The following is a 61,150-nucleotide window of genomic DNA, read 5'->3' as shown; positions in this document are numbered from 1 at the left end:
TAACATGGAGATTGCTATATGTCTGGGCAAATCCAGACGAGCATCTCTACTTAAGATTCTCTCTGGCTCGTAGCTTGTGATGCGTAGCTTTAAACTTTATATGGATTTTTACGGTTAGAATCATCATAAAAAACAACTTCTTTTGATGTATCTATTTTTATTAAAATAGTTTTTTTTAGTTTTGATTATTATTAAAACAAGCAAATGGAATGGTAAGTTTTGGTCTAGTGAATGCGTTAATGAAGATAAATTTTATTTCGTCATTTGCGAGATTAAGACTTTTGTATAGGAATTCCCTGGATGCCTTATAGATCCCATATATGAAACATATAGGGGATATAACTTCCTATTCTTGACTTCTCCTGGTCGTAAAAAAAGTATGCGACCAGAATAAAAATTATATAAAATTTTATAGTTAGCTGTAAAAATTATTATTACTATTCTTTGGTCTATTATTATTGGTTCTAAGATTACCTTAAATTTAATGCTTTCAGGTGGACAACATTTTCTATCACGATGTGGAGGTTCTTACAGTGTCTCTTGTAGATGTTCTTGTCCAGACCGCACTAAGTGCTATTGACACTTTCGACCCCAACGTGGTAAGCTATTATTTTTTATATACAAACCTTAACAATAACCTCAACAAAAAGAATAAAAAATAATGAAGAAAAATTATTATTATTAATATAATTGTTATTAATAATTATTATTAATATTATTTTTTATGTATTTTATTATTACTATTATAATTGTAAATATTAGGCTACTATTAATATTATTATAATAATTAGAAAATAATAATAATTATTGTTATTTGTATACAAACCTCAACAGTAACATCAACAGAAAGAATAAAAAAGAATGAAGAAAAATTATTATTATTAATATAATTATTATTAGTAATTAATATTAATATAATTATTTTATTATTATAAGCATTAATCTAAATGTAATATATAATAAATAGAAAATATTATAATTATTATTATTATTAGTATACAAACCTCAACAGAAAGAATAAAAAAGAATGAAGAAAAATTATTATTATTAATATTATTATTGTTAATAATCAATAATAAAATAATTGTTTTTATTTTATTATATCATTATGGTTATTATTAATATAATTATAATAACTAGAGAATAATAATTATTATTACTATTAATATACAAACCTCAAAAGAAGGAATGAATGACTGAAGAAAAACAAACTGCAACCGAAAGCCTGCTCAAAAATTGAATTCTGCGCGAATTGAAATCTGCCCTCTGCAGAATTGATTTCTATTAATACGACTGATTAATATTTTTTTTTAAGAGAAGGAATGTAGCCCGAAACTCTTCGTATTAAATTAATTAAAAAACAAAAGTTTTTTTGAGGGAAGTAAAGAACGAAGTCCATATGGAGCGTATTGGTATCGCACGTATCGGTGTCGGAGGTATCGATATCGGGTGTTTTTTTTTCAATAATGGTTTTGTACTTTCCATATGATTCTTTTTTGTATTAAAAACGGGCAAAGATTAATTTTAAAGAACAAAGTTTTTCTGAGGGAAGTAAAGAGCGAAGTTTGAACTTAAAACGAACAAAAATTATTACTTCACGGCCTATCTAACGTGCATCGATAAATCAACTGGTGCAAATAAACCAATTGGTGATATTTGTTGGTGTTTGTTGGTGATACTGATGGTGTTTGTTGGATTATAGAAAACTAGCGTTCTACTGAAAACACATTAAAGGTCAGAGAAAACGCAGGTGGGTCAAGGGCGTAATTTGCTATGGGACAGAGTTGGCATCTACCCCTCCCAGACCTCAGTTTGCCTCCCCTCGCACCCCAGTTCCCCCCCCCCCCACCTCCCCGCTGAAATTTAGTTTCTCCAAAAATCTTGTAAAACTAAGGTAAACCTGCATAATTCAAACCTTCATAGAAACGGGTGAGTTTTTTTTAGTATATCTTTACCCTTTTCGTTACTATGGGAATTGTTTTTCAGTTTTCACTGTCATTTTCACTTTATTTGGGAAAATTGGCTCCAACGTCGCACTCTCCCCCCCCCAGGATTTTGACGAAATTATGCCCCTGGTAGGGGCATGGATTTAGTGATCTACTAAGAATGTAGTTGCAAACTATTAACTGGATTACCTCTATTACCTTTTGAATCAAAATTCTTGACAAAATTAAAAAAAATAAGTACATCACATTTACAAAAATAGTGAATTATCTGAAGATAATCATATAGAAGGTACAAAACCGTAATTGAAAAAAAATATTCGAGCAGGAATTGAACGCTTGACATTCTGATTTGAAGTCTAACTCTCTATTAACCGAACCACGGCTCTGTTAATCTAATTGAATCTATTAGTGTTTGTAGGACCATAATTGCGTAACTGATTAAGGGGGTGTGGAAGACAAACGTATCAGAGGTGTTCTTGTAAACCTTCAGCTAAGGGTTTTGGACCATAATTATCGCAATGACGCCATTTTATACTTCCAAACTTTTCTACTTAAGAAGTGGCACCAAAAGGGTTTATTTTTAGTGCTATATCAAAAGCACGTAGGTGTGTGCAATAGCTTTCAAATAAGCCATAAACATCACTCTAAAAGGTTCCGGTAGCCCACTAGCCCCAGCTTTTCCTCTTGAGACATGGCACCAAAAGTGTAATTTTTAGTGCCATCCGGCAATTGTAGATGGTGAAATGTATAGAAAGAACGTAGGTATAAGCAATAGCTTTTATAAGAGCTATTAAACTTCTCTCTACAATATTCTAGTAGCCCGCTAGCCCCATCCCTTGATAAATGACACAAATAGTGTCATTTTTTTGCCAATTTTTGTGCCATCTGGAATTTATAAAAACATGTAGATATGAGAAATATCTTTTGAATGAGCCATTAAACTCTATGATGTTCTGGTAACCTGTTAGCCCTGGAAAAAAAGAAAACTAAAAGACGGGAGACAGTGCTACCCATGCAAAAAAGTCATTTTCCTTGTTGTTTCAGGCGAGGGACCGTAATTTACCTGTTCAAAGTTTTAGACTATGCTGATTCCAATGAGGCACTTTCCATTTTGATCTGACGTCATTTTCGGGTGGTTTCAGTTTTTTTTAAATCATCATGAATTTCTTTTCGCAATTAATTTCTTTTTGCAATTAATTAATTAAATTCTTTTCGGAATTAATTATTCACTTTTAATTTTGAGATGAAACGAAATAATAGTTACCATTCCTGAGTCAGTGTCAGATGACAATTTTTTTCACTTGGCAGTTTTTTTTCAAAACGCATTTTTAGCTTTTGGTTACTATGGGCTGTGGTTCGCTCTTTACTAGATTGCAGCTACAACTGCAATCATGATTATCGTAAACGTGGTTTATCAAATTATCCCTAGTGCCTCTCTTTCGAGCCGTGTCTTTATGTATGTATTTCTTAATTAGATTCCATAACAGTTTATTCTAAGCTATTTAGTGTAGAAATTAAGGCTGCTTATCAAAAAGAACTAAATGATCTAGGTATTCGAAAGTCCGGAAGGCTAACATTAGATTAGAATTAGAAGATATTAAGAAATGTAGAGATCGATTGTGGCGAGAATGCCGCGCCTCCACATCTTCAAAAATAGACGGTGCGAATTTATTTTTCACGTAAATTCTCGAAAATTTGAATCGAAGCTTAGCTCGTTTTTGCTCCGAATCCAGTATTTGCTAGCTTTTTTCTCGATTCAGGAAGTCAGGACTTGGATTGTGCACTGAATCAGGATTTAAATCGTTTTTTAAATCGTTACTTTGCATCAAATCAGGACTTGGATTTTGCGCTGCGTCATCAAAGTTCCACTTCTTGGCTTCAACTCATTTTCAACATAATCAGAACTTTTATGGTTCTGTATTGATTCCGTTCTTGGCTTTTTTTTCTCCGCGTCGCCACTTTGTTCGAAATTGCACTGGGTTAGGACTTGGCCCATTTTGCATCGAGTTTTCCTACCACTTTGACTTAGCTCATCTTTTGACTGAGTTAGAAGTCGGCTTGTTTTTTACTGACTCAGTCTCCAGTTTTAAGTTAACTTGTTTTTGTGCTGAAGTTGTGAAAGCTTGTATCCTTCTGGTGTAAACCAAAGAGTGTAGGTAACTTAGTAGAGCGGGAACTGCCGCTAGTCTAAAAAAATGCAAGGGCAGATCTAGAGAAAAATCTTTGGGGCAGGGGGTCCAATGTGTCAAGGGCGCCAATAATTTACCAAATTGACAAGTCTATTTAAAGAAAAGACCGAAAAACAGAAATAGAACACGGAATGAGGGTGTCAGAAAAATCCTGGGGGGAGAGGTCCAGGGTCCCTCCCAGGCCCCCTGGATTCGCCAGTAATCTAGTGTTTGGTGACACTTTGGCATTTTTCCAAGAATAAATAATTGTATTAGTGTAATTGGTTAATTAGGGTAGCAATATTAGACTAGAATTAAGGTGTAATCAAGGCCGCTTTCAGTTCCTGACAGAAAATTGATTACAGAGCTTGAAAAAATACCAAGTGTCGCCATACGCTAGATAGCATTGGTAGTTTTTTTTGTCGTCACTAGTGCCAGTGCCATACTCAGCAAAGTGAAACTGATCCAGTAGATTGGAGCCAAAGGTGGAAAGCCCAGAGGGAAAAAGGAACGGGAGACGGGATTGTTGCCTTTCAGTAATTTTTGTCCTTAAAAAAGGCACTTGAAGTTTTGCTTTTCTTTCGACTGAGCTCCCTCCCAAGTTTCTAAACTGTCCATTCTACACAAAGTGACCGGGAAAAAAATATACTTGACTGTTGGTCTAATGGGGTCAAATTTCAGCAGGTGCTCTTATCTGTATATACAGTCCTTTCTGGGTTTAGTCGTCTTCGAGGTAAGTCTTCCATGGATAAAATCCTTGCCCTTGATGAGACAGCTTGTGGTGAAAGCCATCCATAATGCTAGATGAGGTTGGAGGGGAGGGAGTCGTATTTTAATCAACAGGGAAGGTAATTCTGTATAAAATGTTGAAAACGTTTTAAGTGAAATATAAAACAATTTATGACAAAGAAAATAACCGAATATATGACAATAAGCATTAAAACAATTCTACTCTGTCTAACAATACAAAAAAAAACATTTTGTAAAATCACAGATATTTCCAATGATGCCCTTTCCGATGACAGAAAAGGAACAAAGAGGGTGTCCATTTTAAATACCACAAAACAAAAACAATGACACTATCAAATATTTAGGTATCTGATTAAACAGTTCTAAAATTTGCAAAAATGTTACAGAAGAAAATTAAGAGAACTACTAAAACCCTTCCCGAGATCCTGATATATTTTTTTGTTACCTTTGGCTTCCCAAAAGGGCAAAATTGTTCAGAAATGCTGTTGAAATTACTACAGCCCCCCCCCCAACACCTAGGAGAAAATTATAACCTAATTATAAAGGAAAGAAAAAAAGTTTTATTAAATTTGCTCAATTACTTCAATTTAACCACTCAAAAACGCATCAACATATAATTTGCAGATTTCGATTTCACAGGGATCATTGGAGGCCTGCTTTCTTGGGCTGCTTCAATTGCTTAGTGAATGCCACTACGACCGTTTTTGGGAAGAGTTCGGTGATCGAAGACTTTTGAAGAGCTTTTTATTCCGATTTTTGACATTAATCAACCACATCATAATCAATCCAGAAGTGTTTCCCTCTGACTGGTTCGTGATACGTCTGGCAGCTAATGGTGTGCTCCTTCGGGCAATTAAAGAGTGCAGCAAGCCGTTGATCGACTCCTTTCTACATGCTGGCTACTTTGAACCGCAAGTAAGTTGTCAATTCCTTGGAAGCAATTAATTTATATTTACGTTCTTTATTCTAATCAATCCTGCTTCGCTTTACTCTCTATACTTTAATGCTCTTGTGAATCTGCTTTTTAAATATTTTCTCTTATAGATCTTCTCGTCCTAGTTTTGTTGTTGTTAAATGGTTCTACTACCCTGTCATAGCAGAGTTGATTGATGCTCTGTTTGGCAATACGGTGCCCAGGGTTCGATCCCCATTTCAGTAAGGCTGGGTGATAGCCTTGCTACTTGTCCCTGTAAAAAAAAGGACCCAGCAACTGAAACTTCGATTCAACGTCCTATGTTTCAGCGGAGGATCTTTACCCTTTTTATCCATTTAAACGGTTCTACTGATTTCAACGTAGTTATTAATCGGACCTTTCAGGAATGAAACAAGAAAGGAACAAAAGATAAGAATATTTACAGCTAGTGAGTAGATTAGGAATAATGGAAATATTTTGGCTAAGACCTTTACTTTTCAGTCATTAGGGAAAAAAAAAATTATAAATATAACTCAACCGGATAAGAGATGGTACAAAAAACTGAGAGAAACATAAAAAAACATTGTGAAGAAAAAACGCCGAAAACTGTTAAAAACTCAACCTAGTAAAGAGAAACGAAAGCATCTGTAAATGAAAAAAACAAAAAAACAAAACAAAGACGAACAAAAACAAGGGATTGGAAAGCTAAGGTTTGGCAAAAAAAATCAATAAACAAAACCCGAAAATTAGAAGAGCAGTCTTCGCACAAGCAAGCTATAAAGGTAATTTTTCTTTCACTATTATACCTAGTCAGAGTTGTCTTAAGGCTTCCTTAAAATGTCAACTATGTAAAAGCAGAATTATTTGTTGACTATTGTGAAGTGCGCTGGACTTCCAGTGCCATGTTCCTTCTGAAGTATTGTATTATTTACAAAAAAATTGGTAACGGTTGCGGAGCAACACATTTGACAATGGATACGAAAAAGTTATTAGGTTTGGTTCATGTTTGTAGCGATTTAAATAGCTCCAAAAATCAGTTTTATATGCAACAATAAAGTGGATGCATTGAATACTGTTTGTTTTTCAGGAATGTTTAGTCTTACGTCTAATATTCATGATCATTTGACACGATCTCCTCAATTGGTGCGAAGACCAGCTATGGTCACGTCTAGGTCTAGGTTTTCAATTCGCCATATTGTTCCGTTAGTTTGAGAGAGTTTGCCAGAGGATTTGATGATTGTTGGGGGGTTTGCAGGAATTTCGTAAGTTGCTAAAGAACCAGTGTTTTGATGTGTATAATTTGGATGGATTATTCTGGGCAAGTTAAGTTTTTGAGGAGGGTTTAGTTGCAGCTGAATATGAATATCAAAATGAATATAAATATTATAAATTTGATGGGGGCTGTTTGGAGGTTCGGTGGTTTTTGGGTCCGGTAAGTTGAGCTCTAATTATGATTTTTTTATTAATTTTTTTTAATTTTTTTTTATCTTCTTATTTGGTAGATAGATTTATTAGGAGGGTTTTCTCCCGTACAATTTTACTTCAGGGAATCGAAGATAAGATAAGATAACGTGTATTTCAAGCTAAAATGTGGCCATGTACACAAATAACATACAAGATTAACAAATTACAGCACTCGTCACAATAATAAAGAAAAAATAAAATTAAAATAAAATGAAAAATACTCTCTTCTTTTTGCAAAATACTCATCAAGATATCTTCCCACTAGACAAATAAATTGTGACGACATACTTTTCAAGGCATCAGGAAGCAGCACTCTATCATTCCCAAATAAATTTAATTTTTTTTTTTTATGAGGATAAGTAACCCAGTAGGGGATCAAGTAGGGTTTCGGCTTTTACCAAAGATGTCACATCAGATGTCAATTGACAAAAAGTTCAAATAAGACACTTAATCTTACCAAGAGCATGAGTAACGAGGTTTAATGGGAATCTGAAATCTCGTTCTAGTAGTACAAATAAAGGGATTCCAGAAAACCATTCTTTGACCGCAATGAAATTTCAGAAAGATACTCATCAAAATTAGCAACTAAAAAAGAAACACAGCGAATGAAATTTTGGATTTCTAACCATTTTATAATTGCCTTTTAGAAATCCGGACGAAATGCAAAAATTCAGTTACAGATTATGCAGACATATTTCCATGTTCTATACGAGTACAACATTTCACGATCCAGGAAATTTGGTCATGATAATTGCATGCTAGTTATATTCATCAGGCTAGATAAAGAATCTGAACCAAACCGCATCATGGTGCTAACCTGGAACAGGTTCAAGTGGGTACTTTTTAGGTTATAGCTGACAATAATGAAAATATGTTTATTTCAGCTATGGAATCTGTATTTATGTTTAAATGTAACCTTCATTACTCAACCATCACTTCAAGCAGAGGGTTTTGGTGAATCCCGCAAAAAGATGCTTGGCAACGCCGGTTTAGACATGAGAATTCAACTTGGAAGCCATCTTATATTTTGCTGGTCCACTCTTGGTGAGATGTCCTTATTTTTCATTTTTTCTAAAACGAAGAATTTTTCTTGGCAAGGATGGGAAGTTAAATTTACCTAATTAAATAACACTGTATACAGTGGCGGTTATGGCCTCTCTTACGCCCAGTGTAAAAAGTTAATTAGGCATCCCCCTCCCCTGTCTGCCATAAAATTTGCCTTTCGAATTTTAGCAAAATTTAATTTATTAAACCAATTATTTTCAATTTATTAATAATGTATCTGTTTTTATTTTTCAATTTATCATTTAAATTAATTTTTTGATAATTTAAATTATTTAATTATCATTATTTAATTATTTTTCATTCTTTAACTTATTTTCATTTTATTAATTAACTAACAGTTTATAAATTATTTTCATTTACTATTAACACCGCCGCCTGCTTTATTTTAATAATAATGAAATTTAAAAATATACAAAATGTTTGTAACTGTTAGATTATTTATTTGAAATTTTTCGCCCCCCTAAAATATCTGTGCTCAGGGCAATTACCCCTCTTTCTCTCCCCTAAAACCGCCTCTGACTGTATACACAAGGTGGGTATGTATCTAAAATATAAGGAAGATCTACTTTTTACTCTTATTACTCTTATTACTCTATATTCTCATCCTCTCCTCCATTGCTTATTCTTTTATTCCTGGCAATTTCTTTCAAAAAGTGACACACAAAGCTAAAAAACTTTCAAAAACATATTAACTCTTTCCCTCAGCATCATTACAAAACTGAAATTTTTAGTGGATAATTTCAATATTTATGATGAATATTATTTCTATCCAAGATTTAGAGGCTGAAAAGAAATGATGATTCATGCCAATAATTTTACTTGTTATATAAACGACGAACATAGAAACAATTTTCTAAATTGTTAGAAAATTTTTAGAAATTTTTAGTACAAATTAATGGTATCACAAACAATCCACATGAAATAATATTCGTAGACTTATAGATGAATATAAATAAAGAAATGATAGAAAAATAAAATTAAGAGATTTATTACTCAATCTAGAGAAAAAAGGAAAGAGAGAGAGAGAGAGAGAGAGAGAGAGAGAGAGAGAGAGAGAGAGAGAGAGAGAGAGAGAGAGAGAGAGAGAGAGAGAGAGAGAGAGAGAGAGAGAGAGAGAGAGAGAGAGAGAGAGAGAGAGAGAGAGAGAGAAAGAGAAAGAGAAAGAGATAGAGAGAGAGATACATGGGCATACGTAGCTTCTTGTCTAGGGGGGCTGGCAGCTTATTCTGTGATGAAGGTTGGGGGGAGCTGAAGTTATATTTTCAGTTAACAAAACCTTACATTGCTAGCAAGTTCTATGATACTTATGAAACCTTTATTAATAAGCAATCACCGAAAATCATAAATCATCAATAAGCTTCAGCATTAATTTTCTTGGATTAGAGCTAAATCTTTCCAAGACATAATGGGTAATTGCGTCTTGTTTGACTGTTATTCTGTCATTCCAGCTGTTTATTTCCAGCTTTTTCAACCATCTACCCTTTATCAATTGTTTTTAGACATCTACTTTTATTCAACTGTTTTTTCAACCATCTAGTGTAAATTTAACTTCGTACGCCCATGGAGAGAGAGAAAGGGCAAAGGTGAAATGCACATAGCAAAACACTTAGAAAACAGACAAAGAAATCTTCCAAAGTTGAATATCTTAGGATAAAATAGTTATTGTCACCATTCAAACTTGTTTACTTCATTGCAGGTGAATACCAGGCAAGTTTCATCCCTGGTTTGGTTTCTCAGTTCTTAGAGGTTACGCTAATTCCGGAGGCAGATCTTCGAACCAGAGTTCTGGGGGTATTTTTTGACATGATGGAGTGTGAACAGAAGGTTCATGGCAATTTCAAACAAGTAAAGTTTCCTTTTTTTTTATGAATATACATAAAATCATGTAATGTACACTGAAAATGATTAATTTAAATTGACTTGAATTAGTTGTAAAAAATTCTTTACTGTATTTTAATTCCGGCCCTCAATTTGAATATCTAAACCAACGGCCATTCAATGCTAAAAGCTGTTCAAATAATTTTTAAAAATTCGGATGTCCCTTTTTTAATATCTAAACAAACTTATTTGCTTTGACTTAGTTGACATTAATTTCAGCCATTCTTAATGGTTCTACAGGGGGCCTCTTTCTTCACTGGGGATGGATTGTAGCTGGTTTGGTAGGTGGAAGAGACGTGAATTTTGTCGTTTCACCTCTTTGAAGGCCGTCTTCTATATTGAGAATCGTAAACGCTTGGAGATATCGAATTCACTGGTACGTCCAGCAATTCGTTATAAGTATTTATAAGCAGCAAAAATCCTATATAATTTTGAGAACCTTTATTCTACAGAACTTATTTTAATTAATATAAATTAAAACTTCACAAAATTGAACTACGTAGAAGTCCTAACCTCCCCCCCATCCCTCTTCAAATTTTAATTCATCATAAATACAGGGTTGTTCATAGATATAACATATCAGATCTACAAAAAAAAATATCTATCTTAATCATTGCTAATTCAATAGTTCTTTAGTTTTAAATCTCGAAACTAATTTGGTGTTGTTAAAACAAATTTGGAAACCAATTATAGCAAACGCGAATTAAAGAAAATTACAGATTTTAAAATGTATAAAAGAAGAGAAGGATAGAGAGCATATGGGAGGGCAACTGCATTAAAAAAACAACCTAAAATATTACGACGATAGATGCCACGAAGTCATATTGTTGAACCAAATGTCTTTCTAAATCTTTCTTGTATATTTAAAATTAGAATCGACCTCGAATCTCGAGCTGAATCACAACGAGGCAATCCCAGATTAACAACAAGATCCGAAACCGGAAAATACTCCTGTTGCAAATTAGCTCAAATCTGTTACTACCATTGATGAAAAAATAGAATGGCCTCTATTTTAAGCTTAGAAGAAAGGGAGTCAAAACTATTAATTAAAATAACTTTAGAACAGTTCACTGGATGTGTTGAAAGCTCTCATCAAGAGCTTCGATAAGCAAATTAGCACTTCTAAAACATTCAGAGGTGCACCCTAGCACCTCAAACACTACGCCTATTTTTGCACCATTCAGAGGTGCACCCTAGCGTTCGTTCAGTGGCGGTTCTGGCTTATCTTGTGCTCGGGGAAAAATCGTGATTAATCCCCCTCCCCCTGTCTTCAAAAAATGTCTCCAAAAATTTTAGGCAAAATTGAAAAAAAAACTCAAATTTTATAATAAGGGTGTTTATAATAAGGAATAAAGGGTGTTTCCCCTTTATTCAAAAAAAGATAAATTTTCTCAGGCACATAACTTCTGATGGGACTAAACTTGATGAAACTTATATATTTGAAATCAGCATAAAAATTTGATTCTTTTGATGTATCTATTGGTATCAACATTCATTTTTTTAGACTTTCAGTTACTATTGAGCCGGGTCGATCCTTACTTACAGTTCGTTACCACGAACTGTTTGATTAAACCTTCGTTTTGTATTGATTCTAATTTGGTTCAATGTTCGACTTCTTGGCTTCCCATTTTCGCACCAGATTTTCAGCCACAACTTCGCCGACACTGTCTGTCTCCCGTTTTTTTTTCTTTTTTTTCTAGCAGGGCTAGGGGGTGGCCAGAGCATCATAGAGAGATGTGTAATAGCTCATTCGAAAGGGAATTAAATTAGTAAGTGCCCTTTTTAAGTGACCAAAAAGATTGGAGGGTAAATATTGTCCATACCAACAAATTTAATAGTAGAAGGAAAACATGTTTAAATAAAGATTTCATGGAACTGAGTTCTTTGCTTTTAGAATAGCACCTATATATACATTCAAAGAGGAGGGGAACTTTATCCAATATTAACATACAGTATTGGTTATTAGGAAGTATACAGACGTTTTCATGGGGGATTTTTTCTGGTAGGTGGGGGGTGGGTGGGTCGGGGGTTAAAAATTCTTATTTATCAACAAAATTTTCCATTTGTTTAAATCTGACTTCTTACTTCAACCTATACAAAGTTATTAATTACATCGTCCCAGTTGATTGCTTCTAATTCTTTAATTCGGTCTAGGACTAATTACTTTTTGCTTAAAATTTAATTTAAAATTATGATGGAGATATAGGAAAAATGAAAATTTCTTATACAAATTGCTTATACTTTCTGAAAACTGTGCCCTCTAGTTTATTTTATTAAGAATAAAAATTCAAAAATGGCAAATGATTTTAATCATCAAATTATTTATTTGAAATTTCGCGAATCTAAAATTTCTGTTCCCGGGGCAATTACCCCCCAGTCCCCCCTAAAACTGCATCTTCGTTCACTGGGACTGTTTATCCATCAATAACAAGTTCTATGGGAATTCATTGGGAGTAGTAACTACGCAGTACGACAAGTAATTGCAAAACCGGTGAACCAGTAAATATAATTAAAGATAATTTAATTAATATATTAATTAATAAATATGTCGATGAAAAGGAGGATTAACACAAATTAGATGGGCCTGAATGTAAGTCGGGTAATTCTCCCGTTATCATCTAAAAGTTTTAGAGCGTCGTGTCAAATCCTGTAGAGTAGCACTACTTACTTACAGTTACGTACCCCCCCCACCCCTTATTTGTTGTACCGAGGACCTGAGAGACTAGTTTCATTTATTGAAAGTCGATCATTTTTTTGTGAAACATGTGAGGGAAAGAGATGGTTATTCTCTATTTTTTGATCATTCGTACAGATCTGTATAGCCCTGTCTCTATTTTGGTGAATTTGCATAGCCCTGTCTTATTAGATCATGGAATGATTGGGATCAGGTATTAAATGGTCAATAGCCCCTTAGCTTTTTTAAAATCATACATATGCATCTGATATAAATAATAAAGAAAGCTTTTCAGATAAAGACAGATAGAGATAAAAAACTGGATAGATTTTGACAAAACAGAGACGTCAGAGAAAAGAAATTTGAAATAAATTACACACCACGAAACTGAAACAAAAAACGGGGTCGTTTAAAACATTCGTAGGTCTTAGCTGAAGCACTTGCTAATTATAAGGTCCTTTTATCGGATTTTGGATAGACTGGATTTTTTTGAGTCTAAGTGTTATTTAACATTGATCATATTATTATGATCATTTTATATGATCATATGATCATATTATTATTATGATCATATTATATGATCATATGATCATATTATTGTTATGATCATATTATATGATCATATGATCATATTATTATTATGATCATATTATATGATCATATGATCATATTATTATTATGATAATATTATATGATCATATGATCATATTATTGTTATGATCATATTATATGATCATATGATCATATTATTATTATGATCATATTATATGATCATATGATCATATTATTATTATGATCATATTATATGATCATATGATCATATTATTATGATCATATTATATGATCATATGATCATATTATTATGATCATATTATATGATCATATGATCATATTATTATTATGATCATTTTATATGATCATATAATCATATTATTATTATGATCATATTATATGATCATATGATCATATTATTATCATGATGATATTATATGATCATATGATCATATTATTATGATCATATTATATGATCATATGATCATATTATTATTATGATCATATTATATGATCATATGATCATATTATTATGTTCACATTATATGATCATATGATCATATTATTATTATGATAATTTTATATGATCATATGATCATATTATTATTATGATCATATTATATGATCATATTATTATCATGATGATATTATATGATCATATTATTATTATGATCATATTATATGATCATTAAATATGATTATTTAATTTAATGATGTTGTTTGTATATAAACCCTTAGACGAGACATATTCTCTTTTGTACTCTTTGTTCTCATAAATATAATCAAGAAAGGACCTTATTCTCCCTCTTTAAGACTCTGCAGGCTATTCGCCTCGCTGTAACTATTCTAATTGGTCTTGGTTTCTTCTGAAAAGGAGATCTCACGTCCAAGTTTGGGACCACGGGATTACTCTTAAAAGACCGGAGTGCCGGACGCATCACAACAATCGTCTGTGTAAACTTATAAACCAATCAAAGTGTCTAAAACTTTTTGAGCGGCAACACTTACTTAGAGGTGATTTTCTGAACTTCTGAGGTACTAGTATTAAGCCATATACTAGTATATATTAGCCATATACTATTATTAAGCCATATACCATATGTTATTTTTCAGGTTGAATCTGAGCTTGTCGAAAAATTGGATTTCCTCGTCAATGAGAATAAGGGTGATCAGCAATATAAAGAACTGTTTAACACTATGTAAGTGGAGTTATTCATTTTCTTTCAATTAAAAGTTGTTTTATTTTTTGTGGTCCTGTATACAAAAGGTTGTCATTTTAAGCTGGATTTTCTCTTCTAGTTTTATAAAATACCCTAAAATTATTATTTCGAACCGAAAGATGCATTTTGGAAGCCAAGACCCTGCGCTCCTAGGCCATTTTCCTGGTCCTTCCCCTTAAATATTTTGATTGTGAATTACCTGGTTGAATCAAATTATTTTAGACTACAGTTTTAAAAAAGTAGAAACAAAATAGAAATGAAAAATCTTGCTCAATTGTTATGTGTATTGTTATGTTCTGTATTGTTATGTTATGTTATTGTTATGTTAAGTTCGAAGATGAAGTTCTCAATTTGGATGCATTTAGGATTTTTCCCAACATAACGAGAAGAATGGAATATAAAGTAAACAGAGGAAAATACTTCGTACACCACAAAGTATACGTGTCAGGGTAATCCGCATAGCGGCATGGTATTCCGGGAAGACCAAAAAAATTTTGCGGGAAAAAGGTTAAGTTTAACCCTAAGAACATAATAAAAAAATGGACCTTAAGAACAAATTGATTCATTCTGAAATTCAGAAATTGATGTATTTTGAAGTAGAGGATTTTGGGTTAGAAATATGTTTTTATAATTTTGGTGCCACCATTCTGCCTTATGAGGGATGGGTTTCTTCCAGCAAGTGTCAAATTTTGTTAATTGGTCATAGAAGATGCCCCCCCCCCGTAAAAAAGAATAACAATAATAATCTAAGAACCAGGTTTGTAATTTAACATTCTAATATTTTATGAAGAAATAGAAATTAACAAAATAAACAGCTGGAAAAAATCGAAAGCTAATAATATAGCACTGGAATACCTAAAATCGATTGAAATAAGGTTGCCTGAGGGTGTCCTTAAATTATTAAACAGGGAGCATAAAACTAGCATACACTTTTTTACAACCCAAAATTCACTTGCGTCTGCTATTTATTAAAGAAGCTTTAGAAAAAAAAGACGTGAACGGTGCTGAACGGTGAGGCACGTTGTCATATTTGGTTAATTGGTCATAGAACCCTTGTCCCAATAGAAATAGGATGAAATAATAATTTAGGATTGACTTTTTTTTGTATAATTTGACATTTTTATAAAGAAATAGGAAATTCCGTCGATCTGCCATTTATTGAAAAAAGATAAAAAAAATTGACAAAGTAGCTTGACTAGGTTTGAATTAAGTTAAAATTAAATTTAAAAAATGACTAAGTAGTTTGACTTGGTTTGAATTAAATCAAAATTAAATTAAAACGTTGACTAAGTAGTTTGACTAGGTTTGAATTAAATTAAAATTAGATTAAAAAATTTACTATGTATTTTGACTAGGTTTGAATTAAATTAAAATTAAATTGAAAATGACTAAGTAATTTGACTATGTTTGAATTAAATTAAAATTAAATTTAAAAAATTTACTAAATAGTTTGACTAGGTTTGAATTAAACTAAAATTAAATTTTAAAAATTGACTAAGTAGTTTGACTTGGTTTGAATTAAATTAAAATTAAATTAAAAAAATTGAATGGTAGTTCGATTAGGATTGAATTAAATTAGAATTAAATTAAAAAAATTGACTATGTAGTTTGACCAAGTTTGAATTAAATTAAAATTGAATTAAAAAAATCGACTAAGTAGTTTGACTAGGTTTGAATTAAATTAAAATTGAAGTTAAAAAATTGACTAAGTTGTTTGACTAGGTTTGAATTAAATTTAAATTAAATTATAAAAATTGAATAGTAGTTCGACTAGGTTTGAATTAAATTAGAATTAAATTTAAAAAATTGACTATGTAGTTTGACCAAGTTTGAATTAAATTAAAATTGAATTAAAAAAATTGACTAAGTAGTTTGACTAGGTTTGAATTAAATTAAAATTGAAGTTAAAAAATTGACTAAGTTGTTTGACTAGGTTTGAATTAAATTTAAATTAAATTATAAAAATTGACTAAGTAGTTTGACTAGGTTTGAATAAATTAAAATTAAATTAAAAAAAATTACTAGGTTTGAATTAAGACAGGAGGAAATTGGGCTACTCACAGTTTTCAAGGAGGCACACTTGTGCCTCTATAAAGAGGCGTTCCACCACAATGTTAAGCGATTTCAGGTCCTAGAGGTCGCAGAGAGACGGCGGTAATTGCATTTTGTAGCCCAAGCTCAAACTAAGAAACTTGCAAAATTTCATCCTCCTCCGACTTTATCTTCATGGGGTAAACTGGGCCGGAAATTTCGACCCTCCCACCACAGCCCCCCATTAAAGTTGTCAGATTGGGCTGAAATTTAGAGGTTAAGCTTTCCTAGGGCCCGGGAGCTTTTCATCGACATTTAAGCAAAATCAAATAACTCCTTCCCTGTTTTCAAAAAACCAAATATAGCCACTTAAAATTCATCATTTCTTTTTTTTTCTTAGCCACGCCTACAGGCCACAGTTGGCAACTGATCCGGGTGAATGAGGACTCATTCGAAGTAGAATTTGACCTGTTAGGGCCTTTTGATATTTTCAGACCGAAAAAATTATCCCCCGAATTTACATTTACGAGAAACCTCGTTTTCCTATTAGAACCCGCTATAAGCGGGCTAGCCCGCGAAAACGCGGGCTTGTTTTCCTATAAGAGCCTGCAAGCGATTTCCGGTCCTAGCGGTCGCAGAGAGACAGCAGTAATCGCATTTTGTAGCCCAAGCTCAAACTAAGAAACGTGCAAAATTTCACCCCCCTCCGACTTTATCAAGGAGGCACACTTGTGCCTATATAAAGAGGTGAGCCACCACAATGTTAAGCGATTTCAGAGCCTAGAGGCCGCAGAAAGATGGCGGTGATCGTATTTTGTAGCCCAAGCTCAAACTAAGAAACGTGCAAAATTTCATCCTCCTCCGACTTTATCTTCATGAGGTAAACTGGGCCGGAAGTTTCGACCCTTCCACCACAGCCCCCCTTTGACGTTGTCCGATTGGGCTGAAATTTTGAGGTTAAGTTTTCCTAGGGCTCGGGAGCTTGTCGTCGAAATGTCAGCTCAATCTGATCACTCCTTCCCTGTTTTCAAAAAACCAAATATCAAGTTTTATGGGGATTTGCTTGCTTTAAAAAATAGATTCACTTTACTAAAAAACAATTATAAATATGTCTATTTAGTCCAGCGGTCAAGACTCCTGACTGTCAGGCGGAAAATCTGGGTTCGATTCACCGTCAGAGAAAATTTTTTTATGTACTGAATTTACAGTTTAAAAAAGAAACTCAGTTTCTTTTTTAAATAACTCCTGACACGATCAGCAAACAGTTAGTCAAGCAATAATAAGTAATAAACTGTACAATAACGTGCAGAAATTATTTGAAAAAAACCTACGTTTTCTAAAGAGTTAAAGAGGCTGAGTTACAAGGTCGAACCTTAAAACGTACAGGAATTAGGAGGCACAGCTGGGGGGCTGCCGCCCCCCAAACCCCCGCTTTCGCAGCCTTTAAATAAAAAAAAAAGTTTTTTAAACTGAAAGTAAGGAGCGACATTAAATCTTAGAACGAACAGAAATTATTCTGTATATGAAACGCCTCGCTCTTTACGCTAAAGTTTTACTTTCTCACAACTCTTTTTTTTAAACAATAAAAACTTTAGCGTAAAGAGCGAGGCGTTGAGGAGGGCACAGCCCCTTTCATATACGGAATAATTTCTGTTCGTTCTAAGATTTAATGTCGCTCCTTACTTTCAGTTTAAAAAACTTTTTTATTTATTTAAAGGCTGCGAAAGCGGGGTTTGGGGGCGGCAGCCCCCAACTGTGCCTCCTAATCCCTGTACGTTTTAAGGTTCGACCTTGTAACTCAGCCTCTTTAACTCTTTAGAAAACGTAGTTTTTTTCAAATATTTTTAAAATAAATGAACCAATCTATACTTCATGCAGTGAATGCGACTACACATCCAGTCAAGCGGGGGAGGGGGACTGAAACCCAAGCTATTGTCCGTGGTGATGGGTTGATGGGTTGCGCCGATTTTTATCGGATTTTCAAAAAAATTAACACTAATATGTTGTAAAAGGAGGAAATGATAAATACATGACGTTTTCATACAAATTAGTAAACTTTTTTGGCATTTTTACTTTTAATAATAAAAAAAAATTATCGCAATTATCGCAATATTTATCGCAAAAAATATTGCAATTACTGTAGCTGCCAAAAAATACTACAGTAATAAGTGTGTGATCTTAGTTTCTGAGAAAAACACAATTAAGAAGCTTAAATGTTCCAAGAAGCGCCAAACAAAAGATGGAGTGGTGATTTTTTTTTTTTTTTTTCTAGTTTCTTCTTTTACAAGTTGCTTTTGCTCTTTGACTAGTGGTTCAAGCTGATAATATTCTAAAATATTATGAACAATTAAATTTATATCTTAGAAGATATTAAACATTATTGAATGTTATGCTAGAATAAGGTGTAGAGTATTGAACTGTTTAGTTTCGTAAGTTTTTTGTATTTTATTGAATGAATTTTTTTCTTACCAAGGGAGCAACTAAGAGAATCGTAAGTCGTTTTTCTTTCATTTTATATCTTATGCTATTTTTTTAAGCCCTCCATATTCTATCAAAAATTTATTTTCTTGTTAAATCAAAATTATAAATATTTCATTTCTAACGTCAAAAATTATCTTACTGCTACGAAATGAAAAAAAATTGTAACAAAGAACAAAACACCGACAAATCCATCCAATAAAAAAAAAAAAATCCAAAACACTTTAAATAACATGATGATTAATGCTTGAATTACCATTCAGTTCCTGATTTTTTTATTCAGTTATTCAGTTTTTCTTTTTTTTTGTTCTAATTTTATAATTCTAAGCATACAGAAGTGACTTTTTGAAACCAAACAATAAAACCCCTTGTGCAGCTAAGAAATTGCAGTTTGAAGTTTTAACGATATGGTGCAAAAAGTATCAACAAATAGCACAAAAACTCGAGCGTTTCTCAGTTACTTAAAACATGATATACAGAACATAGTTTAACATATTTTTGGCATATTTTAACTGAAATTTGAAAATAAGGAAAGTTAAAAGTCATAAATATTGTAAAAAGTGCTTTAAAAAATTCCTAATATTATCGTTAAACTAGAAAACGATGCGCAACAAAGAACATCATAAAGAAAAAAAAAACAGGCATGGAAGAAAAAAGTAAATAAAAAGAAACTAGTGAATAACAGATGCAGTGAAAAAAAGTGAATGAAAAAAGAAGTGAATGAAAACAGTGAATAAAAAAAACATTGAATAAAATAGCAGCGAACAAAAAAAAATAGTGAATGAAATGAAAAAAAAACAGTGAATGGAAAAAAAAAACAGTGAATAAAACGAAAAGAAACAGTGAATTAAAAATAAATAGTGAATAAAAAAATAGTGAATAAAAAGAAAAACAATAAATAAAACGAAAAGAAACAGTGAATTAAAAAAAAAACAGTGAATAAAAAAAATAGTGACTAAAAAAACAGTGAAGAAAACAGTGAATAAAACGAAAAGAAATAGTGAATTAAAAACAAAAAACAGTGGATAAAAAAATAGTGAATAAAAAAAAACAATGAAGAAAACAGCGAATAAAACGAAAAGGAACATTGAATTAAAAAAAAAAAACAGCGAATAAAAAAAATAGTGAATAAAAAAAGTGAAGAAAACAGTGAATAAAACGAAAAAACAGATAAGTGAGAATGATTCAAACATAAAAAAATGAATTTCAGCTATTTAATAAGCTTTTTCCTTGTAACACATAGTTTCATCAATCCACTCTCCAACACAAAAATCCACCGGCCCTTCTCCATAGTAACTACCACTAGCAACTCAACGCAGCACCATGCCGTTTGACACAGCTACACAGGCTCCTCCTCTATCCCGATGTATTCGGAACCTCCCTCTTTACACCCTCCCTGGAAGTTCCAATCCTCCTCTATCCTAATCTATTCGAAATCTCCCTCTTTATACCCTCCCAGGAAGTTCCAGTTTCCCTTAAATCTTTCCTTACGACATCCTCCCACCCCGGCCGAAAACGACCTGCTTTTTGTTTATATCTAGACGGTTGTCGAGAGCTAAATAGCTGATACACATAATAATGCAATAATATACCTGATAATATAATAATAATATAATAATAAATATATAGTGTGATAATATAACTGATGCACTCCATAATAACTGTTGCACAATCATACTTGGTAATAAACCTCAATATATAAAATGTCTGTGTTCCTTGTATCTTTTAAGGGCAAAGTTTGAGTCTTACATCATCGGTCAAACGTAAAGCAAATTAAAATTAAATTCTGGCAGTTAAAAGCTTTTGTTTCAATTATTTACATAAAAAGATTGTCTTAAGGCAGATAGAAACCGATGGGAGAAATAATCAAAATATAAAAATAGAAAATAAGACACAATAAATTAAGCAAACTCAATTCCTTGTGATGCTCGGAATTGAACCTGGAAACTCTAAAGCAGGATTCTCAGCTTCATCCGCTAAACTGTCATAAGGTATTTGGATATGTGAATTTTTTTAAGAATCTGCCCACAAACTTGTCATGGAAAAATCATAATTGCTACTTTTGATTTTTTTTATGGGGAATTTTTTTTATGGGGGGCTTCAAAGCAACGACTGTGAATATATAAAAGATTTCATAACTGTCACAAGGACAAGGTGAACACACTGCTTTGTTCCTTTCTTATGCTTTTAACAAATATTATAATCAATTCCCATGCAAATACAAAAGCCCCCCTGATGGTCATACACATAGCCCAACTAAAAGAACACGAGCCAGAATACCATATTTCCTAACATTACGCTCTCAATTACACACGGAAATAAATTGCAAGCCAAAAAGATAGCCGGTCTAATGAAGGAGCTGCAAGATATAAATGTTTAAATCACCTTTTTTTCAGTTGTTACCATCTCAGTTTCAAAACAAAGACTAAATTATAAAACTACATTAGAAAGACTCAAACTCAAATAAATTAGAAAAACTCAAACTAAATTAGAAAGACTCAAAGCAACAGCTGCTGCCCTTTCGCCGTTGCTTTTAATTTAGGGGCCTCTTTGAATTTAGTGCTTTTTTTAAGGTTTGTCTTGTTTTTATTTAGCCCAAAGGACTTTTATCTTATTTTTGGCTCAATACCACCTTTTCTTGAGCTGAAGACGATTGAGCAGAGGTCTTGACTGAAATTTTCAAATACTTTTTTTCTTTTTTCACTAGCTGGAAGGATCCTCGTTTTTAAAAAAAAACAAACTAATTTTTCATGCTTAGCCAGTGTGGTCACAGAAACTATTTGACTTGTCGTTTCCAGACGAAAAATAAAAGAAAAGTGCAGCATACTTTTGGTTCTAAAGTTTTTGGAGTCAATTCTTGATTCTGAAAAAGCAACAAAAGGTTTTTTTTCCGATTAACTGCTCAAGTGTCCTACTAAAAAATTCGGAAATTGATAATGACAGTGAACGGATTATATTTAAACTGATGAAGATTCAGTTATGGTGATTCATAAGACGCTAGACGTATTTTCTGAAGGAATTCAGTTCTTTTGAACTGAACAAACTTGACAGACTAGCCCAGCTTGATTCTCGTCTTTCAAAATCCAATTCGTTTATTTAAGGATAAACTTAGCAAATAAGAGTTCCAAAGAGGAATAGGTCCTTTTATTAGACGGTGAAAGAAATACATACAAAAGATGTTGATATTTCGAATGACAAAGTTAGTCATCATCATCAGTAGAGTAGCTAAAATTAAAAAAACTATATTTAGACTGAACAAAATAATAAGTTCCGGGTGACAGCAAGTTTTCGGTCCACTGACTTGGAGGGTTCATTAACTGTCTTGACTTCTTTAATATTGCGTTGTATTTTTAATAAAGGTGATACAATCTTCTTTTCTTTTAATTAAAAAAGATTCATTTATTTAAAACAGCTTTCATAGTATTAGTAAGAGCCTCAACTAAATAATGCTATCTCTTACAACAAAAAAAGGAAAAAAAAAACAAAGCATGATTAATGACACCTGTTTAAAACGGAATAAAAGAATTGCTGAAGCGATTCGTCCTGCATCTTATTGGCTCGAATTTGTTCATGTCTCGAGTATTCGCCTTTGGGGCAATAACAGGGGGCAACAACGTACTGTGTTTTTCACCAGCGAGGAGCGACTGTCCAAACTCGCACATGAGATGGTATCTCCGTTCTCTCAGTGGTGGTATTTCCAACGTTGCATTTCCAGTTACATACGTGTCATTTTTGGGGCCCAGTATGATTTTTGTTGCACATTTTTGAACAGCCTCGAGATCGTCACTTAAGTATTCAATGTTTTGCACCTGTGGTCCCCAAACAGAGCACGTGTATTCTAGCAAGGGGCGTATATAGTAGATATACGCTAGTCGTAACTGATTCACTGGGAAACCTAGTCGTCGGAGTGTAGTTATTAAAGGAGATTAATATAGTTTGTTTTAATTGTAAGACTTTAGTTACTCTACTGATGATGATGACTGGCTGTGTCATCGAAATAACAAGAGCTTTTGTATATATTTGATTGTCTGTCTAATAAAAGGACCTATCCGTATTTTGAACTCTTATTTGTTTCGTCATAGAAAAGGCAGTGTGGTCTTGGAAAAATACCAAGGATAAAATTATTCAATTATTCAGAGATTGGAGTCTTGTAAATCAAAATTGTTTTTTTTTGTTTTTCTTATGCCTAAAATAACCTTGTAAATACTAAAACAACCATCCTTCTAAACCAGCCCTAATCATTGGTAGTAGTCAAACAATTTGAAACACATCAGTGATTTTTCTTATAGATTCTACTTTTAACTAAGACAGATTTTTCTTATAGATTCTACTTTTAACTAAGACAGTGTATAAAACTCGGAAAAGCTTTTTTTTTTATAAAAAAGAATGTATTTTATATGAAGTATATTTTACAAATTACTCGCATCTTAAAACTGCATCCGCTCTTACATCCGCACACCTTCATCCGCACAACTTCTATTAGTCTTTGAGCATTCATGAGCAACAATGTGCTAAAATCCTATGAATGGATGAGTTCCCACTTCCTTGATTTCTTTCTTCAGAGCAATGGATTTTGTTGTTATTGTTCTTATTATGCTTATTAGTTTCCTTTTTCTTCTTACTTACCAGTGTTGTCTTTGTCCATGTTTATTGTGGGTTATAAATAAATAAGTGATAATTATCGATCCAACCACTGAATTTTTTTTTTATACACTGTCTTAACAAAAATTGTTGCACCGTTGTTTTCTTTTTTTTTAGATTGAACAAAAAATTGATTACTGCTTTCCTGTGGAATTAAACTATTGAATCAAATCTTTTAATTCATAACCTAAAAAAATATTTACGTCCCAGTTACACGTAAAAGATAAAAATTTAAAATTTTTACAGTAGCATTTTCCCTTCAAATTGAGCAGTTAAAACTTAACATTTAGAAGTTAAAACTCATTAGTTAAAATTTTAAAAGTTAAAACCCATGTGGCCTAAGTGAAGTGGCTCATGTGGCTTAATTCAGAAGTGCCTTCTGAATTAAACAACTACTAAACAACTAACTAATTACAAAAAATAAAACAAAAAAGATAATAATGCAGCCATGTTGAAAGCTGTTCGGAGCGTCCTGTTAAAATCCGGTCCGTCCGGTTTAAAACCGGAGTGGATCCGGTTTTAAACCGGAGCGCCCGGGTTAAAAATCAGAATTAATGCAAAAAGTAGAATAATTTCTGGGGTTTGTACTTGATGGAGAACATTTTATTTTTTTTATCTTTTCTGAAATTTTTGTTTGGTTGTCAAGGCTTTTGGTGCTTTAAAATTCCATCATGTCTTTCTTGCTGCTCTAGTTTATTTGAAAGGTCTTTTTTTCTGATGCATTTCAAGATTTTCCCTAATTTCTCGCTTTCCACAGCAGTACTATCTATAAAATTAGTTAATAAGGACTAATGTTAAAATATTAGAAAGGTCTAAAATATTAGAAAAATTTTTTAAATGAAAAATGTTAAAATATTACAAAGGCTTACTTGAAAGTTCTCTAGACAAAATTTTTTGGTACAATCAATCCACTTAAAATGAACTTCAGATAATCCCCCTACCCCAAGGAAATATACTCATATATCAGGCAGTTTTCACAGGAAGTATGGAAATCAAAATGAGTCTTGCACCTTCACTTAGATGTCGGGTTGACTTTGCTGATTTTTTAAATTCACTTTTTGCTAACTTCAAAACTTAAATTAGTTATTCTTAAAAGATGTTCTGTACTTTGTTTCTTTCCACAGTAACACTTTTATGAAATTCATTGATAAGGACTGGTGTTAAAATATTAGACGGCTCGACAGACTTTAGATGACACTCGACTTCTGTAGACTAAGAGATTATACTTTTTAAAATTAATACGTTTTTGTTTAAGGAGTGGTGCAGAACTGTTCAAAGGGGGGGGGGCAGCCAGGCCAGCTGCTACGGGCATCTCAGTGAGGGGGCTGGGGCTTGCCCACTTTGATCAAATTTGTCACTTTGATTTGTTCTGTTTTTTTGCTTAGGCCTATATTTGAGTGGGGAGGAGGCACTGTAATTAATTTTGCCCTGGGCACCTCCAAACCCTAGGAGCAGCTCTGGGTGGAGGCAAAGCTGGTAAAACATCTTTTGGGTAAATTTACGCCAGTATGTTACTGAGGGATTTCGCAATTGGCCTTTTTAAGCAAAATTTAGCGTTTTCCTGGCATATTTTTGAATAATAAAAGAAAATTGTGAGGGTTGAACTGTAAAAGCTGTAAAAATCAGTGCAAGAAATGGTTTTTCTAGAAACATTTATAGGAAGAAACTTGTAGCCCAAACCACCAAGGCCCCAAGGTTTTTACACGTTAGGCTTGTTCATGCCTTAGCGATACGGTTTTTATAAACTATAGAATTTAAGCTTAACAGAGGGATTTTGGAGTGGTTGAAATGTATTTTGTTGAATTTTCGTAATCTGATTGCTACTGTGGAAGGGGTCCCTTTTGACAAAAGAGTATCATGCAAAGCGGCCAGACATATGCTCGATAATAATTATTGGTTTTTGAATGCCCCACATGAGTTTTAACTTTTAAAATTTTAACTAATAAGTTTTAACTTCTAAATGTTAAGTTTTAACTGCTCAATTTGAAGGACAAAATACTACTATAAAAATTTAAAATTTTTATCTTTTACGTGCAACTGGGATGTAAATATTGTTTTTAGGTTATGAATTGAAAGATATTAGTACCACTAAGAGGAGACAAGCTGGGATTAGAAAAAAAAATTAGCTATGGAATTACTCATCAAAATTAAAATTAGTGTTATTTAAAAAACAAAGATATTAACGTGTTTTCCTAGGGAAAGTTTTTAAATATTAGACCAACATTTGATATTTATGCCCCAATAAAATTGTCCATTGAAAATATAGAGGAACTTCTGTCCTGTACATAGTTGATGTCGCTTTTTTTACTTTAAAATTTTTAATATTCATTTTGCCAATTTTGGGCTTTCTTTTTACAGTTTTTTTTTTTAAAATAAACTGTATTTTGTAGGTTTTAGTCACAAAGTTAAACTTTCCCTGTGTTTTTATTTAGTTTATTCCCTTTTAATTTGCTGAGTTGTAATTGCTTTTGGAATTTTTTACAGCTTTTCGATATTTTAATAATGTTTTCGATTAGTTATTCTTATTCAAAATTCAAATTTATATTTTTAGTGTAACAGACTATTCATTTCTATTCTATCTGCAGACTATTGGAGAAAGCTAGGAACTGTGACCTATCATGGCGTGAAAACTGTCTATCATTCGTTACATCACTGACGAGATTACTTGAAAGGCTCTTGGATTATAGAATGGTCCTTTATGGGGATGAAAATCTCAATAAGCAAATGAGCTGCACATATAATTTACTGGTAAGTTATTGGTAAGATTTAATTGTAAGTATATATAATTTACTTGGTAAGGTATATAATTTACTGGTAAGTTATTAAAGTCGCGGTCTTGAAACTTTGTTCCTGTGATATATGTGGCAGTAGAAAGTGTTTGAGGGCACGTGGGACGTTGAAAGGGTGGTTGGCTGCCCTCTAAATGATTGGGCTCTGTAAAGGATCCCAAGATGTTTGATTTGCAATCAAATGAGCCCTCCCCAAACTTTGCAAGAACATCTGTTCTACATGATGGGAAGGCTGGTGTAAAACCATAAGAATATATCGGAGACAAGTCGCCCTTTACTAAGTCAGGGCTGCTATAAAGATTATGATGTAAAACACAGTATCTATTTTTTTGTATATTTATATATTACCCACAAACGCAAAATAAAATTATAAAGGTGGATCATCAATAAGAAGAAAAAAACCCGAGACAGCAACAAACGAAAAAAATTGAATAAGGCGATGATGAGGGGACATGTGTGCCTAAGCCATATCTGAGAGTTGCCTATGCTGTATTTGTAACTTTATTACACTGACTTATTCACGCTTAACCCCATTTTTGCCCATGCTTGAAGATAAAGAGAAAAATTACAAAATTTCAAGTCATGTATCCAAAAGACATGAGGTAGCAATAAAATGGGACACACCCTTTGATTTCTTTCCAAATATATGGAACTATTTAGTAGTGCTCCCTATGGTAGCAGAGTGGATTGACGCTCTGTTTGGTAACACGGGGGCCAGGGATTGATCCCCGCTGCATAAAGGTTGGGGACAGGCTTGCTACTTACCTTACCTTAGACCTTAGATCCTGCTGTGCCTCCAGAGGCACTTAGGGCATCCAAGAAGAGTCACTAGTCATCTCTCATTGCTGCGGCCGCCCAGACATCTTCCCATTCAGGTTGGATTGAGGCATTGAGGTTTGCGAGGTCAGCCCGGTAGCTGCGTCGTAGGGTATTTTTGTGGCGTCTTCTTCTTCTGGTACCACGTGGCTGCCACTGAAGAAGCTTAAAAGAAAATTGCGCCAAAAGGAAATTAACTTAGACCTTAGATCCTCCTGTGCCTCCAGAGGTGCTTAGTGCATCCAAGAAGAGTCGCCAGTCATCTCTCATTACTGCGGCCACCCAGACATCTTCTCATTCAGGTTGGTTGGATTGAGACATTGAGGTTTGCGAGGTCATCCCGGTAGCTGCGTCGTAAGGTATTTTTGGGGCGCCCTCTTCTTCTGGTACCACGTGGCTGTCACTGAAGGACGACCTTTGGTATTCGAGTTTCGGACATGCGGATCACATTACCAAGGTATCTCCACTTCCTATATTTGATCACTTTGGTAACCAGTGGGCTTGGTACTTATCCCTGTAAAAAAGAGCAAGCACCTGAAATGCCAATTCAACACCTTGGGCGTCACCAATAGCTCTGGAGGATCTTTATCCTTTATCCTTTTATCCAGTGATGTCCATGTCCCCCTTTTCCTAAAGCCCGGATTTATGCTTTAGCTGTATAAAGTTATTTGCGGATTAATTTAGTCTGTGCTATTTTTGTACTCTCATCAAAACGTAGATGAGGTAGATAATAAGTAGATAATGCCACATTGTGTCAATTTAAAGTAAAAACTGTAAAATCAACAAATTTTAGTATATAGGCCTAGAGGGTAGTTGCACACTTTATGACTAAAAAGTGTAAAGTAAGAAGCTTAGTTATGTATTTTCCTGTAGAACTGACTGATTGATGTAGACGAGGCTTAGGAATGTTTATTAGAACATGTTACAAATACCCTATATGGTATCCTAGCATGGCCAATTTGGCTTTGGGAAGGGAAATGGCTATTTTGCTAGAATATTACAATTTTATAGGGACCATATACTGAAAATTATCTATATTATATGACCTTTCCTAACCGTCACTCCTAAAGGTCATATCTGACCTTTCCCTATCTAAATAATGTGACATTTCGTTACCTTCACGGCTAAAGGTTTTATCTGACATTTTCTCAGTTCCAAAACAAATGCTAAAAGTATTTAAGTAGTATGACCTTTCGTAACCGTCACTCCTAAAGGTGATATCTGAACTTTAACTATCTAAATAATGTGACGTTTTGTTACCTTCATGGCTAAAGGTTTCATCGGACATTTTCTCACTTCCAAAACAAATACTAAAAATTGTTTAAGTAATATGACCTTTCGTAATGGTCCATAAGTGAATATGCTACTCCCATAGGTGGCATATATTATTCGCAAGGCGGCAAACCTTGTTGACTATGGCATAACGTTCATATTCCTATTTTATATACCCTATTGTTCTTTCTACTTGTTCAACAGTCTTGCCATTATATCATCGTTTAATAAGGAATTAGCATTCGAAAACCCTCCAAACAAGTACTTACGTTAGTTTTGTCCTCCCCCTTCCAGCCTCAAAGTTTCAGAAATTGTCTTATAATTTCCTATATTTATGCACAATCCTCTTTTTTTATACCTCTTTTAAAGTTTCCATCTCTGAAATACTGATCTCTTGAAAATAAATCCTGTGTACTTGGATGCTGTCAACAAACAGTAACTGACTGTCTAGAGTTCCAGTTAAATTACAAGTTGCAGCTTCACTGTCAACAGACTGGTTGACTGAAGGATCATTTGTGGTTAAACTGTCAACAGGCTAATGACCATTATTGGTCAAGTTAGGAAAAGCCTCCTGTAATCTTTGTTTAATTTAATTTTAGAACTTCTTCAAAGATGAAACTGATAGACAAGACATGTTTATGGGTTACATCTATAAGCTTCATATATAAACTGTCAATAGGCTAATGATTACTATTGGTCAAATTATGAAAAGCCACCAACAATCGTTTTAAATTTGATTTTAGAACTTTTACAAAGATGAAATTGATAGACAAGATATGTATGTGCGTTACGTCTATAAGCTTCATGGTCTTCATGTGACGGCTGAAAATAATATTGAAGCAGGGATGACCTTATTCCTCTACGCTAAAATGCTGCTTTGGAGCAATTCAATCCTGCCATCAAATGGAAAGAGGCCGGAGGAGCCTGAGTGGGAGCGAAAAGAGGAGCTGTATTTGCAGATCATTGATTATTTCGATAAAGGAAAGGTATGCTTTGTCGTTTATTTATAAAGAAGCCAACCAGCTTTGAATCCCCTGCGTAAAAGCTATTTCAGTTTCAGCTTCGTTTATAAAGGATGTAAATAAATTTGATCGAATAAAGTCCCTCAGAACTTGTAACTTGTACCTTGCTTCCATCGTGCAAAGTCTCCCCCCTTTCACTGGCTCAAGTCCAACTATTCCTCCCAATACTTCCTTCCCCTTTATTTTTCCCTCTAATGTTATAAATAAAGTTCTTAAGCTTAGAGAATCAAGTATTTGTCCCTTGGACATCCCAGTTGACTTAATTAAAGCCTTTTCGGACAAAATTGCTGAGCCTTTATCAAATATTTTCAACCACAACACAAAATTTGTTAAATTCCCAAGTTGCTTGAAACAAGATTTTATAGCACCTTTCCCCGAAAAATGCGCCAGTCTGACTTTTGCCAACAGTCGCCCCATTACTCTGACTTCCGTTTTTTCCAAACTGTATGAAGGTTTCCTCTGTGACTAGCTTAAGAATAAAATTTATCCACGTATTGACACCCGGCAGTTTGGTAACTTAAAGAAAACTTCCACCACCCATTACCGTGTGCACTTAATGCATACAATCGTGAGTAACTTTGATAAACCAAATGTCTGGCTGAACCTTGTCTTAGTTGATTTACAAAAAGCTTTTGACCTGGTTGACCACACAATCCTATTTCGTTCACAACTGGTTAACTTTAAACTTGATCCTCTGTTTGTAAATATCGTTATATCGTTTCTTTAAAATAGATCCCAATTTGTTAAATACACAAATATTTTCTCTAACCCCCTCCCTATATATTGTGGAATTCCTCAAGGAACCTTATTGGGACCACTTTTATTTCTAGTCATGATTAACGATATTGTTAAGGAATTCCCCCAAAGGTGGAAATACGTGAATGACTTGTCGATCCTCGAAATATGTCACAGGAATATTAAAAGTGACTCCCTTGAAATTCTATCCCACATTTCGGATGAAGCTAAGAACCTAAATATGAAAGTAAATTCCACTAAATCAAATATAATAACAATAAATTTCTTGAAATCTGTTCCCGCCTTCTTTGACCCTATCCCCCCAGATATTTCTGTGTCTTCCTTTAAATTACTTGGGGTTACAATTTCCTCTAGTTTAAAGTGGGATATCCACGTGAAAGATATTGTCCGTAGTGCTAATGCGTCCATGTCTCTCCTTAAGCTCTTGAATAAATTTAACGTCCCCCCATCCCATTATTTAAGGATTTATACTTCCTTTGTCCGCCCGCATCTTGAATATGCTTGTCCAGTTTGGCATCCTGGCATCTCCCGTGATCAATCAGATAAAATTGAATCTATTCAAAAAAGAGCCCTAAGAATAATTTTTAAAGAAACTTTGGTACCATATTCACTCCTTCTAAAAAAGGCCAAGCTGGAAACTCTTGGGCACAGGAGAGGAACGCTGTGCATCCGTTTTGCAAAAAATGCAATAATAAACCCTCGCACGGAAAACATTTTCCCCAAAAGACACTCCCCATCCAGACACCGCCTGCCACGTACTGTTTCTTAACCCATCCCTATTTCGTCCCCCATCCGTTGTTTAACCTCCAGATATGAAAAAACCTTTTTCCCCTGCGTTACTGACCAAATAAACTACTAGTTTGTTTTTTTTTTTATGCTGGTGTCCGTTTGGCTCTTCCGTTCCCTCCCCTTTTTATATACTCTCTTTTAAACCTTTTTAACACTATTTTTATATCAATTTTTTTTGGGGTTTTGTTTTAATTTGTGCCTTTTTAACTTTCTTACATTTGACACTTTTTGTTTTTTAGACTAATGAATGGCTTTGCCTTTCTGATATTGTTGTTTTTGGCATTGTTTAGCCAGTTTTTTAGTTGTTGTGCTATTTCTATGTCTTTTTTTATTATATTACCCCGAAATGCGAATTCGGCCCTTCGGGGCTTGTGATAGTCATTTTTTGAAATAAATATCTTATCTTATCAGAAGTGCCATTTTCTTTTTGAGATACAATTTGTTCTCCTTAAATTTGTTCATTAAAAAAGCTCATTGTCTACATTTGGCTTCACAGCAATGACTGAATCCAATAAAAGGTCATTGCGTAAAAGGTCATTTCAATTTTAGTTTCATTAATGAGGGACCTAAATAACGTTGGTAGAAATAAAGTTCCCGGAGAAATACTATTTCCTTTTTGGAATTACATTTTTTCTCATTAAAAAAGCTCATCATCTACATTAGGCCTCATAATACTGATTGAATCCAATAGAAGGTCTTGGCGTAAGACGTCATTTTAATTTCAGCTTTATTAATGAGGAATTTAAATAACGGTGGTCCAATTGTTGCTCCCTGAGAAACACCATTTCCTTTTTGGGACAAAAATTTGTTATCTTTGTTCGTTAAAAACGCTTATGGTCTATATTCAGCCTCGTAGAAAAGATTGAATACAATAAAAGATCATTTTAATTTTACCTTTATTAATTAGGAATATAAAAATGTTGGTCCAAATATGGCTCCCTGCAAAACACCCTTTCCTTTTTGGGGTGAAATTTGTTCTCCTTGTTCGTTAAAGACGCTTATGGTCTATATTCAGCCTCATAGAAACGATTTAACCAATAAAACCTCATTTTAATTTTGCTTTTATTAATTAGGGACGTAAATATCGTTGGTTGGTAAATACCATTTCCTTTTTGGGGCCAAATTTGTTATCCTTGTTTGTTAAAAATGCTTATGGTCAGTATTCAGCCTCGTAGAAAAGATTGAATCCAATAAAAGATCATTTTAGTTTTAACTTTATTAATGAGGGATATACAAAATGCTGGTCCAAATACGGCTCCCTGAAAAACACCCTTTCCTTTTTGGGCCGAAATTTGTTCTCCTTGTTCATTAAAAAAACTTACGGTCTATATTCAGCCTCATAGAAAAGTGAATCCAATAAAGGTCATTTCAATTTTGCCGTTATTAATTAGGGACGTATATAACGTTGGTCTCAATATTGCTCCCTGAGGAACGCTATTTTCTTTTTGGGGCAAAATTTGTTCTCTCCGTTCGTTAAAAACAGTTGTGGTCTATATTCGGCCTCATAGAGAAGATCGAGTTCTATAAAAGATTATTTTAATTTTGCCTTTATTAATTAGGGAGGTAAATGACGTCGGTCCAAATGTCGTACCCCGAGAGACACCATTTCTGTTTTATGATAAAATTTGTTCTCCTTGTGCAAGTGCATCGTCAACATTTGGTTTCTCAGGAAATGTTGAATCCAGTGTCAACTTTTCCTTGGCTCCCGGAGTGCATTCTGACACTGCTCATTTATATTACAGTTAATAAATGTTTAAGTTAATGAATTTGTAGTAATTAAAGGATAATCCAAAATAAATTAATCAAACTCATATATATATATATATATATATATATATATATATATATATATATATATATATATATATATATATATATATATATATATATATATATATATATATATATATATATATATATATATATATATATATATATATATATATATATATACCTAACCTTTGAGGTTATCATAAACATATCAATAACTGCGATTTGCATTAGAAACATGACTCAATAAATTGAATTAGTTTCATTTCTGTAAGAAAGCAGAGGTTTGTTTTGTAGGTAAAGTGTCCGTCATTATGAAAAAAAGTTGGAAATTTGAGAGCAAAATAGTAAATCAATTAAATCAAGAAGTTTAGAATGAAGACTTTTTTTAATGCAAGTATAATGTAATACCAGTGGGCTATCGAGGAAGGGGATCTATCCATTTAGTGAATCTCCCCGAAACATCTACATTATCTTAACCACCACAGACGGCCTAGGAGAAACTGTTTATTTTATCATTATAACACCAGTATTTTTGCACAATGTTAAGACTGCACGATTCTGGTAGCAATAGATAGCTTTATTCACTTTATCATCGTCGTCTAATTTTTTTCTCATGTTCTAATTTCAGCTTGGTCTTTTCTGTTTTCTCTATTTTTCTTTTTTCTCATTATCATTATTGTAACTACTGCTCGTTTTCTACGTGTTTTCACTGTACTCTAGTGTATATTTTTTTTTTTCGTTTTTGTACGTGTTCTTGATTGAGCGTATTGTCTATGGTTCTTTCGGTGTTTTATTATTGTATTGTCTGGCCCACAACAAGCCAAATTTCTTCGGTCAAATAACCGTTCCATGTTTGTAAGAGTGTTTTCATATCAATAAAATCCTTGATTGAAAAATATCAACCTATCAAGCGCTAAGCAAATAGTGGCCTTTAATAATGGAAGCCAAAACCCTAAAAATTATATAACGTTAATAACTGTATACTTATAAAAAAATCTTTTTATAACTATTTTGAATATTTAAAATTCATTAAAGTTAAAGCTACTCATTCAGAATTACTGTGCGAATTTAACTGATGCTATTTAATTAATATTACATACTTCCTTCCAGAGAAACAATCTTGTATTTATAAGAAACTTGTAATTTTACTTATAATTTTAGTTTATTGAGAAGAGTATTGAGAATCTTCCAAAGATAGAATTGATTGACCCTCAGGAAATGGAAATTTACTGTATTTTACGTCAAAATAAAACAAATTTGATCCAAATAGGGTTAAAATGCCCCTGTCTGAAACCATTTTCAGTAGTCAATCAGTTTAAAATTGTCCAAAAGCCATTTGTATACCCTTCCATTTTTGAAGGCTGTATTATAGCACAATTCCAGATTTGTTCATATGATATATAAGCAGTATATATGTTATAATGAGAGACAGAAATCTGATGAATGTCGACGTTCACCGGTGAAAGTCCTAAGTAAGGATATTTAACAAATATTTCTGACATATACCAAGCAACTATGGATTTGTTGACATTCACCACACACTAATGGTGAATGTTGAGCATTTGTGAGATTTATATTTCTGAGATTTTAACCTAATTTCTAACCCATTTTGAGATTTATAACCTCTGTCAAAACATAGTCGCTTGGTGTATCTCCAAAATATTTATTAAATATCCTTATTTAGGACTTTCACCGGTGAATGTCGACATTCACCAGATTTCGTTCTTTTACCGCAACATATATAAAATATTGTCACTATAAACCTATGTGCTTGTGCAGCACTATATGCAATCACTATGTGCTTGTGCAGCACTATATGCAATCACTATGTGCTTGTGCAGTAGCACTAAACACTTACACATTTTCTTACAGTTACACACTAACTATTAGGTTTCTGGTCATTGGATATTTTGTTTTATTGGATCGGGGGGTTTGGAGCCTCAAAATGGGCTTCTTTGGGCCCGAATTTTCGAACTTGGGCCCGAGCTCAATGTGGAGGGTGGAATTTGCCACCAACTTTCCTTTCTAGAAGAATACATTTTGATTAGGGAAACATCATGCGTTCTTGGAGGTAAAAGCACCTCTGTTATTGCGGAAAAAATAGTTAAAATATTACGATAAGGGAGCTTTTCATTTATAGAGCAATATCTATTTGTTTCGTGTTTTAGAGCTGCCATTTATTTTCATTCACAAAAAAAGTAATATCGAAGAACACGCTTCCTTTCCATGACGATAAATAACAAGTTTGAATAGGGATAAATCCTTTTATTAGACAAATAAGTCCTTTTATTCCTTTATTATAAATACTTTTATCAAAACAATAATAAAAGAATATACTGGATATTTTGATCACATGTACAGGGATCGTTATCAGCAGAAATTTTACAATTCAAGACTTTGAATCCCCTTATTAAGGATAAGAGTAGAAAAAGAGCCTTGATAGTAAGAGATGAACTTTATAAAAAAAAAGTGTATTTCTGCTGATGACGATCACTGTACATGTGATCGAAATATCCAGTATATTTTTTGATTGTTTTTTTTCACTATTAAATAAAAGGATTTATCCCTATTCGAACTGTTATTTATTCAAAAAATATTTCTTATTTTTATTCTATTTCTTCCTAGTAACGGTTTTATTTCATTCATATTTCATTCATAAATATTTCATTCATTTCACTTTTGTACAGGCTTGGGAGAAAGGAATACAACTCTGTGAAGAATTGACAGAATTCTACAAACAGCGTGCAAACAACGTTATCAAAATTCCTGTTACGCTAAGGATGCAGGCTACGTTCTATGAAAAAATACTGGAGGAGCATCGACCAGAGACGGAATTTTTCTTCGTTGGATTTTACGGATGTGATTTCCCACCCTTTGTGCGTGTAAGTTTACTCCACTGAACAATCTGAATTCAGCTATGATAAGAAGCATTTAAATTTATCATTAAATAGCTTATAATTGTAAGAGGAGCAAGCACATACGTAAGAATTTTTTTTTTTTTTGGGGGGGGGGATATTAAAAAAAATGTAATTTTTTTTATAATTGAATAAGAAGTGCCCAGAAATTTGAAAAAATTTGGCTTTTTTGGAGAGGGGGGGGGTATCTGAGGTGCATCTTCTCCATACGTCCTTGAGGAGGGGCATCCATGCGAGGAGCATTCAGAGCCAGAAACCCTCAAAAATGACGTCTGTTTTGCCGTGACGTCATTTTCGAGGGATCTCAGGTTTTTAAAAAAGATTCTCTGCAAATTTGTTTTCAAATAACATCTTAATATTAAGCCTAAGGAAAATAACATTAATATTCGTGAATCAGCTACATCTTTTGGTTACCTTGGGCAGTTTTGAGCCCTTTTAGTCCTTTAAGGGTTCAAAATGTTATTTACTCCAGAAGCGATTATTAAATTATGTAAGAGCATAAGAAAAGCCATCAAGTGATCCTCGGTAAGGTAAAGAATATGACAATAGACCCATTAAGTCTAAACCGGGGTCGCTGATCTCTGTTTCGAGGCCCTTCAGCCAGGAAGTGCAATAGGGGGCTGGGGGCAGCCATCCTGTGCTTTCGCACACCCTTCCTGCTTACCTTCCCCAGATTTCTCCAGGTACCCAATTAGAGCTGGTTTGACTCTGACTGAGCTTACAGAATCGCGCCACTGACCCCTGTCCCGAACCAGATAACTGGCTACACCAGGAATCGAACCCCTGCCCCTTGGACAATGAATTTCAAACCAAGCGTGCCAACCACTCACCTAGCTAGATTATGCTCTCAATTACAAATTTTTCTGGTTGGTTTTAGATGATATCCTCTTTAGTAGTAGAAAACTGTCACTGATTTAATCCATGTAGTATTATAATAGCTATTAATTATTTTATATACAACTAACATTATCAATATTTGTAACTATCGGGCACACTTTAATATTTGTAACTATCGGGCACACAATTTCTTGATGGATTATAAAATGCAGTCGATGATAGTTCGCTCATATTTGACAACCTTCTATATTTTGAGCAAAAGTAAAAGAGTTGATAAAAAAACTTTTTTATTTTTGGTTTTATTGGGTAGCACTAGATGGTGTTAGTGTTTTTATTTTTGGTTTTATTGAGTAGCGCCAGATGGTGTTAGTTTTTTTTTCAAGACTATCTTGAGTATTTCTTTTGATCAGTTTTACATACTCTTATCAGTTCAGGGTCATTGGAATTTCCTATAATAGACCCAAACCTAGATTCTGTGTTCCGTGTATATAAATCCAAATGACTGTCTCTCTGTCTTCCAGTTCAGCGATATGTGGCTAAACTATTTAATTAGAAACTTGAAACTTTTCAATAATTCTGAGGCCCTAGAAATGCAAATCTAATTGTTCAAATTGTAAAAAAAAGTTAATAGCCTGAAAATGTCAAGTCATGAAAAAATAGATTTCCGTAAAACTTACACTTGAAAGTCTTAATTTTGCACGTAAAATTAGCTATTTTTTGCATCATAGTGATAAATTTAAATGGTTAAAACGTTTAGTAATATCAATCATGAATTCGGAATCTTGCTGCCGAAATGGTTAACTAAACTAGGTTGTGGGCTGAATTTTTGAATTAAAAATTACACGATACTGAACTGTCATGTTTCACCTAATAGAGAAGGAAAATTGCTTTTTCGGTCGCTAAGGAAATTAGAAAATTGTCGCTGATTTAAACCATGTTATTTCATAAAAACTATTACCTATTTCACATACAACAAAGCTTCTTGTACGACAACACCGTCTTCACATACAGTGAATCCATACGAAATAGGGCGTAACCAGGAGCGTATGTTTTTCGGTGAGGGGTTAACAAAAACCTTTAAAAACGCATCAAAAATTTGTTTGTGTGCATTTTTTCACATTTTTACGAGTCACAGGGAAATTTTGGGGAAGTGCGTCAAAGCCGATTCCCCCCCCCCCATTGATACGACCTTGCATAAGACAAATATTGATATCTATTAGACAGGGATCACGTTATCTACGTGATAAACATTAGCTTTATGCACAGAACTTCTTAATGGATACCGTAATGAAGCTGAAGAAAGCTCGATTCTTCGTCAATTTTTGTTAAGGTATGCCATGAAGACTTTTCATCAAAAGGAGTGCCATCACACATCGTATTCACAAATCGAGTATTCACAAGGAATATTCTCACACCGAGTATTCACACATCGTATTCAAACATCGAGTATTCACAAGAGTATTCACGCATTGAGTATTTACACACCGTATTCACACATCGAGTATTCACAAGAAGTATCCACACATCGAGTATTCACAAGGAGTATTCACACATCGAGTATTCACACATCGAGTATTCACAAGGAGTATTCACACATCGAATATTCACACATCGTATTCACACATCGAGTATTCACAAGAAGTATTCACACATCAAGTATTCACAAGGAGTATTCACACATCGAGTATTCACAAGGAGTATTCACACATCGTATTCACACATCGAGTATTCACAAGGAGTATGTACACATCGAGTATTCACACATCGTATTCACACATCGAGTATTCACAAGGAGTATTCACACATCGAGTATTCACACATCGTATTCACACATTGAAAGGAGTACCATCGGTAATCACAGGAGACAGCTTTCTCTGAGGGATTCAGAGGTTTAGGTTAAATTTAAATATCTGACAAACTCGGCTTAATTGACGGAGAAACGATTTATTTATTTTTGCATGATTTAGTTGCTTTTCATGGATTAGTTGTTTTTTTATCATTTGATTTTTTTCTTCTTGATTGTCGTCTTTTTTTTATATTGTTGATGATGTGATTTTATTGCTTGAGCCACTGCGCATAGTTATTTGCCCTCCTAGTATTCAATTTTATTACTTTTTTATTTATCCTATTTATCTATCTTATTTATTAATTTTTTTGTTCATCTATTTTTTTTGTTTATCCTCCTAGTTGATTTAATTGATTTCATGATGAACTGATGAAAATAAAGGAATCTATCAATGTGATTAGGCTCGAATGAATCACAGATGGGATCATGGTAACTGAGCAACAGTCTCGCCACGTTTACTAGTATCGGGAAACCACCAGATATAATACACGTTTTAAGAGAAGAGACAGTGTGGTTTTAGGATGAGTAGAGGATATGTCGACCAAATATTCAGCCTTAGGCTAATAATTGAGAAGGGTCTGAGTCATCAAACACCTTTAGTCCTCAGGTTTATGAGCAATTGTTTGATTCAGCTGTGTGATTAGTGCTTGTACTGGATTAATCTGGCATTTCGCATTCATGGTTGATATTGCAAAACATTTGGTTGATTTGGTTGATTTGGTTGATTTGGTTGATTTGGTCCAGTATGAGGAAAGGAGCAACTAACCTGACAAATTATGCGGGACAAAATTAATATATTTAAATGTAAGTTGGTTTTATGAGAAATACATTTGCTTGAAGAAAATTTGTCATTTTTCAACACGTGGCGTGTACAAATCATGTTCAATGCGAATACACACTCCTGATCAAACTTTATTTCATACATACAACCTGCGAAACTTATGAATGTAGTTCATGAAAGCCTGTGCATCCCATTGGCTGCATGTGGCCCGAGGTTTATGAGTTTGACACTTCTACTTGAGAAGGATTTTTTGCTGCTTTCTATATTGAAAAGATAATTTGTGAGATTACCGGAATGTTGTCGTTATTGTCGGTACAATTTTTTTTTTACACAAAAAAGGTTTCATTTTATTACTTTTCTTGTTTGTGAGATTTTGTCTTGAAACTATCCGCTATTCTTATCTTCTGCGATTCTTTCAAAATTTGTTTTTTTCACCTTCTATGTGATGTTGTTTAATCTTTACTATGCTGCAGCTGCTGCTGAAACCATGATTTTCCTCTCTTTACTATTAGTTTACTATCAGTGCGTATGAATTTACAAGGCCGTATCCAGGGGGGGGGTTACCCTGTTTGAACCCCCCCCCCCTCCCCCCCCGAAGTTTTTGACCGAGTCGAAAATTAGTCTAAAAAATACCTGTAAAGACAAAACCTTACCAGAAAAAAAAATATGCTCCCACACTAAATCCTATTGCATTTTGTGGGTAAACGGTTCTCATCAGCTTACTCAATTAGGTAACCGTAGGTAACCCCATGTTCTCCTAACCTTGCATAGTAAATTAGAGTTAATATGCGCTATTATCCTATTGGATTTTGTGGCATACAAAAATCCTAATCAATTTTGTGGGTAAACGGTTGTGATCACCTTACGCAATTAGGTAACCCCATGTTCGCCTTATTATGCAAGGTCAGACCTTGCATAGTAAATTAGGATTAATGGGGGCTCGAGGTAAATGTTATGAGAGAGTGCAAGATTGTTAGTTCAGTTCAGTTAAATTTCGGATTTGGATAAGAGAAGAGCGATTTTCAACATGAAGAGGAAGTGTGACATTACGTCGTTTTTCGCACCCAAGCGGACCAGGGATGTTTTTGACAGTGGTGTTAGCGGGACGTCTGTGGATCTTTCATCTAAACCTACAGATCTAAAGGGCACTGAAGCCCTCGCTGAAGCCTCTGAATCATAGATACTGGAACCAACCGCAACACAACACGCACCTACACCAACCCAGCTCTTTCGTTGGTTGCAAGTGATGACGATCGTTTTGTCAACAAATCATCCAGTCTCGATGCAAAATCTAAACTTTGTTTGCTGAAAAGCCCTTGGACTCCAGATATCTCCCACATTTTTCCAGTATCCAAAAAACGGATGCTGAAGTTTCAGTTAACTTGGCTCACACGTTTTAGTTTGTTGTCCTACTCTCCGTCTGAGGACGCTGCTTTTTGCAGATTTTGCGTTCTGTTCTCTTCAGGGACAGCTGGCAAAGGCTGCCACCAGCGCTTGGGGAATCTAGTCACCAAACCATTCAGGAACTTGAAGGATGTGATAGAGTACTTCGCAGCTCACTAACAAGCACAGTTTCACAAAAACTGCATCGTATCGGCTGAAAACTTCATTTCTGTCTCGGAAAAAAGGAAGGACAATATCGTGCACCAACTAGACGCGGCAAGAAAAGCGCAGGTTCAAGAAAATCGCCAGAAGTTGCGACCAATTGTTGAGACGGTGATATTTCGTGGGCAGCAACAGCTTGCCCTTCGTGGTACCAACGATTCTGGCCCCATTTCGGTCTCAGATCCAGAACCTTCTCACAATGATGGCAACTTCCGAGCACTACTGTGGCTGAGGGTGAGACACGGTGACGATGTTCTGAAGAACCATCTTTGAAGAACCATCTTCTTTCTGCGACAGGAAATGCCACATATCTTTCTCCCATTATCCAGAATGGTATTATTGCCGCATCTGGAGAGCTTCTTCAGCAGTCTATTGTGGAAAGAGTAAGCGCAAGTCCATGCTTTTCGGTGCGTGCCTATGAAACGGCGGACGTTTCGAATACCGAGCAGCTGTCTGTTTGCGTCCGCTACACTTTCAAAGGGAACCTGCATGAGGACTTCCTTGGTTTTACCCCAGTTTTTGATTTGACTGGGCAAGGTCTGGCTTCATCAATCCTGCGATTTATCGAAAGCCTTAGTCTTAATCTCAACAAGATGGTTGGTTAGGCAGACGATATTAGATCAGTGAGGAATGGGTATCATAGGAGTGTCCAGACTGTTATACGTGAAAATTATCTGAAGGTACTTTACGTCCAATGTAGTGCGCACAGTCTGGACTTGGTCATCTCTTCTGTATGCTCTATTCTGGAGTTTAAGCATTTCTTCGGTGTCTTGTCACAAGTCTGCAGTTTTTACCATACTTCCCCACTCAGGACACAGTATTTAAAAGAGAAGATCAAAGAAATACTACCAGATTCAAAGAAAAATACTTTAACCAGACTCTGCGAAACAAGATGGGTGGAGTGCCACGATTCAGTCGTGCGTTTTCTTGAGCTTTACCGACCAATCCTGCGATCCCTGGAAGCTCTTGAAGAGAATGGAAATGTAGAAACTTCTGCAAAAGCGGCGCAGGTGCTGGACAGGATGAACCAGTCGCCATTTGTTGTGTATCTCCATGTGGTCAAAGAGCTTTTCTGCCTTACGCTTCCACTGTGCAAGACTCTTCAGTCAGTTGACTTTGAATTGGCAGCTGCATGCAGGCACGTGGAAACTGTCCTTTCAAAAACAAAGGAAATGCGAGGAAATGCTGCCAATGCTTTCATGTCTATTTTCGACGAAGCTCAGCGTTTTGCCAGTGACTTAGGACTGGAGATGACTCATCCAAGGACGAAAGGTGGCCGGAGTATGCATGCAGACAATCCAGACCTTCTCAACCCCCTATAAAACCTCGCTCTTTATTCCTTTCCTGGACCACTTCACTTCAGAGCTGAAACAACGATTTATGCTTCACCAGAAACTGCTGTCAAATCGCGTCCTTTCTCCTGCCAAAATTGTTTCTGTCGATCTGCAGGCATTAAACCTGGAGTCATTGGTTGAATTATATGGCGATATTCTTTCCGAGCCAGACTGTCTGAAGCAAGAAATTGAGCTATGGCTTATCAAGTGGGAGAATGTTCCGGTATCAGAGAGGCCTACTTGTGCTGTGTCTTCGCTTCAGGCATGCGACACCACCTTTTTTCCAAATGTTTTTCTTCTTCTGGCTGTTCTTGCGACGTTACCTGTTAGCACTGCTACTGCTACTCCGGAAAGAAGTTTCTCAACGCTCAGAAGGCTCAAAACCTGGCTGAGAAATTCAACAGGAGAAGAGCGATTGAGTGGCTTAGCCCTCCTTGCAGTCCATAGGGACGTTGACATCTGCCCTGACAAGGTCATCGACATTTTTGCAGGGAAGAAAAATCGTCGCCTGGATTTCGTTTTATAGATATTCGCTCTTACTTTTAGCTAAAAAACTAAAAAATATATAGACTACTTCTACTATTTGGCTTCTTTTTGCGTTCTGCTTTGCTGTCTCAAAAAAAAAAAAATAGCTTGTAGTATTTAACTTTATGTAAATACTTGTCTTGTTTTGGCGTTACTATATAAAAAAAAAAAAAAAAAAAAAAAAAAAAAAAAAAAATGCCCCTTAAAGATACGAAAGTATGCCTAGTGGACGCGTCCTCGTTTGCAAGGGACGGACTAACGGTCTCGAGCTAACGTAATGCTGCTCGAGGATGTTAGACAAAGTCCATGGGAAAAAATTGGGTAACCCCCCCCCCCCCCAACAAAAGTCCTGGATACGGCCCTGTGAATTTACAATCAGTATTATTAGTTTACGATATTACCAATTACGACTACGATTGGTTTATGATTATCTTATGATTAAATTAGTATGATTAATTACGACTAGTCACGATCAGCTTATGATTATTGTCAGTTTTCGATTAATTTTGTTCACAGTTAGTTTAGTTTATCTTATGATTAGTTTATTTTACGATTAGATTAGAACGACTAGCTAGTTACAATATTTTTATGATTATTGTCAGTTTATGATTGGTTTAGTTTAGCTTATGATTAGTATATGATTATACTTATATTATAGCATATGTAGTATACTATAATAGTATACTGTAGTATAGTATTATAGTATGTTTAGTATATATTATATAATAATAACAATAATAATAATAATAATAATAATCTGTATTTAAAAGCCAATTAAAGCCATATACAAAAAAGACAATTGCTAAAGAAAAATTACACTCCATTTGACATCCTTCCCATCAATACAAAATTTCCTACTGCCACAATATAACGGGGAGTCCTAGACCTCATTAACTCACAAAGCCGCCTATCTTCCCCATCCTGGATAATTGATCCCCTTAAATGAGAGAGTTGCTTACACCGGAGGAGGAAATGGCCCAACCCATAATCATTTTCCCCACATCTCAAGCAACTGCATTCGGCCTCCGGACCTTCCCTCATTTTCCTTACAACCTTAGCATAAATTGGAAGACAGTTTGCTCGAATCTGAATCCAAATCCTCAGATATTTAATGGGCAATCCCAGCTTAAAATAAACTCCTGACCAAAATTCTCTTTTACTTCTCTATAGCCTACACAGTAAGTCTCGGAGATTTGTCCACAGCTGATTGCCATAGTTGCACTTTTTGGTCTTCAAGTCTTGCACTAAATACCTTGAAGAACTTTTCATGATCTTCTGGCCCTTTTCCCTTCTCCCGCGAACTTGAAAATCCATTCTTATCTAATATCCTTTTGATTTGTGCTGTCCATGATGCTTTATTACACTGAAGGAGAAGATCTTCATATGCTGCTCGGGCAAGTCTAGTCTGGGGAAGTTCTAAAAGTCTTAACCAAAATTTGATGATTTGGGTATATCTTTTCAATTTCAGGTTAAATATAATAAGATCACCTTTAAATACTAACGTATGTGTTGTATTGTGTAGGCCAAAAACTCGTTTATAATATTGAAGCTGAAGGGTTTCTAGTTGCTTTGCCGGCTGATACCCCCATATTTCTGATCCGTAATGTAGGATAGGCATAATTTTAGTATTAAATATATGTTTGTGGAGGCTTAGTTGACTTATTTCTGATGTTAGTATGCTTCTGTATATTATAGTACATGATTATACGTCAGTTTTCTTTTTTTTAGAGCACACTTTCCATGGTTATTTTTCAAGATGTAACGCAGATTCAAAGATATAATAATTTGAAATTCTAATTTACAAATGTGTTTTATTATTTTCCCACTTTTCAGAACAAAAAGTTTGTCTACCGTGGCCTGGAGTATGAAAGAATCAGTGCCTTTACTCAACGCCTAATGAGTGAATATCCTTCCACGCAACTCCTTACCAAAATGGGTCCACCACCTGAAACTATTCTAAAATCCAACCAACAATGTAAGTTAATAAGTACAGTATTAATAGGGAAAACTAATTCCAAAGTTTAGGAACAGAGATGCAGCAAAATACAACTTGAATGGACATTTTCCTGTACAGAGAATGGAAGCTGGAAGGCTGGTAGAAAACCAGGGGGCTAAACATTGTTGAGCTTTTTATCAAATAGCATAATATCTAAAAAATAGTGAAAAAGCTGGAAAGTACGAAAATTAGAAAAGAACCTATAAAGAAAAGAATAGAAAACTACTTTTACTACTACTAACAAGTCTCTGTAGCACCAAGCCGCCTCAGGTAAACACATCTGCGTACGCTCCTCCTCTGCTGGAATCCGATCAAAGTTTCACTTTTTAGCCCCTCTTTTTAGTTTCAACTTCTTTTGAATTCTTTCTTACGACCTCTTTCCATTCCATTCGGGGTTGACAAGTCTTTCTTTTGACCCCATATGGGTTGCTAAAAGCACAGTCTGCGCCATTACGTCATCCTTCATCCGAAAAACATCGTCTAGATCTTAATGTATCTTTCATTACAGCACTAGAAACTAGGAACTAGCCACATTTTTCGTACAGCAAAGGTTCAACAAAGAAACAAAGGTTCGACGATATGTCTTTCATAATGACAAAACACAAGCCAAGGCAAAGAAGAAGTTTTTGTCCCACCACCAGGACAATAAAAGGAACAAAGGTTCGGTGATATGTCTTTCATAATGACAAAACACAAGTCAAGGCAAAAGAAGAAGCTTTTGTCTCACCACCTGGACAATAAAAGAAACAAAGGTTTGGCGATGTGTCTTTCATAATGATAAAAGACAAGCCGAGGCAAAAGTTAAAGATCCAATAAAAAAACGTAATTTTAAAACGGAACTACTTCCAGTTTAAGGTCCATTTGGACGTCATGACATCAAGAAAAGACTCAAATTGTCTGCGTTTAGAAGACAAGCGACAGTGAGAATCCATATATAGAAGCCTGCTGCGTGCCGAGTGCCAATGAAAAGCGTAATTTTAAAACGGAACTACTTCTAATTTAAGGTCCATTTGGACGTCATGACATCAAGAAGAGACTAAAAAAATCTTAATATATTTTTCATTACAGCACTAGAAACTGGGAACTAGCCAAATTTTTCGTACAGCTTACTATGTGATGTATATTATTTGATATAAAAAAAAGTGTTTGCTTATATTCCTCTAAAACATGTTACTCTTGCTCATCAGGTCTAAATTAGAGGCAATTGTATATAATCTATTCTGACATTAAAACGGATCCTGACATAACCTGAAAAAAATCGTTCCCCCGCCTGAATTTATGCTGAAGTTCAGCCAATAGTATAAGCTAATATAAATATAACTAACACTTTTATAATTTAATTAGTATAATTAATAGTGGTTTTACCTCTTTGGCTAGTTTGGTAGACTCATGTTAGGTAATTCTGTTCGAATTTGTTGCAACGGTAGACCGCATTAAGCTAATATTGCTAATACTTACTTACAATCTTTAGCATCTCCCTAGAATGTGACTAGAGGCTTCTGAAAAACTAAATGGACAAGAATCTGAAAAGCTCAATGGTAGAGGCTTCTAAAAGGCATAACTATGCTTTCTCTAATACAAGGGAAAAGCTTTAACAACCAGAAAGTATGTACAAGACATAAGTTATGTCTTGTACATATTTGTACAAGACAGAAAGTATGTCAAGACAAGACAAAGACAAAGACAAGTATGTCAAGTACCGTGTGTCTCTACGATAACGCTTTCTATACAAAAACTTATATGCCCCCAGGGCATAACTTGCCCTCAGGGGTCTGGGGGGTTTTTCATCCTCAAAATTATAATTTCCAGAATTTTCAACTGCATTGAAGAAAATGCTATCTCAAAATTTTAATTGGATGTGTTTGGGGAAAACCGTGGTACGGAAGTATGACTTGAATTGAAAAATGTGAATTCTTCGCTCTGGGCGAAAGATCACGACAGTGCTTAGTTATTTGTTTCGTTTTTTTGTTCAATAGCTAAAAGAAAATGAGCAAATGTTTCTCTTATTCTTTTTTTACGGTTAGACCTTCCTCGTACTCCCTGGATTTAAGGATTTACATAAAAGTGTGCGCTTTTTAATTATGTATTGACTTAAAAAAAAAAAATTACCAATGTAAATCCCTTTCAGCCACCTTACCTCCGTCAAGATATAATCCTGTTTATAGCCCTGATTGTAGCTACAAACAGGGCTACAGCCTGACTGAAGCACAAAACTGATTAGATTTACTAATTATTTTTTTTTAGTTTTGCTAAGTGAAGGATAAGAAATATAAACAAAAAGTTTCCTTTAAACTTAGCTTATTCTTTTCTTCTGGCACAATTAAAAAGCAGAAAAATTAAAATTTCAATTAATTCAAAGATTTATTTTAAGATTTTTAGATTTGATTAATCGGATCTCATTAATTAAAAAAAAAAAAAAAAAAAAAAAAAAATTAGAAATCTTTCGACAGAAGGGACAATGTAATTGCAATTCTAATCTCAACCCTTACAATTAGTGACTTCAAATGTTAAACACCATGGTGAAACACGTGCAAACCATGCTTTGCTATCGAACTTCAACGTATCCATATTGTTGTTATAAGCTTGACTTTTGGAAAGTTCAGAAGTCGTTTGACACAAAGTTTAAATAGCGAGGAAGACTACACTGCCTTTCCATCATAAACAACGAAATACAAGTAGAACAATACAAGTAATATGTAATACAATGTAATACAATAGGTACATTTTTTTCCCTATAAGACAGTGAAATGCGAACTTTTAATGAACATTTTGAACCTATATCCAAGGGCCATCCTCAGCAAAACAATGAAAAAATATAAAAGAAATTCACATTAAAATACGACCATTAAAACTGAAATCTTTTTAAAACAGTCCCAGCATCATTACTTCATTGAAGTTCAACTAGGACAAATACTAACATCGTATTTTAATGTGAGTTTCTTCTATATTTTTTCATTTGTTTTTCTGAGGATGGATAAAGGGTCAAAATATTCATTTAATGTTCGCATTACACTGTCTTACAGAGAAAGAATTTACCTATTGTTCTACTTCTATTTCGTTGTTTATTACACAAGGTTTGGAAGAAATAGTAAACAATTTTGAAGAATATAGGCTACATTATCTGTATTGTAATATTAGCTTAAAACTTGTAACAAAGAAGCTCATAAATCTTTAAATAAATAAAGTGCTGCTTTAAAAATTTAAATCTGCATATGAAACATGGGCTGCATACTGTCGTTTTTCTGGGGTAATGATATGACAATTAGACCCAGATATTCAACCAATAAGTTCAGTAATTACACAATACAATAGGCAAACCGTGAAATCGGAAAACTACTTTAAAACGTTGAAGCTGTAATAGTGATTAGAAGATATTTTTGCTTATTTTTAACAGATTAAAAAATAATGAGACTTCTATAATTCTGATGGGGCTAATTGTTTGGAAGAGGAGTTTTTGAAATATGGTGAAACATGGTTGCCAAGCTAAAGACAAATTATTGAAGATTATAAATATAATTTTCGAGAAAGAGGAAGTACTTAGCGATTTTAGGACAACTTTAATTAAACCCCTTTATAAAAAAGACGGTAAGAGTGAATGTGGTAATTGCAGAGGCATTAGCTTGGTTCCTGTAAGAAGCTAACTGCTTAGTATAATGATACTTTTTGGACTTAGGGATGCTGTAGATAAGGTTCTAAAAGAAGAACGGTATGGTTTTAGGAAGGGGAGAGGGTGTGTCGACCAATCACTCTGTTTGTTTTAAAACGCTCAAATTGTATCTTCACCCTCTCATTTTAATTAGCGACTTCATTGTTATTTCATTCATACTAGACATTTTTTTAAATTAGCACTGCTAGTGATTGTTTGGCTTAGCTTAGATGGCTGACAAGTTCAGCTGGCTAGGGGGAAAACAATAGAATGACAAAACAAATACAATAAACAAACAATAAAAAAAGTAAAAAATAAAGAAAGGTGATACTAATGTGTGAATAATATGTTTTGAAAATTAGAACTTATTTAAAAAGTGTCATTCAGAAATTTTGCTGCTTAAACTACTCGAAATTGACGGAAAATAAATTATTTGTATAGATTATTATTTGTGGCAACAGCTGTCTTTATTTGTCATTTACGAGGCATGGAAATTCAGGATTGAGATTTTAGGATTTCAGGAAAAAAACAAACTAAAAGCGAAAAATATTATTAAGGGTGATTCAAAGAGTATGAACAGCTTATAAAAGTGGAAACCAGATGATGTCTCCACAAAAACAATCATCAACGCCATCTAGCGCTTGGTGCTGACTCTTTGGGGTGCTCCACGCTCCATACATGATCATTTTTATATATATTAAGAAATTTACGCTTACGCGTGTTCAATTTATAATCTTTACAATAGACTACATACACGAAACCTGATCCGAATATGATTATCTTAAAAATCCCAAACTCATCATCATTACCAACATAGAAATTAACGGCATCATTGACAGCTTTTACCCAACGGAATTTTAAAATTTTCAGTTTTTAAAAGATTATATTTGTTTTATGAAAGTAAAGACCTTGAACTAGCCGGAATCTAATTTTTTTTTAATATTTATGAAATTTAGGAGGCTCATAAAGATTCGAGATAATTTATCTCCTATAAAAAGCGGGGAATGTCTCTTTTATATGAAAAACGTTGTTGAAATTTTGAATAGTAGAATAATTTTAGATAATAATATTGACAATAGAAGAATCAAAATAAAAAATATTGAACATTGACAATAGAAGAGTTGAAATCGCAAAATGAAATGAATAGCAGAAGCTTTGAAAGAAAAATAAAAAAATGATATTTGAATGTTTTCCTCAAAATCAAACTTTTAAGACTAGCTTATAAATACAGTTTTATAAAAGTTGAGATTATGCTTATAATCTTTAGCTTATAAATATAGCTTATAGCTTATAAATATAGCTTATAGCTTATAGGTGTAGCGTATAGATATCTAGCTTATATCTTATAGATGTAGCTTGTAAATACAGTGTTATAAAAGTTAAGATTATGAGCTACAGATACAGTGTTAGAATATTACAGTTACAGTGTTACAGTATACTATGCGTACTATGTTACACTGTTACTGTAACAATTTCTACGTATAAATAAACTATACACTAACAATAAATTTACTCTCATAGAAAATTGAGATTATGAGCATACATATGTTGTAAGTATACAGATACAGTTTCATATACGATTTTCACATTCGATACGAATACTATTTCCAGAATAAATTATTCTGGTTCTGAGAATTCTTATTACATTTCTATTTTTTGTCCTTTAGATAGCAGAATAATTTTACTGAATTAAAATGACAAAAAGAATAGAATAGATATTAGAAGCTTTAACTGAAAATCAGAATAAGAAATGTGATAATGAGAGTCCAACGATATTTTAGATTTTACATTCGAATTTTGATTTCAGTTTTTATTTTTTCGCTCTATTTATCATTTTTTATTTTTGTCGTTAGACCTACAAATCTGTAATGTGAAGCCAGTTGTTGATGAAACAGTGAGTCAACTTGGTAATAAACATGAAAAACTACGTAACTACCATCGTATTCAAAATGTTAGACAGTTTATCCTTGACAGGCCTATAAGAAAGGGAAATGCAAATACAGAAAATGAATTTCAGGTAGGTCACTAATTTTATATTGTGTCAATTCTTGGTGATTCCATTCAATTAGGACTGTGGATAAAGTTTAAAATTTCATTTTAGCCGAATTTTGGCCAATCTTATCCTTTTAAAATGAAATGTAGCTATTATTACTTCCACTTTTTCATTGTTTCTTATTGAATTTTGGCTTTAATTTTGAAAACGACTTGTTAAGTAGAAAACTACAAGTGGAAAAACTACTTGTCAAAGTCAAGTTCTTTGAAAGTTTCTTTTAATTTGTTTTGCCTGTTTCTATTAAGTTGGTAAAGCTATATTTGGATATGTTACAGGAGAGGATTTTTTCTTATTGTAAATAATAATGTTAATATAGCAGCACCATTTTAGGAGGGGGCTAGAGCGATATCAGTACCATTTTTTCCACCATTTCTAGTTAAGTATGTTAATATGGTACCACCATTTTAGGAGGGGGATAGAACAATTTCAGCATCATTTTTACCACCTTTTAGAGTTAAGAAGGTGTAGTTAAGATGGCACCACCATTTTAGGATGGGGATAGAACGATTTCAGCGCCATTTTTACCACCTTTTGTAGTTGAGAAGGTTAATATGGTATCGCCATCTTAGGAGTAGGATAGAATGATTTCAGCACCATTTTTTACCATCATTTTAGTTGAGAATGCTAATATGGTACCACCATTTTAGGAGGAGGACAGAGTGATTTCAGCACCATTTTTACCACCTTTTGTAGTTAAGAAGGCTAATATGGCATGATTATTTTAGGAGTGGGATAAAACGATTTTAGCACCATTTTTACCACCATTTGTAGTTAAGAATGTTAGTATGATATTAGTATTGTAGCAGGAGATAAAATGACTTCAGCACCATTTTTGTCACCATTTGTAATTAAAAATGTTGATATGTTACCACCATTTTAGGAGGGGGATAAAACGATTTCAACACCATTTTTAACACCATTTGTAGTTAAGAATGTTAATATGGTACCACCATTATTTGGAGGGGGATAAAATGATTTTAGCGCCATTTTAACCACATTTTGTAGTTAAGAATGTTAATATGGTACCATAATTTTAGGAGGGGGATAAAGCGATTTCAGCACCATTTTTACTACCATTATAGGAGAGGTATAAACAAATTTCAGCAAAATGTCAAAATTTGACGTTTTGACTTTAATTTGGAAAAAGAACTACTCACAGTTTTTAAGAGAAATAGTTCGTTCTTTACTATCATTGTATTGTGTCTTGGGAAATTTGTGCATTAATTTTTCTTTTAACATAGGTTTATTTTAACATAGGTTTTTTAACATAGGTTTATTTTAACATAGGGAAATTTGTGCATTAATTTTTCTTTTAACATAGGTTTTAACATAGGTTTAACATAGGTTTATCTATTAAAAGTTAACTATATTTAATATCTCTCCGATTTATTACAGCAGTGTTGTCTGGCCATTATAAAACTAAATACATTACTCGCTCTTTTTATCAGCAGAAACAATATTGAAAACTATTATGAGAGGAATCGAAAGTTCCTCTCTAGGAGAGAAAAAACAACCAGCACCATATAAAATTGCCCATTAAAATTTGGACCATGATTAAAACCTAAATGCAAATATTAGCTCGATATACCTTTTTTCATCTTCTTTTACACCTTTTTTTTAAATTGCTTATAGGTATAACAACCAATTTCTAAAAATGGCACAACAGATATATTTGTGCATATTTATATTTACCAATGCCTGTGCTCTAGACACTAACCTAGTGTCTAGAGCACACTACCCTAGAGCACACTACCCTAGAGTCTTAATGGTTTATTATAAATTTAAAACAAAACAATCTGCTTGCTTATATGGAATGTGGAGATGGATCGAATTAATTGTATTTCTAATTAAAACCCAACTTTCTAACAAAGTAAGCTTTTTTGAATGTTTCTAGTTCAGATAGATGCTGCATCAGTGCCAGTTTTGCTAGTAGTATGAAATTGTGGCCAAATTCTTAGCTTTTCTCTTTATTGAAAGTACATGCTGATATATATTTGGATTTCTCAGATAGTAAGTTTTCCTACAAAAATTTAATATGATGAGATTAAAAAAAAAACTATAAGTTTTTAAAAGTGTTTGAAAAAGAGATTAAAAAATAAATATAAAATAAAGTAAGATCTATAAAAAACAGAGAACGTGAAGAAATCAGCTGAGAATAAAAAACAGGTCAATTTGTAGTCAACGTAGTACAATCAGAATGCTTCCGCTGTTCGGCTTTTCATTATTCACAGCTATATACGAAAATAAATTTTTGACATCTTCAACCTCAGGTAAGTCTTTAACTTCAGTTGGGCTGTCCAAAACTCAAAACTCATTCCCTCAATAACAGGTTTTGAGTTAAATTCGTCGTCTATCGTTATCACAGTCCTAGTGGTACATATTTCTCCTTATTCTCCCTTGCTTGCTGAATCCCCTCTTTAGGATGATACATTCGAATGCCTAGGATCTTTGTCTGTTTTACTGTATTGATTGGTGATATCAATCAACTGATCATGGCTAAAGTCTCCTTTTTGTGCTTTTAATAGTATGTGCTTTTGTGCTTTCGGCACATGTAGTATATAATATCAATGGACTGATCAGACGTCTCCTTTTTGTGCTTTCAATAGTATATACTTTCAATATGTGCTTTTGTGCTTTCGGGACATATAATATGGGATATCAATTTCCATAACATTAAGGTATAATTGCTTAAAGCTCGTTTATTGCAGGAAATCTAGTATGATTTTGGACAGATCGGTTTTTTAAGAGAACAAAAACAACGTAATAAAGCTATTCGATATAAAGGATATAAAAATAAAAAAGTTGAGGCTTACAACATCTAGCGTCGCGTTTTAACAGAGTTGCATTATGATCCTGACGCAAATAATTAATTTGACAAATCACTTAGAAGGAATTTGAGGATCTAAAATGGCCCGAATAGGTTCCCGACGCCGACCCTGATCATTTCCTGTCGCTCTTTACTTGACCTTTGGATTTGATATCAAACCAGTTGTTTGCAACGCTTAACTGGTAATATGGGGTATATTTTGCATTTAAGGGAAAGAAAATTATAATAGCTTTATATTTCCCTTCAAGGGAAGTCAATGACGACTTTTTGTAGCCTAGAAAAGTGGATAACTTGTATTAATTTATTGAGCAATTGAACTTGCAAAATGAGCATTTTTCTAAATTAATTTATACTAAATTAACTCTAATTTAAATCAATTAGAAACTTTCAAGACAGCCTGAATGAGTAAAAGACACAATGAATAGCCAAGAGACAAAGATGCAAAAAACTAAAAAACAAAAGAAACAAAAAAACAAGACAAAATGAAACTGAAAGAGGATTGCTTTTGAACGTTGCAAGTGCTGAAGCCCTGTTCTCCTAAGGACTTTCTTATATAAAAAAAAATGCCCTAAATACAAACAATTGTGATTTCCTTAATTTCTGTGTTCTATTTTTTTTTTTGTTTTTTTTTTACATAGGAAATGCCAGAATGGCAATTTGGTAATTGTTCTATGACTTCTATGACATTTAACATTATAATTTAACATTTGATAAATACCATCAATAGTCAAGGTCACTATTGTCATAAATGACTTCTATGACATTTAACAGTTTCATTTGACATTTGGTAAATACCATCAATAGTCAAAGTCAAATATTGAAAATTTTGGATATAATGTCAAGTGTCAATGTTGGATCAATTTGATTAATGTCAAATTAAGTCAATGCCAAATCAATAGGACATTGAAATTGACATCTTATTTCTTTCTCTAATATTTGGTGAGCTTGACAAATATTAGAGGAGAAGCAAGAACTGCATGAATGTAATAAAACCAACAATTCTTTAACTTGTATTTTCTGATGAGCCTAAGGCAATTTCTAGGTAAATTTCGCTCAGGAGAATGTCGTCGATGGCGGTTTTCGCCCTGAAATTTGAAACGCCACCAGGTTTGCAAATTTATTTTTGCATAAACTGGCAATTTTTGGATGTTAATAATCCATTATTTATGAAGTAAAATATTTACGGTATGAGAACTAAAAAAAAAAAATGCATTCTTAGCCTAAAAATTAGCAAATGGGCATGGCAGGTCGTCCAGATCAGTCCGAAGAAAAGGGAAACGTACCTATAGCATCCATTTATCTGAAGGAATATTATTAGTTTAAGTATTAAGAATGGTTCCTGGGGGGGGTGTCTTTACTGAAAGAGATTTTGGTGCAAGACTTTTGGTTGTATTCTTTCGCTTTTTTTTCGTGTTTTTCAGCCTTTGCGGCAGCTTCCACAAAGAATACAGAACTGAAAATTCAAAGAATATAAAGAATACAGAATATGCGGTTCCACTGAAAACTATTCAACGCCTGTCATATACTGAAGCTAAAATAAATAAGATAAGATTATTAATTTATTTGTGTTTTTTCTCAGTAAGATAAGGTACACAGCTGCAAGGAAAAAGGGCACAAACGTCTTTTAAAGAGCAAAATTTGATAGATGGTTTTAGAAAAGCATTATATTTCACACGATCATTTCAAATTTCTGCCGTTTTTCCAAAATGCCCCTGCCCCCAAAAGGAAAGAATATTCAAATTCTGTTTAATTTAGGTCCGCGCTATAGTGGAACTGGAAGCTCGTTAATTCTCAACTTTATCCAGTTTCTGTTAATGCTTGAACTAAGGTTTTTTAATGGTGGTGAAATACTGAGTTGTTGGCTCTTCTGAAAAGATCTCAGAATATACATACTATCTTTATGAGTAAGCAATAATTGTACATGTATTTATTTATTTTTTCTCGAAAATGGCTCCATTTTTTTTCGGGAAAATTGGTATCTTGGGATATTCTCTCATAAGAAACGATCTAGATAGGTCAGAAATATGAGAAAACTCGTTAGGAACCTTAATTTTGGAAAAAAATTTCATGTCAGTAATGTCATTTTCCGATACATCATTGCAGTACTGCAACGACGTTGTCACACTTATGTGGAAAAATTGAAAAAAGTTAATGCATGGAAAAGTTTACATTAAATTGCTTAAAGAGCAAAAAACCTGTGGTTGCAAAAATATTTGTATGTATTTTGACAAGGGATTACAACAACTCAAAATTCGTAAAAACTAAAACAGAAGGTTTGAGGCTTAGTAGAAATCGTTATTAGAAATCGAAATTGCTTGAATAATCAAATATCTTTCAAAATTAAAATGATGATTCTTTCTTTATCTTTGTTTTGCATGCATTGCGTGATTTAGCGTAATGTTTATGGTTCTTTCGGCGTTTCATTTCAGAAATTGCTTGAGTAATCTGAAGGAATCTTTGAGAATTCTTTGAGAAATCTTTGAGAATTAAAATGATGATTCTTTGGAACCACCTGAAGTATCAAATGTTGTAAGACCAAAAAAAACAAAAAAACACCCCGAATAGATTAAATTCACAACGGGTGAGAATCAAAAACCTAGACTATCAAATGAGACGAGACCCAAAAAACGAAAATTTACAATTATTATAAATGATAATTCGTTGGAAGTAAAAGAATTTTTTGTCCCACCACCTAAAAATTAACAAATCTACAGCCTGGATCGTCATGAAAAACTAGACTAATAAGGGCAGCTAAAGTAAAGGGCATTGGCAAATTGTCTGAACTAATGAAAATTAAAAATAAAGAAGAAAGAAAAAAGGGGTTAAAAGATACGCGACAGCAGGGTCATGCCAAAATTGAAAATGATAGTTATGATAATCGGTTTTAGATTCTTGACATGGATAAAGTCATCAATGCTTACCATGTTTTTGTTAATCAGCCTCTTTTAAAAAACAAAGGTTCGGCGTTATGTTATACATACTGACAAAAGACAACCCAAGGCAAAAGTTAAAGGTCCAATAACAAAAAAACGTAATTTTACAAAGGCGCTGATTATAAATTGAGGTCAGTTAAATTTTTTAAGGGGCTCATTGATGAAAATTAAACATAGACAATAGTTACTAGAAAACTAGTGAATGAGAGGACCGCAAAAGATGAAGAAATAGGTTTATAGAAAACGACAGCGGGAATCCCGTTGAAATTTAAACGGAATTTTGAATAGTAGTTTGTGGTTGGAAACTGGGCCAGGGTCCGGTGGCGAAGCCGCCTTCATTAAAAATAATTCGTGTTTTTCAAAGGGTGGCTTCTATCGAACCTGTGGCGATGTCATGAGATCAAGGAAATACTCAAATTGTCTGCAGTTAGAAGACAAGCGACAATGAGAATGCATATACAGAAGCCTGCCGCATGCCGAGTGCGGGGGCCCGGCGGCGAAGCCACTGGGCTTCCAGCGCTATATATATATATATATATATATATATATATATATATATATATATATATATATATATATATATATATATATATATATATATATATATATATATATATATATATATATATATATATATATATATATATATATATATATATATATTTTTTTTTTATATATATATATATATATATATATATATATATATATATATATATATATATATATATATATATATATATATATATATAAGTAAAAACCTGCAAGACTCGGAAAATTCCTATCAGATTCAGTGTGGCAAAAGGCATTGAAATATTTAATCATAATCGCCTAAGTCTACTGATACACGATTCTGCATGGAAAACGGAAGAAATGTGCCAATAAATCAATTCTAGCTCGGAAACACTGCTGTTTAAAGTAAGAGGCTTTAGATATCTAGAATATGCAAACTTCGTTAAAAACTCTTTTCAATGAGACCTCCAATAAATTCCGAGAAGAATGAAAAGGCAAAAAGAGGTAAGTCACAAAATAAAGATGATATTGTAATTAATAAAAAAAAGAATAAAGGAACACTAACCAGCCTTTGGGGGAACTTGATTGGTGAAGAATTGATAAGATTGTTCTTTTGGTAGAACAACGATGTTCAGAATATGGCTCGAGTCTTCTAATTGACAACTCTGATCTTGACGACGTTTTACCTTTGGAGTATAAAGCCATAATAGTTGGGTCTAAGATAATTTCTCTTCGTCAAAATATTTTTTTAGTTGGAAATTTATCCTCTGAAAATATAGCTACTTATAACCTTGCCTGAGAAAAGAGAATAAGGTATATTACTTTTGTATAACCCTTCTGTAAAAACAGGACTCGAATTTCATTGGTTTAAGCCTGTGATGTATTTTCGTAAGCTAGTATAATTATTGCTTCAGTGTATACCTGAAAGGAAAGTCAATAACCCTGCCTATTAAAAATGGATCGATTTTTATGAGAATTCCTAGCCAGTTGAAAAGAGCCAAAAATGTGGTCTTACCTAATTGGTTCTTCTGTGTGAAATTTTAAGCCAATGAAAAGAACGTTAGTTTTCTGAGTCCTGAGATTTCCTACAATTGAAGTATCTGCTAATCTGTGGATCAGGTCTATCGCAGAGTTACTATCCGCTTTGGTCCCCTTTTTATTGAATTAATTTTTGCTGAATGTGATTTTGAATCTGAAGTTGAGTTCAAATTACCAGAACAGAAATAGTGAAAGCTGTTCACAGAAAAGCCTTATGAAATCAGGAAAACTACCCTTCAATGTTATGCAGATATAGTATACTATGCTATGTTATACTATAAAGTATTAATTTAGAAACCAAAAAAGCGAGTTAGCTCTGATAAATGATACAAATGCTAAGCATGACAAAATAAAACATAATAAAATAAAAAACTGATAAAAAAGAAAGATAATGAAAACATGACCGCACAGATATCATTTTTTTACAGGAAAGAAAAAAAGTAATAAAAAAAAATATATAAATCTTGCTGTTATTTTGTTTTGAAAGTTATTTGTATTCAGTCAAAAAATTTCTGTTCTTTTCAAACCATGAGAACACTTACAATTGGCCACAGAAAACGATTGTTGAAAATCCTTCACAGAACATCAGCAATAATTTGTTGTTACTGGCATTGCCGAAGCTTATGAATACCTAAAGAAGACACGGCATCATAGAGAAGCCTCGTGCCAAATATACCATTTGAATATAGATGTCGTTATTTTCAGCTTTATGGCGTAATTAAATTGTATTTTAATTGTTTAATTTAATTGTGAATTGTAATTAAATTTTTTATTAATTACTTTAAAACATTAATTAATTAAAAAACCAACAAAGAGAAAAATCTCAATGAAAAAAAAAAAACACAAACGAGACTGTGGCCAGTGGAGGGAAAAGAAAACACAAATGCAAAACAACGCAGATATTTCGCCTGTATCCAAACAAGGCGTCTTCAGCACGAAATAAACTTTATTTATTTTTTATTATTTTTTATTATTATTTTATTTTTTATTATTTTTTATTTTTATTACTTTTTATTTTTTTTAATTTTTATTTTTTTTAATTTTATTTTTTAGTTTTTATTTTTTTTGGTGGTGGTTTTATTGGTTTTTAGTTTTAGCTTGTTTTTTTTTTTATCTTGTTCTTCTTGTGTTTATTTCGTGCTGAAGACGCCTTGTTTGGATACAGGCGAAATATCCGCGTTGTTTTGCATTTGTCTTTTCTTTTCTCTCCACTGGCCGCAGTCTCGTTTGTTGATTTTTTTTTCATTGAGATTTTTCTCTTTGTTGGTTTTTGTCATGGCTGGCCAGTTCGGCTTAAGATCTTTCATTAATTAATTATATTAAAAAAATTACATAAATTGTAAAATACGATTTTTAAAACATGCACATGTTATTTCTTTTGGACTTTGATTTTAATGCATGGTCATATGCAGGGGGCTATGGGGCTTGAACCCCTTCCCCCGAATTTCATCATACCCCCAAAAATTCCATCATACCCCTCACATAAATTCAAAGGTTTGGACTTCTGTCTACCTACCAATATGCTTTATTAGTCTATCTATTTGATAGGCAATACCTATCAAACCATTTGAATATAGATTTCGTTATTTTCAGCTTTATGGGGTAATTTCCCGAAACTGCCAATGTATCCAAATTCTGTGAGATTTCTTTAGCCGTATGATTTTGTTTTTTGGCTGTCAAGCTCTGAGAAAAATTAGGGCTGGCGGGTATCTCTGTGAGGAAATGGGGGTATAGGGCGTATGTGAGGAGCGTATAAGTCTTGGTTTAAAAAGTTTTTATTATCAAAAATGAAATCAAAATTTCTTATTATCAAAAACCAAAAATTCTTATTATCAAAAATGAAGCCTAAAAGGTCATTAGTTGAAGCCTTAAAGGTCATATGAGAAAGCCTAAAAGGTCATTAGTTTGGCGTAAGAATCTTCTAATACTTTTATAGAAATTAAATCACCCCCACAGCTAAGTTGGTAACCATGGTTTTAATTGATCATGGTGACAGATTGTACGATACCCAAACGTTGTATATTCGGACTCTGATTTGTGTTTGCTGAAGTTGTTGAAGCTAGTTTTCTTTGCAATGGCAAATTTATCTTTCTACAAATAGTCTGAAGCAAATTTATGATTATTTCTTCACTGAAAACAGCCATTCTTATTTCCAGCAGAAGGCGAGAATAGAAAGCCAAATAAATTTAAAATCAATTATTTTATAGAATTATTTAACAAACTATTTTTTAAACAAAATTAACTTATTTTGTTTTAAATAAACTTATATTAGTTAAATAAAATTAATATTTTTATAATAGGAAATACAATATTATAAAACAATATAATATAAATGAACATTAAGATATTTTAAACAATATTATTTTAATCACAAAATTATTTAATTAAATAAGTTTATTTTAAAAAGCTTAAGACTAGTAACATTCTTTATAAGAACAACAACAGTAAGAAAAAAAAACTTAATTATAAACCAAAATAAATTAGTAATTAAAATAAATTAAAATGGAAATAATCAAAAACAGAAATTATTTTATAAAGCTGAAGACCGGCGATATTATTTATGAGAACAACGACATTAAGAACAAAAACTTAACGACAATAGCTGTAGTTTATAAATTAAAATATAATAAATTAAGTATTAAAATAAATTAAGTAAAAATAAATTGAAACAGAATTTTTCTTAAAAAGTTGAAGCCTAGCGATATTGTTCGTGAGAACAACAACAGTAAGACCAAAAACTTAACGACAGTAGCTGTAGTTTTAACTGATACAGTCTTTAGTGGGAGCAATAACATAGGCTGCGAGGAAAATGTCTCCTTAAGTGTCTTTAACTTTTCCATGTCCTTTCTTTCTCCAGCTAGTATATTTTGGGGTTTTGCTCAATTTTGTGGCAAAATTAAAATTATATCTCTATCATTGTTACGAGGATCAAGTTTTACTTCGAAAACAAAAAACAAACAGATTACGAGGAGCCACAAGGGGTTTTAAACCCTCTGCATAATAAATATTTCTTTCTGAAGTGGCACACGCGTCGTTTTTTTTCAATACCATCAGTAATTGTTTTTTTAAGTTCATGTATTTTTTGAAGGTGAGAAGTATGAGAGTATAAAGATGAGTCTTGAGAAGTGATCTTTCACCATAAAAGCAAACAACACCATCTATTATTACTTGTTCGACCCTTACTTGATCTTCCTTGTGCCATTTCGACTTCTACGTCCACAGGCTATTCAAAATATTCAGAATTTTGATTAAATATAATTCTTTGCTCTTCCTTCCTGACTTAAGAGTACGGTTTAAATTTGCTTCA

General features: G+C 33.4%; 1 protein-coding gene across 1 annotated transcript; it reads left to right on the top strand.

Moving 5' to 3' along the window:
- The first annotated feature begins 498 nt into the window (after nt 1-498).
- On the top strand, nt 499-54,844 carry LOC148946609 (dedicator of cytokinesis protein 3-like). The gene is made up of 11 exons (XM_089097060.1): nt 499-599; nt 5,504-5,779; nt 8,126-8,285; nt 10,003-10,151; nt 14,524-14,609; nt 26,366-26,528; nt 29,401-29,643; nt 35,685-35,879; nt 44,674-44,815; nt 50,336-50,499; nt 54,784-54,844. The coding sequence occupies exons 3-11, from the start codon at nt 8,213-8,215 to the stop codon at nt 54,817-54,819; spliced, it is 1,251 nt and encodes a 416-aa protein (XP_088953186.1). The 5' UTR covers nt 499-599; nt 5,504-5,779; nt 8,126-8,212; the 3' UTR covers nt 54,820-54,844.
- Nucleotides 54,845-61,150: the final 6,306 nt, after the last annotated feature.

The sequence above is a fragment of the Artemia sp. Qi Xiang Cuo genome, chromosome 11 (genome assembly GCF_049724085.1).
Source record: "Artemia sp. Qi Xiang Cuo chromosome 11, ASM4972408v1, whole genome shotgun sequence".
Lineage (NCBI taxonomy): Eukaryota > Metazoa > Arthropoda > Branchiopoda > Anostraca > Artemiidae > Artemia > Artemia sp. Qi Xiang Cuo.
The sequence above is the reverse complement of the archived record's forward strand: the minus strand, read 5'-3'. Positions and strand labels throughout refer to the sequence as shown.

Bases quoted from the DNA above. Each gene is read 5' to 3' on its own strand.
- LOC148946609 (XM_089097060.1), top strand. From the start codon at position 8,213: ATGCTTGGCAACGCCGGTTTAGACATGAGAATTCAACTTGGAAGCCAT. The intron at 14,610-26,365 runs GTAAGTGGAGTT...TTCTATCTGCAG, and splicing joins AAAGAACTGTTTAACACTAT to ACTATTGGAGAAAGCTAGGA. The intron at 29,644-35,684 runs GTATGCTTTGTC...ACTTTTGTACAG, and splicing joins ATTATTTCGATAAAGGAAAG to GCTTGGGAGAAAGGAATACA.